At 43.8% G+C, this 71,938-nt stretch overlaps 4 protein-coding genes across 4 annotated transcripts; all 4 read right to left on the bottom strand.

Moving 5' to 3' along the window:
* Positions 1-575: 575 nt before the first annotated feature.
* LOC117588432 lies at positions 576-2,387 on the bottom strand. The gene is made up of 2 exons (XM_034279713.1): positions 2,123-2,387; positions 576-2,052 (listed from the first exon to the last, which is right to left on the bottom strand). Exons 1-2 carry the CDS (start codon positions 2,300-2,302, stop codon positions 673-675), a joined length of 1,560 nt encoding a protein of 519 aa, XP_034135604.1. The 5' UTR covers positions 2,303-2,387; the 3' UTR covers positions 576-672.
* A 29,726-nt stretch (positions 2,388-32,113) lies between these two features.
* On the bottom strand, positions 32,114-33,000 carry LOC117588589 (serine protease SP24D-like). Its single transcript, XM_034279993.1, has one exon. The coding sequence runs from the start codon at positions 32,982-32,984 to the stop codon at positions 32,190-32,192; it is 795 nt and encodes a 264-aa protein (XP_034135884.1). The 5' UTR covers positions 32,985-33,000; the 3' UTR covers positions 32,114-32,189.
* Positions 33,001-48,233: 15,233 nt separating this feature from the next.
* On the bottom strand, positions 48,234-52,560 carry LOC117588511 (NPC intracellular cholesterol transporter 1 homolog 1b). The gene is made up of 6 exons (XM_034279832.1): positions 51,296-52,560; positions 50,926-51,227; positions 49,871-50,806; positions 49,399-49,808; positions 49,181-49,335; positions 48,234-49,106 (listed from the first exon to the last, which is right to left on the bottom strand). The coding sequence occupies exons 1-6, from the start codon at positions 52,484-52,486 to the stop codon at positions 48,345-48,347; spliced, it is 3,756 nt and encodes a 1,251-aa protein (XP_034135723.1). The 5' UTR covers positions 52,487-52,560; the 3' UTR covers positions 48,234-48,344.
* Positions 52,561-54,365: 1,805 nt separating this feature from the next.
* Positions 54,366-58,599, bottom strand: LOC117588615. The gene is made up of 2 exons (XM_034280024.1): positions 58,283-58,599; positions 54,366-58,006 (listed from the first exon to the last, which is right to left on the bottom strand). Exons 1-2 carry the CDS (start codon positions 58,536-58,538, stop codon positions 54,501-54,503), a joined length of 3,762 nt encoding a protein of 1,253 aa, XP_034135915.1. The 5' UTR covers positions 58,539-58,599; the 3' UTR covers positions 54,366-54,500.
* Between the last annotated feature and the right edge of the window lie 13,339 nt (positions 58,600-71,938).

Here is a 71,938-nt window from a genome sequence, read left to right as displayed (position 1 = left end):
GATGGAGATACACGCAGCCAGAGGGACGGACACGCACACACACACACACACAGACACACTTTTTTGTGGGTTAATTTGGGCTGGCTGGCTGGGCCGACGGGCGTACAGCGCCAATGGACGGAGTGTCGGTTGTGGGTAGGTTATTGGTTTGTTTCAGGGTCTCGTCCCCCTGCCAGGAATCCTAATGAATCCTTGTGCTCATGCGTGAGTCTGATTAGTACCCAACGACACAGAAACAGATCGCCAGTACATGAACATGCGCTCCCTGGACTTGCTCCATGGCTGAATCCCAGGAAAGATTATCTTCGAGCATATTTAAGCAGTAAGCATGGAACTATTAAGTGTGCCAGCCTGGGAATCTGAGTGCCACAATCTTTCCTTCAATCTGCTGCAGGGATTGATTGAATTTCTGCAGGTTGATTCTGGTATTTGAAAGACAACCTAAAGCATAATAAATTAAAAATTAAAATCTACTGGCAAGTGGAGAGGAGAGATGGGAAGATCCACATCTGTGGCAAAATGAGCAACTTTATGGCCATCAAATGACGGAGCCTGAACCGTGAACTTCCATCATCTTGGATAAGGTATTCCACCCACAACTTAGTATAATTTAACATTCTAACAATTTGTTTTGTAATAAACTCAAATGCAATAAAGAAAGACGGTTTCTTCCTATTGGAAGTGAACTTGGACGGTGATTACGTCTTTGCCGCAGCGGGTCATGCACTGGAGCTGGGCGTGCGGTACAAACATTACGGAGGGACTCTGGAATAGGGCAGCCATGGTTCGGGGGTCGCGAATGTCGTAGGGCTGGGCTGTCAATGCCGAAAGGGTGTCCGGCATGTTGGGGCGCGAGGACGCGACGGATACAGTGCCGAAGATCCGAATGTTGGTGGGTCGGAAGCTGCACAGCCAGACGAGAAGAATCTCCTCCGGCGTCTGTTTGTTTAAGCCGATCACGTCGGAGTATCGCGTTCGGGCTGCCATGAGCAGCACTGGCAGCAGATTGCCAAATCGAACGCCCTTAGTCCTGCCGATGATCTTGTCCTTCACCTGGTACAACATGATGCTTGTGGCCTCATTGAGCTTCGCGAACTTGGGGTGCAGGTAGAGCGTTTTGGTCTGTCGCAGGCCGACTCGTTCCACGTTCAGCGTCTGGTGGTCGTAAATCAGATGGGTGTGGAGGTCCGATGGGAAGAACACTCGGTGGCACTGCTCGACGGGGCAGTGAACGGGGTTGCAGCTGGTGATCATCTCCTTGGGGCCCGTGTCCGTGAGCAGGTGTGATTTATCTGTGAACACGCTAAGAAGCTCCTTGTGCGTGACGGGCACCGTATTAAACTGAGCACCCAAGGGCGGCCCCTTCACCTTTAATGGCGTCGACCAGTTGGGGCGTTTCGCCAGACGAACGACCTTTGTGGGATCATGAGCGATGCGCTGATAGTGGCTCCGCTTCAGTTGCATCATCTTCGAGTGTGCCTCTACTCTAGGCTGATCCTTGCTTTCGACTTGCTTCTGCATCGATTTCAGGAGCGATAATAGCAGTGCATCGGCCCGAGGATTGTCTTTGTCGTTGCAGGAAGCCGCCACTCCGAAGATCCGCTCCAGCTCCTTGCCCTTCCATATCGATGGTGATTTCAGCTCGAAGTGAGTTCCAGCATTGTGACGCTTCTTGCGATCCTGCCGGGCCAGTGCGCGAAGCTGCTGCTTCTCCACCTGTTTCAGCTCCTGCAGCTCCTTCTGGGTCTTCTTCAGTTTATGATTGATTTTTAGGCAAAATCTGGCCAGCCGTCGCATAGTCTTGCGCCTGTCCATGTTCTGGGAAATTTTATAAGTGCCTCTTAGGGTGCAAACCACCATGGCCTTGTGCAGAGAGATGCCGCTGGTCTTGCGCTCCCTTTCTTCGCTCAGATCATCTGAAGACTCTGCCGAATCAGATTCCGGTTCCTGGCGGTTCCTAGGCATTGGTACGATGGGCATTGGGTGCCCATTCCCATTTTCGGACATCCTCACTGGTCTTGCTGGGTTAAAAATGGAGCGATCTACTGGCGGCTGGCGGTTCGGAGTGAGGTTTGCTTTAGCTTGTTGCCCATCCACCATGTCAGATTGCCCCTTCGCTTACCTCTGGGTGCCCCCTCAGTTGGGTAAAGAAGACAAAGCACTGGCAGGCACTGCAGTTATCCGAGACACCCAGCCTCTCGCCCTCCTGCTGCTCGGGGCCAGTCGCTCTTCGTCGACACTCGTACACCGGTTCAGACCTGAGCCGCCTCTTTGTCGCACCGCATTGGGTGCACTTGTACATTATACGATATCGGAACTATTAATGGATGTATTGAAAATTTAAGCACAAGCTTTAGGGGCGAAAAGTGTCGTAGATATAACTGAGATTTGGCTTAAGTGATGGACTGACATTTGACAGCTATTCCTGATGTTCCTCTATATTTGTGTTGTTTATTTTTGGGCACTTCAACCCGGGGTTGGACGTGGGGGGGGGGGGGGGGGGGGGGGGGCGGGCACACTGTGCGAGGGTCAGTGGCAGCTTCACTTCCGGCCGGACATGTGCTGATTGTACGAGTATATGTGCATAGGTGTACGCCGATGCTGGCGTTGCAGCGTGTTGCTGCACTTTGTTGGGTTACGCAACATGCAACATGGAACTTGCGGCATGCGGCATGCGGCACCACCTGGCGGAAACATGGCCGGAGTTCAAGTGCATTAGTATCTCCATCATCATGCACATAATTTGCATGTGCCACGCATGCAACGTGCGTATTGCATGGGTCACTGAGTAAGTGGCCACCGCAAATCCTTTTTGTTTTTTGGAACTTCCAGCGACTGTTTAAGCTTGATTCGACGACCAGAAGGGTCACCTAATTGGTAGCATGCCACACACACTGACACACAGACACACCGACACAGAGAGGTTGGCAATCAACGACTCTCCAGCGGCTTAGGCACACAGCTGCAGTCATAATAAAAGGCTGCGCCAAAGGCCAAAGCGCATTATGCAAATTATTTGACATGCAAATATTTATCTTTATTTTTTTTTGCTTCCTACATTTGCAATTAGGGTTTACCTTTTTTTTTTAGTAAAAATTCTAAAACTCACTGCAAAAGAGTTTGGCTGGCAATGCTGCTATTCTGTTAACCGCTGCTGTGTGTATGCGAGAGCTTCACGCTTCACGTTTCACGTTTTAATGTTTGTTTCTGTGTTGCCCCAACCCGCACGATCCTGTGCCGAAATGCCCGAAGTGCAGGGCCAGAGGCCACTGTCATTCGGCTGTAACTAAACATTTTTGTTCTGACTTGTTTCTAATGGCTAAGCGCCTTTGCAGTGGAGCCCCAAGCTCCCACTTCTTTTCCAATTTCCATGGAGTTCAATTAGAACTTGTCATTGAGGTGCTGCACAAAAATAAACTAAAAGTACGGAAAAATAAGACCAGGGAACAAAGCATCGACACTATACCTGGATACCCTTGCTGTACTGTAAAAAAACTTATTTAAATATTTATTCATTATAAAATATTATTTAAACAACAGAAACGATCCACCAGCGCTTATATTATGTTATTATGTTGTTTCAAGGCTCATTGAGTGAATCTTACCCTCACTTCGGCACTCATTAACTCCTTAGGCTGTAAGGAGGGCACAAAAATGAAGCTCTCGAATGATTTTTGCCTCAGAGAGCGGCAACATAGCGCATAGATCCAGACCGGGAAGCCGCAAACGGGGCTCCATATATTCCATATTTGAACAGGTATTAAATATCACATCGAAAAATAGTTGAATGTCTGGCCAAAAGGCATTTTGTCCAGGTTGGTTGCAGCACCTACAAATTCGGTCAAAGCCCCCAGAACAGAGGCGTGAGTGGGAGAGGGCAGGGTGTCGAGTGTGGGGCAATGTCAATGGCATTGGCAGCAGGTTTGTTAGGGGCTTTGGTTTTGCTTTGCTTTGACCATTGAGCATTTGCGGTGGTTTTGCCTGTGCAACAGAAAAATATGAAATGCATTGGCCTAATGTTCCAACTGCACATTCCTCTTTTTTTTTCTTTTTCCTTTTTTCTATGCCTCCCTCTCTCTCTTGGTCTTTATTTCTTTGTATCTCTCTTTCCCGACCACTGCCATCTGTTTTTGCTGGTGCGTTGTTGTCGGCTTGTCCGCTTGTCCGCTTGTCCGTTGCCCTGCCATCCTTTTATCTGCCCTCTTTGCACCTTAACCGCAGTTTACTGTGGCCTCCATGCTCCATCTAGTCATCGATGGTCATTCATCTAACTGCCGTCTCTGTGTCCGTTGCTCCCTTTCCACCCCATTCCTCTCTCTGCTTCTGCTTCTGGTTCTCCTTCTCCTGGTCAGCACTCACTCTCTTTTCGCCTGCACTCACTGCTGCCCTGTCCTGTGTCGGTGATGGTCATAAGGACCATTCTAATCCACTTTGTTGAAAATACTCCAGTGCATATTGAAGGGTCTGAAAGCATTCCAACCGATCAGGGGTGTCCGACCTCAGAATGTAAAATGAATCAAGTACGATTAAAGCAAAGAATACTTATATTGGATCTGGGAAAGATCCATTTGTTTGCAGGCACCGAGACTAAATTGCAAATTTAAATCAACAGATTTATGTTGGTGTTTTTCTTAAGTGAATAAATCTGTAATAGTGTTCAACGCTTTTGGATGAAAGTTATTTATATGCACTTCCTTTGGCATTACCATCTCTGCAATCCCCTCTGCTGGCGCCTCTGTTCGGGATGCTGAAAGCCCCTAAGCTACGTTTGGTGAAGCGTTTCAAGTTTAGCGCAATGGTGACAAGGCATAGGGGCTGGGCCGGAGGGCCGTGTTGCAGGTGGGAGGGTTTAAGGGCATATCGTCCTGCATATCGATTTGATGTGATTTTCATTAAAAACTCAACACAGGTAGAGTAACACAACAAACTGGAATCTGGTAAATGGGATAGAGGCAGTCCTGCAGGACTGCCCTGCAGAATGGAGATGGCGAGTACCGATGGAGTGGTAGAGGCTAAAAGCCACGCAATGCACAAATCCACGTGATGAGGTCATGAAGGGACTTTTCGTTCCAGGGGATTGCAAAAGAAAATCGTTATAAAATCAGCTTTTAGCTGCTCCACCCTTGCCGCATACCGAAAAAGAATTCAAAATAAAAAAAAAACACCCAAAGAAAACCAAATGCAAAAGGAAAGAGAAAGCGAAGCAACAACAAAGATGACAAATAGAAAAACGATGAATGGGCCAAAAAGCGGAAGCAGCTGCACATTAGCCACGAGCCAAGAGCCAAGAGAGAGAGAGAGGGAGAGGGAGAGAGAAAGAGTTCTGCGACTGGGACTGAGGAGGGGAGAGCTGTTGTCCTTTGTCCCTACGTGAGCAGTCAAAGTTCGACCAGCATCAGTCCCAAAGAAATTAAAAGCAAACAAACAAATCGATTATTAGCAAACACCCACACATCAGATGCCTAGCAAAGAAAGCAAAGAAAAAGGGTTAGGATACGTTTTTTGGTAGCCGGAAATCGGACATGGATTTGTACTGGCCAAAAGGACCTACGCAAAAGTGTCGCTGGATCTGCTTCAGGGGCCTTGGACTCCTTTGCTACCCGGACTCCATCTTCATTGTTTGCTGGAGGCTGTTGGAGGGAAATCTGTTTTCCGTTCGATATTTTCACGCATGATTTATGACCCCGTTAACAAGTAAAAGTCTCCAACATGCAGCAGCAGCATCCCAAACATCCAACCAGCCAGCCAGCCAACAGTCCACCAACTTGAAAAATGAATTTCTCGTTTCTGTCCGAGACCAGAACCGCCCATCCACCACCGCCATTTCAGCATTCGTTTTGCTAGTACCCAACCCGCTCTGCCACGGAAGATGAAGTGGCAGCGAAGCACGTAAAGCTCGGGGCGTTGCGGGGCAGGATCGCCCTCTTGTTCTGGGCGGGGGCGTGCCGCATAAAGTTGCCGAAATGAAGCTTAATTTAAAGACAAACATTTGTGCATAACAGCGACAAGGACAAGGGTTTCCGTGCCTGCTGCTTCCACTAGACTCCTTCCAAGTTCCAGGTTCCAAGGAGGCGGTAGGCGGGACACATGGAATGGTGTGTGGCCCCAGCAGGAGCAGCAGTTAACCAAGGGGTATATTAGCTAACCCACACTTATAGTCGGCAAGCTGCAAAAGGGGAGCGGGGCGGGGTTACCAATGGGTTGGCATTGCCCCTGTCCATTCTTGAAAGTGAGTTCTAATTGTTTTACAAGAATTTAATTCTTTTTCCATGCGTTGTTGGGCACTTAAAAGCAACTTCCCCTTTGGGATTTGTTGTCAGACACCTTGAGAAAACCTGGAAAAAGGAAACACGCACACAGAAATATACAATCGTTAGATGGGCAGATTTGTTTCGTTCATCGAACCTGTGACCAGGTCAACTTTTTGAAGATTTTCCGTTTCGTTCTCTGCCCTTTAAATTTCCATTTCCATTCGCATTTTTTGTTGTCGCAGTTTCGCGCTGCCATCAGGCATTGTTGACCACTAAAAGTAGTCGGCACAGGGCATAAGTGGAGTCCATCAATCGCCGCCATCTAGCCGTCTCTCTCCATCTCTCTCACGTTTCTCAAACTCTTATCTCTGACATTCTCACTCTGGCAATGGCCGCGTGCGTGCCTGCCTGCCTGCTGTCCACGTTCCAAGCAGTTAACCGAACTTGGACACAGCGAGAGAGAAAGAGAGACTGAGACTGAGACTCTTGGCTGCTTGTGTTTGTCTTGGCCAAGGCTAAAATGTTTGACTGGGAGAGGCTGGTTGGCTGGTTGGCTGGTTGGCTGGCTGGTTGAGCCACCCACCACCAAAAGGGAAAAGTTTTGCCCCGTCGCTTTATGAATTTTACATATGTTTTTGGCTGAAACTGAGCCGAAGAACGATATGAGGTGAGGGTAGTAGGTGAGGTGGCCCCTAACCGAAATGAAATAAACATTAGAGAAGAGAACAGGGAGAGGAAAGGAAAGGAAAGGAAAGGAGAGACTGGCAGTGGGTGCAGGAGGCAGCAACCAGGCGGCAGGAAATCCATACAAATCAGAAAAGTAAAAGGAATAGCTGCCAGCCAGAACAACAACAACCATAACGAAACTAAGCAGGTGTGCTCTTAACGGTAAAAGAGGGTGGCACAAGAGGGTGAATCAGAGCGGAGAACGAGAAGTATTTGGACAGGATAAGGGACTTCCGCTGGCATTGTCATCAATCATCGCAATTCTCGCGCTCCGTAGGCCGCGCAGCCCACGCGGCACCTGCAAATGGAACAAGGAACTGGAACAGGATGCATGGCTGCTGTTACTGCTGCCGGAGTCTTTTTTCTTTACTTATATTTTGTTGGTCTAATCACGAGTCGACTTCAACTGCTTCAATAGGTTAATGGGGAAAATCGCCGAGGGGCATGCCCTGGGGGATCAGGGGAACACCACGTGCCCATGGGGAGCAACTTTTCGAATTTCTCTTCAAATATCCATTGCAAAAACACATCTCTTTGGTATGCCATGCTTGTGATACCCTTTGCAGTGCCATGCCGAAGCTTTTACATAAATATAAATATAAATCTAAATCTACATATATATTTCTGTAGAAATTGTTGGAAAGTTGCTGGAAAGTCGTTTTGGTGCTCTAAATAAATCGCGGAAATGATTAATTATTTTGGAAAAAGAAAACAATTAATTCTCTATTTAATTTTACAATTTTAATATTTGTTTTTGTGTTTTTTGTGTGTTTACATTACGTTTTAATTTTGTCTCCCGTCGTCTTTTGGCCATCGCTCTCGTTGCTTATTGCGAGTGTTCTCTGTCGCAGAATTTATACTTGAAACTACGCAGCCTACACAAGGCGTCGAAGCTCTGACCGGACATGCTGCTGTCCTTTGTCGCTGGCAGGCATTACACTGGGCATTTCCAACAGCTGAGGGATAGTGCCTGTAAGGTTTGAACATCTTTGTGGTAAACGAAAGCCCGCGGATCCTCTAAGAATGTTCATTGGGCTGTTGGTAGTCCTTGCCTTGCAGGGTATCCACACGATCGAGTGCCTCGAAAGCCTAACCTCCTGCAGCTCGCGGCAGCTTTCTGTGGGTTCTTTGTAACAGTTGTCGAAAATGATAGCAAAAGCTCCCAAAACCAATTGCCGTGGGAGCTTGCCGATGCTTACGGTATCCGCTCCGCTCCGCCCTGCTCTGGTGATGGTGGCACGCGTGTTCTTGATGGGCCTCCAGTCGGGGTGCACCCCCCAGAGAGAGAGAGAGAGAGGCGGCGATGGCGGCACACCACGCCAATGGCACACGGCGGCTGTTTGTTTGCGCTTAATTCGCGCTGCTCTGCGTCTCAGCGTCAACGTCACGGGGCACTCAACCATGTTCGGTTACCGTTACACCTTTACCGTTACACCGCTACCATCTACCGTTGCCTGTGGCAAAAGCTGTTAACTAAGCGCACGGCAAATGTTTGCCAGCACGAAGACGTTTAACCATGCTTATTAAAACCGCTTCAGCCCCAGCCCCAGCACCAGCCCCAGATCTAGCTCTTGTTAACGTTAACCCTTTATCTACCGCACTCTCTCCGCATGCCTCCCTCCGCCCAACATTCCACAGGCAGTCAGTCAGTCAGTGAACCCGTCTAAAGCCAGTAGTCTAAAGGCCACAGGGGGCATGTCATACTTTTGCTTTCGCTTTTGACTCCCCACGCGCGCAAAGTCTGTGACTGTGATTAGGAGGGGTGTAGCTGACTCTGGTGCTGGTGCTAGGACTGGGCTATTGCTGGTGCTGGAGGTGCCTCAATATTTATAATGTTAGTTTTAAATTAGCGCAAAATAAACGACTGGCAAATATTGAAATAATCCCTCTAACCCCCCGCAACCACACCTCTCACTCATTGTGCTAAATATGATTTAATCTTTTGGTATCCACTGAACGGTTCGCCCTGCACCGCTCCGAACATCCCCCACGGGGGTGTGCCAACAAAAGCTGCCGCAAATCCCTCAATCAAACACACGCCGCGAACGAATGGATACGCGTGAAAGCCACAGAGAAGTGGAGTGTGGAGTAGATTAGAGAGCGGCTAACTAACGATAATAAATGCCCACACAATTATTTCGAGCCCCCAAAACATTTTTCTAATCCAAGCCGAGCAGAACCTCCCACAGCAATCGGGGAAAATCGTCCCTAAATTGATTAATTTCTTGGCATTCCAAGTTAGGAAAATTGCCATACAATTCGACCCCACAAGTAGGGACTGGGGCACTCCGTGCACCCTCAGAATTTGCGTACAGACATCTCACCCATCTCATATGTAGGTGTGTGTGTGTGTGTGTGTGTGTGTGTTTGGGTGGGGTTGGCAGGTCTTCTGGTTGAGCTACCGATTGTGGTTGCTGCGGTTGAACCAGAGTCCGACCACAAAGCGAGCTACAAAAACCCAAAACCCCAAAACAGACACTCAGTTCAAGCGTCGACAAAACTGCCCGCATAATTTTAGCTTGAAATTAACCTTTCATTTTTTTCCAATCCCATCCACTCTACTTGTGTGTATCTACCATACAGATATATCTATTTTTTTTTGTTCAACTTTAAAACATTTGACCGGGCTTTGGACATCGTCATGTTATTGATACGTTTGCGATTCGCACCACAAATCACAGTCCAATTAAATGCCCAGTCGGACTCCAATTAAAGCTGCCACAGCCAGAGGGATGCACCAATTGGATAAAGTGGAGGCGGGGACAGAAACCGAAAGAGGGGCTGGGACTGGGACTGGGACTGGGACAGAGACAGGGACAACCAGCTGCCGTTCCAAGCTGAAAACGTTGCAGAAACTTTTTCGACTGGCGAAAGTTTCGATGTCGCTTTGTCGAGCGGCAAATAAACCAGTTGCAGGCAGGACACAGACTCAGACCCAAAAACCCAAGGCCCCACAAATTCCCTACAGCCACTAGCTGAACGTTCGTGGCACAGTGAGGCCTCAGGAAATTTCAGCTCGGGTAAAATGCTTAAAGAATATTCAAAGAACATTTCGAAGGCTAGTGATCAGATCAATGGTGTCAATGATTTTGCTTTGTCAGGTTTAAAGATTATCCGAACCGAATGAACATGGCCACAAGGCTCTTGCTCGTTGAAGGAAACATTCTTCAGCCGTTGGCCATGACTCGCTCACAGATCCTGACCCCGTAGAGACTGATCGACTCTCAGACAAAGGGGGCCCACAGGCCCTTTTTCTATCGCGGTTACTGCAGCGAGTCCCCACTGTGCTTCATCTGTTTGACTGTACCATGTAGATATAGGAGCGTGTGTGAGTGTGTGCTAGGAAAGGCACTCAAAATGTAGCAAAAAATTTACGACTCATACGTGCAAATTATTTGGACACAAAAAAAATGTAATGAAAACATCACAAGTGAAATATGAAAAATGAATTGTATAATGTTTTATGGTGAAGTCTCAATTATGCACGGCTCACACATAATTTTAACACTAGAACAGAGTTGTAGAGCTCTTCACAGTTAAAACTCATTTATCCAGGGTACATTAGTTAGAGGGGTTTAGAAATATCTTTTAAAGTTGAGTTGAAAGAGCTTCAAAATGACACTTCATTGAGCTCTTATGGTATTCGGCTTAAGTTTACTTTAATTTGATTTTTTTCAGTTGCAGATTGCAATCAAATAATTTGATCGCAAAATCATTTCAACTCCTTCAGTCAGTGGTCTGCTCTCTGTCCATTGCAATCACTTTAATTAAGAATAACATTGCAGTTTCGTTTATGGCTCCCCAAAGTCAACTTCCATTTTACTTTGGGGCAAAAACAGAAATCGAAATTTTCACCAAAATGTTAACTAAACTATTTAAATGGTTTGCTGCTGTCGCTGTTGTTGCTTTTCTGATTTTTAGACAGTTTTCCGGGCAGCGTCAAAGTCAACGAAAACTGCTGCAGCAGCAGCCAAACGCCGAAGCTGATGGCTGTTGTCGATTTTTCTGCTGTTGATTTTTCGCTTTTGTATAAAATGCGAGGATACCCTTGCCGGAGGTTGATACGATTGCAACACAGTAAAATTAATTTTGTCAGTAGAGGCAGTAAAAATCAGAGAGCTATGTATTTAAGGCTGTCGAATTCTTAGCTGTGGAAATACTAAATACTTTTCTGCACTCCAATAAACAAACGAACAATCTGTCGTCTTAATAATTATCCAATTGTAGTTTAATTTATGTGTGTTTGTCTGCAATCAAATCTGTCAGCTATTATATACCCCACAACTGCTATAAAAATGACCCACCAGGGTCGGCCAGGGTATATGCATTTTCGGCTCCTCTCCACCCCCGAATCCTGGGCGACAGATTCTTTGCTTGTTGCTGCTGTTGTTGCTGGTGGACGACGGTCCGCTTAAGAGCGCAAAATGCATGGAGTTTATATAAAGTTTGTTGTAACACAAAAACGTAGAACTTTTTGATGTTTTATTAATTAACTTTTTGCATTTTACAGTGGAGCAGTAGTGGGTTGGAGGACTGGCTACAGTGTGTGTGTGTATCGGTTGGGTGTGTGGGGTATTGGGCAAGGTTGGAGAGTAAAAATAGTTGCTAGCATGTGGTTAAAACTTTGATGCCTGCTCCAGTGACGTACACACAGGCAGGACATGCAGACGTGCATTGTGCATATTAAAATATTTATGATTGTGTGAAGGAGGGTGTTGGGACGGGGCCATGAAAGGTGGGAGCGAGCCCCTAACCGCCCAAACTGGAGAACCTTAATGCATAAATACTCATGTGGCAGGTACAGTGGATGCTCCTTTAAGCACAGCGAATTTAAATATATTATTATTGTGCAGTGCGGATTACATCTTGTGAACAAAAAATAAAGCCTGCAAGGCTATGTTTCCTTAACACTCTACTGTCCTGTCTTCGTGCAGAAACTTGCCCTTTGGTACAAATAAAACTTGACTCCTTGGCGGTGCCTTTACTGTATGTAAGCACCGTTTTTTTTGTGCCATTTTTCACTTAATTGCTCGTAAAATGCAAAAACGAAAATGTTCTCAAAAGAATGCTTCGGGGAATGGTGGTGCCCCGTCCGCATCCCCGTCCCCGTCCCCGTCTCCCGATTCCCGACTCCCGACTCATCCATTCAAACACTTGTCTCAAACAACAAACTTTCATCAAAAGAGAGGAGGAGCAAGAGCAAGAGCAAGAGGCAGCAGTGAAAGGAAGAAATGGCAAAGTCAAAGACGGAGTAGAACATAAAAAACATGTCAAAGCACATGGCGGAAATCATTGAAATGATTTGATCGAATATATAATGCGTATACGCCCACCCATGGCCAAGTGCTCATTAATATATGATTGAATCTAAGAGAGAGCAGCAATAGAAAAGCAGAAGAGACATAGACGGAGACGGAGAAGCAGAAAGAAATGAAGAGAGAATAAGAAAGGAGAGCAGCTCAACTGCGACTCCATTAAAAATCTTCGAAAATATGCCATAAATAATGCAAACAATTTGCCAGCATAGAAAACCCAGGGAGTTTGCCTGCCTCTGTGCCTGCCTGTGCCTTTGCAACTGCCACAGCCACTGCTTGCCGCGGCATGAAAAGAGCAAGACCCCACAAAGAAAACTGCAAAACGAAACGAAACAAAAGCCTTTGCAAAGACGCAGCACCAGTAGAAGCAAAATCAGAGACAGGCAGAGGATAGGCAAAGAGAAAACGCAGAAAAATAGACTATACTCTTTACTTGGGCGGCAGCTTCAGCAGCAGGCAAAGGAGCTTGGACGAATACTTGATACTCTTAGACCAGTTTCATGCACATGAAAATACAGTAAAATATTTCCCGCCAGTACTCGTTGCATTGTGCTGCTCCTTGGTTGTTTATTGCTTGGTATAAACATCGCTGTGGGGTTGGCTTTCATTCACCATCTTCACATCGATCATGCAAGTGAATGCAACCCCGATCTTTTCATAGGGTATGGACACAGCATTGCCGAGGCAGTCAAACTTGTATTTTGCGCGGCAATAAAAAATAAAAGCAAAAACAGCAATGAAATTTTGCTTCTCTTCGTTCCCTTGCATCAATCTTTCTCCCTTCTCCGTCACGGCGTTGATGGCTCTCCTCCACTCTGGAGTGTATTACCAGGCGGTAAAGATGGCTGTGACCATGGAGGGATGGTATAGGGATGGATGGGACAAGGCTGCAGGATGAAGCTGAAAGCGGGAATAACTGTGCTGGGCATAACGGAACAACAAAGCGCACCAGGCACGAGTACAGTAGTACAATAAAATTGCATACGAAAGCAGTTTACTGCAGACGAAAAAATTAAATTAATGAAGAAAAATGGTAATAAAGCGTAAGTCACGTGTGTTTCTCCCTTACCTTCTCTCTCTCTCTCTCTCTCTCTGTCACTGTTTCCTTTTCCCTCTACCATCGCTCTGCTTCCCTCCTGTTTTGAGAAACCGAGAAAAGACAGACAGAAGTTAGACACTTTGGCTGGCAGTAGAATGGGATGGGGTGGGAAGGGATGTTTCTCCTCTCCGCAGGTTTCCGCAGAAACTTAAACCGAAAATCTGTGAGCAACCGTTAAAAAGAGCAAAGAGCTGAAGATTAAGTATGTGAGTTGTAAAAAGACATGAACGTTAGAATATTTGACTGCAAATAAACAGTAAGAGTGCACGAACGGACATGACTTTAACCTGTTTCTGCACAGTGCACTTCACATGTACGGGCACGTCCTTTTAATTTTTCAGGTTTCTTTTTATTTTGGACTCCAGTACTTAATGATTAGGAGGAGTTTATTAGTTGGAGAGTAAAACGAAAGTTAACAGATTAAATATTAGGTTTCGACGCATAAAAGATGAAAGAAAGTCTAAGATCGGATTTATAGATATTTGTAAGTGCAGAGGAAGTCTCTAGCCACCCAGAGTTTTCTTTTGGTTTTAAAAATGTTAACCAATAGATTGGCACCGACAGTAAAAATTGCAAAAAAATAGATATGCTAATTCTATATCTGTACTTGTATTTAATAATTTTTATGTGAACATGATTATTGTGTTATTATTTTGACGTTATTCTTATATTTTTCTGCTCCGCTTGGACTTTGCCATGATCAGGAGCAGGCTCTGTCCCAGCATGGGATTTCTTCTGATCGTCCTAAGTCTGTGGCATTCCTTAACCTCTTTCTCTTTCTCTCCAGCATCCACGGCTAGTACCTGACTGTCACTATTCACGTTTTGAGTAATGGCAACTGTCGAAAAAGTGAACGAATGGAGCGTGTGCCAGGGAAAGCGTCAGTCACCTGCAGCTATCAGTGCGTGTGCAAGAGCAGAAAAATGGATGAATGGAAAAGGTATTTCCCCTCTATGCAGCTTGAAAAACGGATGCTTTGTCGAATTCACATATTACCTAAATGCTAATTGAATTTCCATTAAATTGATGGACATTTTCAAATTGGATTTGCTTACATATAGAAATGCCTGACTATAGGCACATAAATATACGAAATTGCCACGTTACTTTGATGCTTTGGAGCTGCTCCTCATTAATTTTACAGGATTAGTAATTAAACACATGTCAGTACATAGTCACGTACATATTTATGTAGAAGTGCCTGTATGTCTGTGTGTCTATAATCCCATTATTAACAGTTTACGTGGTCAAATCGGGGACTGGACTGGACTGTCCTGGCCTGCCAAAACCCATTCAAGCGGACGACGCATCGCACACATTGACAATTAAATATCAACTCGGTTAACTTTTATGTAGAACAAGCCAGTGGCTCTGCTGTTACACGCAGTCTTGATTAAGAGCTAATTAATGAGAAAAGCTTTAAAGTCGCATAAATTAAGCCGCGAATAAAGTCAATGAAATGCTATCCCTTTTTGTTGTGTTCTTCCTTGCACCACAAATAAGTATTGTATGAAGGCATGTAAGGATGGGGTGTGGAGCCTTTTCTCTGTGTTTACTCCACAAATATGCCTCGAAAGCAAATCAAGCATAATCAAATTATTTCCACTCGATTGGTGTTTATTGATAAATTACGCCACAAACAATATTTTGATAACATCAATTATAGTCACCAATGGCAATGCCAATACAATCCCACTCCACTATACCCCCAGCCCCTTCCTTCTGGTGCCCACCCTTATGTGTATAAGAATATCCATTCGATGAAACTGAAGCCCCAAATTCCTTGTTAGCTGGGAGAGAAAAAAAAGCCCACACACAAAGATGTGTCAATGAAAGGGCGAGAGGGGATAACTGGGGCACTGTGATGCTCCGCTCGGAGGTGCTAATCGAAGACACACGCATTGGGAATAAATAAACTAACACGATCATTTGATACCGTATAAAGAAATAGTAACTATTTTTAATATAAGAGCTGTGATTTCTGTTGGTGGGTTCTCTATTAGTTTTCTGTTAGATCTATAGACAGACAGAAGTAGATATGGTAGTTTTTTGCACCTTTGCATATGCCTCAGCCACTTGAAGAAGCGGTAAAACTTTCATTCAGTATGAGACTTACCACAGGAGTTGGTACACAAAATTCGCTTACTTGGGGCCAAACAAGACGGAGCGAGAGACATATGCATCAATAATACATAAAAGAAGTGCTCCTGTCTGGTTCATTACAATTTCCCTTTTTTTATAGCGGTACAAATAGATAACAGCAAGAATTGCTTAAGTGCACAAGTGTCTGAAAATATAAACTAGGAAATATATAACTAGATGCTAGAATATTTGAAGAATTAATAGACAGAATGAATAGCAACACAAGATCTACAATAACAACTGCTCGTAGTGCCTCAATATTGTTCAATCTATTCCAGATATAGGTATCTTATACGATCCAATCATAACTGAGCTTAGCCCATCCATAAAAACCGCAATGAAGCTGTCTTTAAAGACTGACGACTAGCTGCAGGAATACACAAAAAACAAAAAAAAACAACAAGGAAAAGCATGTGCTAAGGGGCCACCCCACGAGAAAGCCTATAATACCCTAATCAGTGATGTTACCAACAAGAGCAACAATTTCGGTTCTATTTGGCGGGGATTCTGTTGCCAGGGGGGGAGGGCGAAAAGAAAGAACTGGGAACAGTGGGGGGATATGGGAACCACATGTGTTTTTATTTCCTGGCCACAATTGATTTGTAATCTGGGTAAACAGGATTTAACAGATTAGACGTGTAACAAGCAACGGGGCGACCGATAATCGCACGCACACGCACACGCTCACACACACAACCGAAAAACAGTTCACACTCCACCCTCTCAGCCCAAACACACACACACACTCACACACAGACAAGACCACGTGTGTCCTGGTTTTTGGTCCCTCTTCAAGGGGAAGACTTTTTTGGGACTCCTGCGATGGCGATGGCGATGGCTTCTGCTGCTGCTGCTGCTGTGGCTCTGTCCGGGTAGGTGGAGGGCACTTTATTTGTTCGCTCGCTTGGTTCACATTGTGGTTCACTGGGCTCTCTCCGCTTGTATGATTGATACTTAATGCCTCTTTTAGCCTCGTTAGGATATCGCTGGCCGTGTCCGTGTCCGTGTCCGCAGCCGGTGTGTCCGTGTGGATGTCCGCGTGTCCAGGGCGTGCGAGCATGTGTGCGTGTGTCTGCCGCCATCGTAATAGCTAGTTTTATTGTCATTTCTTTGGCTTTTGTTTGAGTTTGAGCCGGGCGCCAATTAGCTGCCCGTTGTCATCGAATTCTCGCTCCATTCGGGTCTTGCGTTTTTCCATTTGTCAACGTTAATTGATGATGAGCACTCATTTAGTAGAATTGGCCAGTTCGTCAATCCATCTGTCAGTCAGACAGTCAGTCAGTCAGTCGGAGAGTCGGCAGCAAGTCAGTCACTCAGGGAGTCATTCTGTCAGTCAGCGACCGGCTCTGCTTTGGCTTTCAATTAATTTATGCCAATGCCTAATTTTGATAACACACGAGATTGGATGGGGGTGGCGATAGTGATGGTGATGGCTGGCGGCAGTTGGGCAGGTGTCGCAATATCTAATGAAGCGACCACGTGGCGTATGATCAATGTGAGTTGGACCACCGCTGAGACCATTAGCAATTCTGATGGGAAAATAAAATTGAGGAAGGAAACTTTGCTGTGTACAAGCACTAATGATTCAATGTAGAATTCAGCAGTAGATTATTGCAAAAGAGGAGTTTAATTAGGAGTTTAATTAATTATTAATTTCAAATGCAATATATATTCAGGGGATTCATCCATTTATTGATCATTGGTAATCAGAATATGTTTCGCAAATCCCAAATGAAACTGGATTGATTTCAATGGCAGGAATTTTCCCAAAGCAAAACGTTTTCCCACACAATTTCCATTGATAATTATCAAAGGTTTATCGCTTGACCGACCCGGAATCATTAGCAAAAATATGCAAAAATAAAAATCCATTTCCAGGAACAGTGCCAGTACCATTTTCATTTCCTGGACACCCATTTAAAACTGACCGACCCACCGAGCGGTAATTATTAAGTTGATCAACTGCTGCATAACCGATTACGAACCGATTGGGCTACCGGTGTGTGTGTTATCCCTTGCCTAACCACATCCGCATCCCCATCATCCGCACTTACATCATCATCATCATCATCATGGGTATTGAGCTTCATTTGCGGAACAGCAACAGCAGCATCAGCAGCAGGAGCAGCGGCATCTGTCTCGCGGCGATAAAAATTGCATGCAATTATGCCTTCTCTGATTTCGCTATCCGATGCCCTCTCCGTCCCCACCTCTTCGTCCTCTCTTTACGGGAAACCCCAAAAATACACCAAAAGCAGTGGGAAAAAAATTGGGAAAATCGAACCAAATCCCGGAATCCGTATGGGCTGTCCGTCCGTCCGTTTGTCTGTCTGCCTGTGTGTGTCCTCTGGAGTGTTTTCCGAGTGTGTGTGTGTGTGTGTGCGTGTGTGTGGTGTCCGCGAGTGGTCCAGTGCGTAAGAAGGTGTCTGTAACTGTGTCCGCCACATAAGTGTCCGTCCGTCTGCCCCCTGTCCGCTATGTGTGTGTGTGTGCGTGTGCGTGTGTGTGTTGCCTCTGTGTTTGTTCTCTCGTCTGTAAATATCCTTGTATGTGACCGCCTGTCCCTCCATGAGTGTGTGTGTGTGTCCTTGTAGGTGTGTTTGTGTCTCTGCGTGTGCGGGTTTTGTTGGTAATCAAACGCTTAATTAATATGACACACCCATACATGCTGAGCTGTGGTGGGCGACAGTGGGTGTAAGTGTGTGTGTGTGGATGATGATTTTTGGTGTCGACACTGCTCGCTCCCACCCTGCAGCTCCTCCGGCTCTCCAGACTCCGCATTGGCATCGGCTTTCGGTTTTTGGCATATTACTGATAACACTCGCGCGGTCCCTTTCGTACTTTTCTCTCTGCCGATTCTCCAATGTCCTGTGCCAGTGAGCATTGGGAGAGGGAGGGGGAGCGGAATCCATGCTGAGACCAGAGCCTTAGTTCAGGGCATCGTTTGCGGTAATTGCTTCATAATTGAACAATTATGCAAACGTGATTGAAGTGATTATATGGCGCCGTTTATGCGCCCCTGTTTATGTGTGTACTCCTACCCGTTCCCCAGGCCCTACCCTACCATTCTGTCGCTGTTCGCTCTCCACCCATTTCCACATCAATACATTTTCCGCCCAATCTCGCCCATCTCCCCATGCAGATCCACGCAATCTCCTGGTTTATGCGTTAATTGAATGGATTTCCTATAATTTTTGCGTTTTGTTTTTGTTTTTGTCGCTGTTGCTTTTTTTTGTTTGTGTCCGACCAAATTGTTTTACCCATATCCAAAATTAGTTAAACATGAAATTTCTATGCTAATTTGTAATCATTTTGCATGCGGCGATTGGCGATTGGCAAAAAAGGCGGTCTATCCAGCGAGAGTTTTGGGGTCATTCGAATAATACATATTAAGAATCAGGCTAAGCGGAAACGAGACCCATAATGAGATACAATATTCTCTTCGACACCATTAGCTGGCTCCTTGGCTAGTGCCCAGCATTTTAATGCCCCAAATCGATGTGGTTTCCAGAGAAACCTATTCCCCGCTGAACATTGCAATCAGTTTCAAAACAAAAAGAAAAAAAAATATACACAACAAAGACGAGGAGAAGGCAACCATTTGCGGCACCTGGTCATTAGTGTCTGACTGACGGAACTTAAATTTAAAGTGTAACATCAATCATGGTGGAAGACGCTGCCGCTGACGCTGCCGCCAAGGAGTAGCAGCAGCATCCCGCTGGCCCGCCGGCCCGAGGGCTAGGCTCAAGTGTTCACACGCGGGGCTTCCTGTTGCTCCTGTGGCTTGGGGCATGGTGAATAAGGGAAGGGGAACGAGGACCCTCTGGCTCTGGGGGCCCAGACCTGCCACAACTCGAATTGTAATGACGCAACAATTTAAAGTTTGTCGTTGATGCTGCAAAACTCGGTGCTAATGGCGTCAGCGTCAACGTCTCTCAACTCATCTTTATCCCCCAGCATCATTCTGGTTGCCTGGGTCCTGCTGGGTCCTGGAACCCGGACTATTCTGGTCTGGTCTGGTCTGCTCAGCTCTGCTCTGTTCAGTGTTGTTGTTGATGACGGCGATTATTTGCGCCATGAACACATGGAAGCAGCTGCAAAAGGTGGCAACCGTTGATGGTTTGGGATGGGAAGTGAGGAGAAGAGAGGTATAGAACACTTCAGGCCCAGGCCCGGGCCCAGTCCAGGTTGCCATTGCCCTGCCCGGGCAGCCTTATGACTCGACTCCGTGTGCAGCAATTCAAACTTTAAGCTGTCGACGAGGCAATGTCGAGCAGTGCAAACTGCACACAGACATCACCCATCACCAGAAGAAAGAGATGCCACGACAAGAGAGTGAAAGAGAGAGAGAGAGAGAGAGAGAGAGCAGACACTTGGCAATACAAATTGAAATAGTTCTTCTTGTCTTCTTCTTTTTAGTTCTGTTCCATCTTTTTCGTCTTCGGCCTAGCCGTCTGTCTGTCTGTTTGTCTGACTCTTTTGCATTGCAGTTTGACTGTTGCTCTGCAGGATGTATTAATATAAATGAATTATTCGCATGACGCTCTCCAGCTCAGCATCCCTCTATCTCTATCTCTCACTCTTGCTGTCTCTGTCTGGCAGTTGGAGGCTGGCCTGATAGATATTATGATGGATACGCCTTAACGATGCTGCAGACAGACGACGATGCAGCTTGTACCCCAAACTTGGCCAAAACTTTATGGCCAACAAACAGAGTAGAAGCAGCAGGAGGAAAGGGAGAGTGCCAAAAAAAGAGACACAGACGCAGACACAGATACTCGCTCAGACACAACACCTGACATTCCCCGCAGAGTCAGAAAGGCAAAAAAAGCAGTAGCAAAGTAAGTAAAAAGAAATCTTTCCAAGCGTTGATCACCGGGGAACTAGAAGTTCAATTAGGAACGCACTTCAAAGTAAATTGCTTTTGCAGGGATACGAAAGTTCAGGAAATTGTAAGTTTTACTTACACGACGACATTTTAAATTTGTATTTAGACTGAGAGAGCAAAGGCCTGAAATATTTACACTTAGCCTTTAACTGATGCCAAGTTTTTTAAATTTATTTCATTTTTTAGGTGATTATTTGAATATTTTGCTTGGAAATAATTCATCAAAATTCATCAGCTTTAGCGCTCATGAACTTAGTATTTGCTCATATTATCAAAACTTCGTTTTAGCTCCATAATAGAATGAAAGAGAGCATCCACGAGTAATTCCTTCACATTACACCTCTGAAAAATGAACTACTCTCATGAGCAGCAGCCTCACCATCATCACAACTTAAGCCTGAAATGACCAACTGTACTTGAGAACGAGCCCTGAACAATGCTCTCGAGAGCAGTGCAGGGCAGGCACAGGCAACCTGGCCCCAAGATAGTGAGCTCTTGGCCGTAACCCGGCCGTAAATCCTCTCTACCCTTCTTCATCTACTGCCAGCACCGCCCCTCAAGTTTTTGGTGTTGCATACAATTTGCCCATGGCCCTGGGGCGGTAACAGCAATTTAGACAAGTTTATTTATATGAATGTGCAGCTCTCTCTGTTCGCAGAAGCACACAGACACACACACACACACACACACACACACACAGACTGTTCTGGCTGCATTGTTGCTGCGGTTACAGGACAACAGCGGCAGCAGGAGCTATAGCTATGCCTGTAGATGGAGTTCATGCAACGTGGAACATACAAAGGCGCTTGGGGGCAAGTTCTAGTACTATGCGCAGAGTTGCCAGCTAATGATATAATGGGCTAATCAATACAATTAATTAGCATTATCTGCATCCTTAAACGGGGGTCCGGGGCCCAGCCATAAGGCGAGCGCACTGCTCGAGGATGGCACTTTGAGAGTGGGTGTGTATTACGTGTATTACCGACGGGGGGGCTGGCCCGTTCATGGCTGACGAGGTGACCCCAAAAACCCGCAACCGAAACCCATTTTGACTGACAGTTGAACGCAGTTCCCAGCAGGATAATGGGTGGTAAGAGGATATGGAAGGATTGGGTGGGTTGCAGAGGTAGAGAACGGATTCATTCCTTCAATTGCAATATCTGATTCCTGGGGTGCGCCTTGGCCATTGCTGCGTAAAAAGTGGGCTAAATGTCGTTGCCAGTATCCTGTGGAGGCAGCTAAAGCTTACCCCGTCAAGTATATCCCTGCCCATGCCGCTGCCTCACTCCGGCGGGGGGGGGGGGGCCAACTTGAAGGCTGTGAAGCGCTCACCGAAATGGTCCAATTGCCGGCCAAGTGGTCCAAAAGTGCCGACGTCGCCTGTTGGATCTATGTCTTCTCTCGCTCTCTTTATATACATATATATATATATATATATATATATATATATATATATATATATATATATATATATATATTATATATATCTCTCGGTCTGTCAGTTTCTCCCTTTCTCTCTCTCTCTCTCTGTCTCATTTCATGGCTATTCCTCTTGCGCTGTCCTGTGCACCTGAATTGCTGCCATGGACTACTATCTACAATGCTCCGCCTCCCTCTTCAAGTAAAGCACTTAAAAATTGATGAAAGAGCTGGGAGAAATTCTTCGACTTTCTATTAACGATTTTCGACTAAGCGAAACGATAAAAATCTCTTTAAAGTTAGTTGACCAAACGGGTCTGGAGTATCCCTGTCTGGGAGTAAATGTATATCGATGGCTTTCGCTTAAGATATTTTTGTAGCTTTTCAAACATTGTAGGAATCGTTGCTGTTGAGCAGCTTGTTAAGGAATTTCACAAATGGTGCAAGTATTTCTGCTCTCTTTGTTCACCTTTAAGGACTGAAATCAGTGTTGACTAAGACTTAAATAAGTAGTAGGCAATCGAAAAGAACATGACGCCATAATGCAGTGTTGAAAAGTACTTTTATCAGTACTGATCAACGCACTCAAACCTATGCCACATTCATAGGTTAATCTTTGATCATCGGAAATGTTTGTTGTTTTGTTTTTGATGTACTGGAAATCCTTTTCAGACAGTTTTGGTTAAGCCACTATCGAAACCAAAACCAATCATTGGAATAGTTTGGAATCATTTCTCGCATATTTGGCAATTAATTATACCAAAAATGTGATTATTTTTTCACCCAATTAGAATTCAATTCAAATTTTTATCCACAGACATTTGTGTATAATAATTTATGATCGAATTACAATTAAATTTATTCAACACAAATGGCCAATAATAGAAATATGCACAAAAACCCATAGATATACACGTATGCATGTATGTATGTACGTGCATTAAATGGTAGTCATACATACATATTTTATTGATAACAATAACTAATAACTTAAGCAGCTTTTGTGGCTGAAAATCCACACGCTGGGAGAGAGAGAGAGAGAGAGAGAGAGAGAGGAAGAGAGAACCAATTCAATTCGAAAATGTTGGTAAGAGTTTCGGTTTAGGTTTTAGTGGATTGCCGTCGTGGAGGAGTAGGAGGAGGATTGCACAGTCATACAAATATGTAAGCATACAAATATGTAACTACAATGCATGGTGCATGCTGCATGTTGTTTCATGGTGCATGTAGCGAGACAATACAAAATACTTGGGTACAAATTCAAACAACAACATTGTGGCCACTAACCGAAATTGCATTTTCTTCACCGACAAGCTTGACTTTGCACCCTATCCCCACCATCCCTACAAAACCCACTGACCTGGCCTTCTTTGCACTGATGATGGCTCTCCCACAGCTCCGGCAAACAGCTCCTGCTGCTGTTACTGCCACAGCCAGTGTAACTGCTATTTTTGTTGCATGTCATAAATGATGCTGCTAAAGAGTCAGGAATAATCCGCTGTTGTGTGCATATCGCAATCAAATGGTATATCCCCCCACTCGCACCACCAAATGCGGAGACCCAAAAAATAAAAAACAAAAATAAACCCTCTAAAACCAACCAAAACGAATGGCAAAATAAACTTGAAGCCAGAAGCTATACGCATGCAAGATTATCACGAGTCGGAGGGGTTCTAAAGGTGGTGGAAGTGGCCTATGAAAGGGAAATAACTAATGATTTTAATAGTAAAAATGAAACTATATTAAGTAGCATTTATTAATGAATTGAACTGAAATATTGCGGCTTCTGAAGGAATATTCATCAGAGAATGCTTAATTTTAAGGCTTACTTACTTTACTTTAGGCTTTTATTCAGGCTGTACAATTAATAATGAATCAATAGGACACAGCAAAAATTTAAATATAATATCACGTTAAATTTTCAATTAATAATTATGTTAATTTAATCATACATTTATTTTGCATGGAGATTTCATTGTGCATTGAGTGAGGTATTTATTTTCGACTGATTGGATAGTGATTCGTGGCTGATCCGTTCGACCCCTTTAGGGGTAGGATACCTCACCCCAAACACACACAAGTGTTTCCCCACAAAATGCTTCATGGTAAAACCAAACTCCAGACTTAACCAAGGAATTCCCAAAATTTTGGTTGCAAACCAAAACTTTTCCCCAAAATAGACTTAGTGTGAAGGCAGCGGCGGTTTGTTTAGAGGGAAATTTGAAGAGAAGCTGCCTGTGAGCATGGGTAAGTGGGTAAAGGGGTAGCAGAGAGGGTCATGTGCAGCGTATGAGGAAGTTGCAAACAACATGGCGCAGCATCGTAGCAGCAACAAAAACATCAAACATTACAAGAACTGGGACGCCGACACACACGCACAGCGAGAGAGAGAGAGAGGGAGAGGAAGAGAGTGCGATAGAGTGGAAGAGAGAGGGGGAGGATACACAGCATACACAGCTGCACATGCATGGCCTATGCACACATATTCCGGTAGGTGGCGTGGCTTGTGCTGGACAGACAGGGCAGGCACAAAGTCGTGGTTTCAAAATCCAAGCACAAGAATACAAACAAAACAACAACAAAATGAAGGAGAAAGAGATGAAATCAACAGTACCATACACTCACACGGATGCACACACACACACACATACAAATTAAAAATGCAGATTTCTATTGCAACATTCGGAAGTGCTTGAAAAATTGTTGTTGCTACTGCTGCTGCCACTGCCATCGTTCCCAGTCATCGTTATTGCCAGGACTATTCCCCAGGCACCATCCACACGCCGGGCCACTAGCCAGGACTCAGGCCCCAGCTCTAGCCACCACCCTGCTTCCTGCTGTTCCTGTTCCAAAAGCCTCCCAAAAGCTCACAGGCCAAAAACGACTCTTTCTATTCTCTCACAGTCCTACACTAGCTTAGATTTAGACACACTTCATCGAGAGGGTCCCCATAGCTGCGAAGATGTATTTGAAAGATATAATCTTATCAAATATTCAATCAAGAAAATTATGATCTTACCTTATCAATGATTCGCATTGGACCCATATGATCATAGCCGAACACTTGGGGAAAATTCGGTTTATTAAAGTATGTAGATAAAATCACTGGATCCATGATAAAGGTGTGTTTTCACCTAAGACCAATCAACCAATTATAGTTGTGCGTATCCCCCCGATGGCCATAATAATTTGTCATTCTCGATGATAATAATCTAAGAGAACGAATTCCTCAGAGTATTCAGAACATCGGGACGTTATCGCAGAGCAAGTCTAGGCTCTGTGCCTTTCTTGTTTTCTCTTTCTGCTCGTTTTTTTTTTTGTTGGTTTTTGTGCTCGGCAATAGCATCAAAATTGCAAAGAAAAGCCAGCAAACAGTCAGTAAAATATTGTAGCTGGCAGCTGCTCGATGGTCTGGAGAGGGTTCTGGTACAGTGCTGTGGAAGAGTAGATGGACTGGAGTTGGGGCGTCTCCGACTTCTCGGTCGGGGCTAGTTTCGTATGAAAAGCGAGCGTAACAAAACAATGAAAACATCGTCGTCATCACAATCATCGCCATGCGGTGTTTTCTTGCCATTTGTTTCCCGAAACTCTCTTTCTATCCACTCTCTAGACTCCACTATCTCTCCCTTCCCTCCCCACCCCTCTCTCTTCAGCACGCATAAAACCAACAACACCAGAAACAGCAAGCCAAAGCAGGAAAATATCCGAGGGAAGCGAGTGGCGAACAAAAAGTACAAATAGCCCACAGAGGAGGAAAAATCTCTAAAACTCCTCAACAAATGCGATCTGGGATATACCCTACACGGAAAAACCAAAGAATTTGTAGCGTTCAAGGACCTAAACTAGTTAGCTGTTGACCTGAGGTTAAAATGCTTAGAAGTTTGGAGACTTCTGGCCATGGGCTACCTATAAACACCAATAAAAATTACTTTGTTGTCAATTCTTCATCTAGGATTTGCAAATTTCGGGGCACTGCATTTCATAATCATTTCCAAAGATTTATTGTGTCTAAGGTTGAACATTTTTCCATCTTTGAATACTCTAGACAAATGTCTAGAAAACATAAATGCCCAAAAATATAAATGTTAATATGTGAATATATTTTTTGTGTTGTGTCTTCTTTGCCTACAAAACTCGAAATATCTCCTTTACAAAGCGGACCCCTTGTGGCAGCCTGAAAAGTTGAGCTCTTCTGCTCAACTCCAGCCCCCTATCTGATGCTGACCCCCTGCCACACCTTACCACTGCCACCAGCAACAGCAACAGCAGCATCAACAGCATCAGCTCCAGCCTTCAGCCCCCCCTTCTTCATCATGTGGTGCATGTGTGCATTGTCTTTGATGTTGTTGTTGTTGTTGGTTTGGGGCTTCATCTTCAGCTGCAGTTACAGGCTCGTATCTGTGCCACGTCTAAGTCTAATGTTCCAAGCGTCAGCAGCAGGAGTGCAACAAAACACAACACACACAAAAAAACCAAGAGAAAAAGAACAAAAGCTATGGCAGGACAATTAACCAGCCATCAGTCATTTGGTTTTGCTGGCACGCACTGGGGGGGAACTGCTGCTTCCAACTAAGGAACTAAAGCGACCCGTTACCGGTCCCAAACAGAAGCCAGTGGGTGGCGATTCCACATGCAACAAAGTCTTACATCGGAGTAGAGAGTAACCCAAAATGGCAGCAGATGCATCAAAAATTCATTTCAAATGTTAAAACAAATGGAGTTCCGCCAGAAACAGAAGCAGCCTACAAGCGAGACCACATATGGATAACCCTAAATCTTCCAATAGGAGATGGCCGACACCTTTGATTTTTATGGCACTTTTATTTATATCTGCGATTTGCAATTCCTAGCAAGAACATCTTTAGCCCATTTATTCCATTGATTTAAAATAAAACATGACAGAATTGAAACCTGCAATCCAAAGTCCGACGCCTTTTGAATTAGTCTCGGTTAAACATGCACTTGAGGATAATGCAGTGGCAAGAAAATCACAACAGAGCGGGGCTCCAATGTTTTTCTGAATTTCTGTACGTTTGGTTCAAAATAATTTGAACAAGTCTCTTTCTTTAGTTGACAACGACCAATTTATGGAATCAGATTGCATTCTCTCCATAGTTAAATGATTTTACTTTTACTTCAGCTCCCGCTGAACCATGCAAATCTCATCAAACAAAGGGCTGCAGAAGATGGTGTGGAATTTTCATTGCTCCTATTTTAGAGTTCCTATTGAACATTGGGAAATATCCAACATATTTAAAAGATGGAGCATAAATTATGCACAGACACATTGGCCAAGTGCAAGGCAAGGCTCCTGTCCGAGTTCGAGTTCGAGTGTCTCGCCACCACCCTTCCCCCCTTTGCATGCACAGCTCCACTTACCACTTCCATGGCAAACCATTACTCCTATGCCAGAATGTGTACGGGCAGATTTATGGCTTCCATAAATTGTATATTTCCCTTTTATTGAATTAATTAATTTCACAAATAAAACTGTGAGAAAAGGAAATATTTACGTACATACACAGGCATATAATAAATATTTAAAAATCAAATAAAAGATATATTGAAAGCAACAACATATGAAATGTTAGCAGTAACGATAAGTTCAGTATTTAAATAGTTTCAGTATTATACAAATTATGATGGTAGTCCGCTGACCAATGGAATGGATCCCCCTTGAGGGTAGTTGCAAAACGGAAAAAATCTCTCCTGCTGCAAAGCTCTTTATAATATTTTCTTATCTTTCTTTGCCAATAACTTTTCACTTGCATTGGCAACTGTTTCTTGTTAATTATATTCCAATCAGGCGCAAACAAGACGGTAATCCATCAAACATTTAACCAATATAAATGCAACGCTTTTTGGGAGTTGCATATGCCAAGGTCTGATCACGGGTCTTCCGCTCCCCCCACCCCACACACACACATACATACACATCGTTTGCCAATCCTTTGGGTCTGACAGACAACAAGTAAAATCCATTAACTGTTCCAAATTGAAATTAATTTCATTTACTGCCCCCTGTGTTACAGGAATTTTTGTATTTCAACTCTCAAGGGGGAATTTGTATTCGTAAGCCTTCAAAATGGACTCTCCATACAGTCTGAGAAAGTGAAATGTTTGTCAGACGTTGAACGGTGACGGTCTCTCTCTCTATCTGTCAGAGAGTTCTCAGTGTCTGTCTGGAGCATAGATTTGAGGTTGGATGACCTGCCCGAAGACCAATCCAATGTTAATTTCAATTGCCTGATGCCGGCTGTGGCCGCATGTCGTTGACTCCTTGCCGCAACTAAATCAAGTGCTGCACGTGGCAGATGCACTCCTGCTGCCGTCTCGGATTGCTCTCCGTCTGGACGGACGAGGGACGCTGGACGACGGGCTACGGATGGCGGACGGGTGGGGTTGATGCTCCGTTATCGCACTTTTGGGCATGACATGAGCTGCCGTCCAGTAGGGTGGGGCTCCTTTTTGGCAAATGTCGCGAGTCGCGAGGCGTCGCTAACGTGGACATGGACATGAGCAATGTGCAATGGCGATAAGGAAGGCGAAACTCAAACTCTCAGAACGGCCATCGTCGTCGTTGTCGCCATAATTGGCCAGTCAGTCAGGAGAGGAGACGGGCCGGCTCGGTACTCCACCTCATGATATCCTATCGAGTACCACCGCCGAGCCCCATCGAACCACGCCCCACACCACGCCACACGACACCACTCCACTCCACAATCAATTGAAGCGTAATGGCAACAGTTCAATAACTTTTTGGCCATTCTCTCCATGGGATTCCATTCCGTTTGCCAGAGCCCCGTACACAGAGAACCGTACCCGTGCGGATGATGATGACGATGACGATGACAATGATGATGCTTCAATTAACTTTTGTGGATCTAATGAGTTGTCATGTTTTGATGTTGGGGGAATTGATTCGATTGCATCTGTTTGCTAGTGGGTTTCTGTATGGGCTGCATCTAGATGGATTATGTTAAAACAAAAACAACCAAAAAATAACTTAAATTTTTGGTGGTGTTTGTCTACCAGATAAAGATACTCTACATCCACCTGTCACGCTGTTTATCTCTCTCTCTCTCTCTCTTTTATTCGGTATTTCTTCATTATCTGTCGACTATCTGCAGCCAGCATAATAAGAGTGCAGACAATCAATAATAGCGTACTCCCCTGCCCTGCATTTTTATACCCGGTACTCGAAGAGTAAATAGGGTATATTGTATTTGTGGGGAATAACGGTTGTATGTAACGCACAGAAGGAAACGTTTCCGACCCCATAAAGTATATATATTCTTGATCAGCATCAATAGACGAGTCGATAGAGCCATGTCTGTCTGTCCGTCTGTCCGTCTTGTTTGTCGGCTAGTTCTCAGAGACTATAAGAGCTAGAGCCACCAAATTTTGCATCCAGACTGCTATATGCTCACACTGAAACCAGTGTATTTCAAGAATGAGCCATGCCCACTTCCGCCCCCGCAAAAGGGGGGCAATTTTGAAGATAAAAGAAAACTAAAAACGCCATTCCGTAGAAAATGGCCATATCTATCAGATCACACTCTGCTTCTGCTTCACTCGGCCCCTGTCTCTGCCGTCCCCCTGCCGCTGGCTCTGCCTCTGCCGATTTTTAAGCCACCCCGTCCCGCAGCTTTTATTTGTGTTTTGTTTGTTGTGTGCGGACGGTGCCTCTGCCTCGAGTCTGCAGTGTGTGGGTCTAGGGAAGGGCGGCGAGCTAACGGAGCGTGTTGGTGTGAGAAGTGTTGTAGATGTAGATGACAGATGAAGAAAAAATTTAAGATTTGACAAAACACCGCTAAGGTGCAGATGTAGTACAGAGTGCCGTGTATAAAAGTTGTGACGCGTAAAGAGCGTCTCACACGTCCCTTCTCGTTACACATATTTTCAAGGGTCGCCAAAAAAAAAAAGAATGCTACTTCTTTTGGAGTTGCAACTTATAGCAAATCCCTGAGCCATGCTCGTTGCATTAATCAAAAGCCAAAAACTTACAGGCAATGACTTATATTTTTGGCTATCAGCAGCGCCAAATAGCCAACGTTGCCACCCACCTCCACCCCCTTTGGCCTGCGAAACTCCCCCCAGTCTATGTGCATATAAGGGTGGCCGCATACATACACACATACATACGTATGTACATATATTCATGCATTTTGATGCACTGTAGCAAGAATATTTAGGTTGTTATGGTGGAAAAAGACACTTTGAGGCTTTCGCATCGAATGTTTCTTTGTATATTGACTTATGGGAGACTTTCCCAGCAACAAATGATTTTCTTTTAGTGTAGTTCATGGTTTACCTGGCGCTGGTCTCGTTCTGGAGAGGGGACTGGGACTGCGAGTGGCACGGATACGGGAACAGGGAATGGGACTGTGACTGGGACTCTGTCTGGGGTCTGGGACTGCTGCTGCTTCTAGTGGTCTGGCTTTTGGGGGGAGGGCGATGGCGCTATCATTGCACAAGTGCGCAAAATTTTGGACTCAATTCACGTGCTCTGCTGCCAAAATTGTTGCCTTGCCCAAGCCTCCGCCATCTCTCTCTCCGCCTATCCACCTATGCGCCAGCCCCTCTCTTGTCCTCGTCTTCGCTCCATAAATTTGCACATTGATCGCCCTGTGGCCATGCCGTCGACTGCGCTGCTTCACTGCTACACATGTACATAGGTACATAAGTATGTATGTATGTATATGTATTTAATTCGATAACAGTGCAACGGTAGCGGGAGTTCTGTTCGAAGGATTTTTACCCAACTCAGCGTAACTCCCTTGCTGGTCCTTTTACTCACTTTGTCTCTTCCATTTGCCCGTCCTGCCTACCGCATTCCACTCTCTCAAGTGCAGTGAAATAGTTGTGAAACACTTTGCCAAAGATGAAAGATAAATCCAAAAAGAAAATGGCAGCAGCAGCAGAGGCAACTTTCAAGTCCGAATAATTTTTGCATATTACCGAAAGTTTTCGACTTTAAGGCAGACGCCGAGCCGATGCCGATTGAGGAGAGTAGTTTAAAGAGAGAGAGTGGCAGCAGTGGCAACGGAGTAGTTTGAAGAGAAGAGGAAGTAGCTTGAGGAGAGGAACATATTGAGGAGCGGTGCCGTTTGGTGAGAGGAACGGCAGACCAGCATCGGTCACTCTCCTCCTCTCTTTCGAACTGTTTGCATTATTGTTGGTATTTAAAACGCTTGATTGAGCAACAACTAATCCAAGGTGTATATTAATACAAGGTGGGGGATAACGGAATGTACATTTATATACATATATGACATTTGACACTTTCTAACCGCTCTCATTATAGCGTTCACACCCACAAACACGCACTACAAAATATAAGACTAGAATAATAGTAAACATCTCCCCTCGGCTCAGCTCACCACTCTTCATCTACACCTTGCACTAACCAGGCGCTGTGCATCATTTAAATGTCTAGAGCTCACCCGCAAACACCAGTCACCGACCAACGCCGCACTCTGACCGCAGCATTGTTCAAAGTGAAAAGGGGGAGGAGAAAGCAAGGAGGCAGAAAGAGAGAATTCCTCAAGCATCCGGCCTGCCACATTCAATAATTAAGTGCGAATCTTGATATTCTGGAGCTGGAGCTGGAGCCGTCGCTTTCGCTGCTCCTGCTTCTCCTTTTCTCTGAGTTTCTCTGCTGCTGTTTCTGCTGTCTGCATTTATCCCTTTCCCACGCTTAAGCTCTTGTTTTTTCTTTCTTTCTTTTGCATTCGCTTCGTTTTGATTAAATTAAAAAGTTACCGCAGTCACACTCCTCCACACCGCTACAGACACAAGCAAACAAACAAACACAAAAACAAAGCCAAAGTGAATTCTTTTCTTTTCTTCGCTTCTTTTCGCTCTTTGCCGACCCCTCGGAACGTCATCGCATGTCCACTAATTGTCTCTTTAGCCCAGCAGCAGCAGAAGCAGTCGCGCCGTCAATTGTCTCTCACTGCCTGTTGCTGGCTACCCTTCCTCTCTCTTTCTCTCTCTTTCTCTCTTAAAACAATGCAGTTGTGGTAAAGCTAATAGATTTATCATGAATCGTTTCACAGTCCGTTAACGTCATTCTGTCGCCCTATTGTCTTCCAGGTGTCTGTAGCGACACTTTCAGCAGTGGCAGCGACAGCGGCTTCTCAATCTCTCTCTCTCTCTCTCTCTCTCTCTTAACATTTGCACTTTTATTTGCACTTGAACATCGTGAAGCGTCGATATGGCACTTAATTAATGATCAATTATTAATTACTTAATAATCGATGCATCGGAAGAGATATTCTTTCACGGCTTTCGCAGATGTTTTTTTTATTTTTAACACAAAAATAATGTAAAAAAAAAAATATAGTTTAAACATCCGAGTGCTGCCTGATCCAGTCGTTGAAATAGTAGACCCTGGCATAGCCATCGGGATAGGTGCTACCACATCCACCGACCACAAAGCCAGCAACGCCCACAACCTGATTGTTGTAGACGGCGGGGCCACCAGAGTCGCCATTGCAGGCACCGTTATTGGCCTCGTGCAAGAGGCAGAGCTCGCTCTCCACCCCAAAATCGATGAGTTCTCCGCACTTCTCGACGCTAATTGACTTGAGGGTGTTGTACTGTAGGTAGCGGGGAAGATCTCCCTGGTGCTTGAGTAGACCCCAGCCCGAAATGATGATATCGGCATCGTCGGGCGTATTGGCCGTGGGCAGATCGATAGCCTTGATGCTGTTTGAGTAGAAGAGCGGTGACTCCAGTCGGAGTAAGGCCACGTCGTTCAGGAAGTTGCCGTAGTTCTCATGAACAATGACCTCCACGACCTGGACGAGGACGCCGCCACTGAAGCGATCGTTGCTGCCTGCACGGATCGTGAAGCGGCTGGCGGCGATAGGTGTATGGAAACCGTTCGCGTCCTCATTCGTCACGCAATGGGCAGCGGTCAGGATGTAGTTGCGCGACAGGATGGAGCCCCCGCAGCTGTGGGAGCCGCCGTTACGCAGCGACACCTGATGCGGAAACTGGGCGAGGGCGGCATCCTCTCCGCCCACCACACGGCCATTGATCCAACCGGGTGCAGACTGGGCTGCTGGCAGCAGGCAGCAGCCAACAACGACGGCGATGGTCAGAGCCAAACTATTAGCGAATCGAGGCGTTACCATGTTGTCTCGCAGCACCGAACTTGGGCCGGGCCCAGCAGGGGTACCCCCTTAAATAGGGTATCACTAATCCCTAATATGTAATTATTTATGGTTGCGCCCCACTCGAGTGGAACTGTCAATAGTGGACAAGCGGCAATCTTATCAATCACCCGAGATTTATATTGGAGCTTCGTCCCGTAATCTTTTCGACTGTCAGCGAACCGATTTTATATCAAGGCTAATTTTTTTACAACTTCTGGGCATATTTTTTGTTGGGGAATTTTTCTTGGTGTAGAGTACGGGAAAACTTGCCTTAATTGGCGTTGACAGATTTATTTAGTAAGAGGTATTTTAATCTGCTTCTCTGGTTACAGTGCGTCAGTGAAGTTAACACACGCACGCCAGCCATTCATGTAAGGCGTTTTTTGTACCCACCAAATCAGTTTTTTATCTTTTTGATCTAATTAAAATAATTTATGCATATTTGACTCTGCCTCTGTTTGGAAGGGATTTTGGCATGCATTTCGTTTGTCGTTCGCTCTTACGTCGAAAGAGCACCGCTTACCTTTGACTGAGAGACTCCCATTATTATTATGCCATCAATCATTCTGCATTCTCTATCCATAACCCATTTTCTACTTTCTATATTTCATGGTACATTTTTGCATACATACATGCGTATTTCACTCTAAATTTGCCAATTATACGCATTGTTTGAGCGTGACCCGAATATGCACACGCACACTGAAACGGATTTATCTCTTTATATGTACATGCATTAAGATCTGTGTATTTGTTAGTGTGTGTGAAAGAAGAGTAGAGAATGCCTTTTATCGGTTTCGCTACATTGCACTATGGGGAATTTTACCACTTTTTCTGCCCAAAGACCATTCTTGAAAAGAACCTGAAATAATATATTTTTTTTACTGCGATGTGCCCGAAAAACATTGATCTTGAAATTTATGTAGTCCATAACTTAACAGAGCTTACCACTTTTAAGTTAGCACCTTTTTAATACAGGTTAAAAAAAAGGGGTTTTGCCAGAAAAAGTGGTCCAATACCCCATAGTGCATTGTCTCCCGGCCATTGTTGCGGCGGGGGTTGCCTGAATACATGGCGGAACATGTTATGACAGTCATTAAATATTTATTTAAATAAATTTATATAAGCAAACAAAAATAGGAAATTTCAATTAATTAAAAAACAGTATCAAATTTAAAAGTTTAATTTATGTAAACAATTTTTAATTGCCATTCAAGACTAACATATTAAAATACACATTAATATAAAGCAAATTAAAAAAAATTTATTAACAATTGGATACATATTTGTTTGTATATTTTAATAATGGATAATAATTGTTTTTAATTTTAATATAGTATATCAATCAGACCGTTGTGTAAAAGAATAGAATATGAAAAAGATTTCGGTCAACACTCGTGCATCTGTTTACGTATTTTTTTTTGTCTCCATAATGGCGAATGTTGTTGTTGCTGTTTTTTGGTTCTGTCGTTGGGCGCTCTCGTGAATTTTGGAAAACTTACAATATATTGGCATAATTTATACTTTAGCAGCATTTTTATCGCTGCGCTCGGCACGAAATGCACAAAATACTCGCTACAATAAACAATGGGCCGGGCCGATTCAATGTTAGTCCACACGTCCACTCCCTGCCCAACCACAGCCCTTTTTCGGTGCACTTTATGTGTCGGTCTTTGCGTCACTTTGCGCCTTTTATTTATTTACGATTTTTGCGTGAGCCTCGTTCGATATTCAGTTTTTTGTTGTTGTTTGTTTTCATTTTTTTATTATTGATTTGCAATTTATACTCACACACACAAACACTCAGCCAGATGTGTAATTTTGCTGTGTGTGTGGTGCGAATGTGTCATCATCATCACCATCACCATCATCATTATCTCCATCATCAGCATCAGCATTCTAAATGGCGTAGACAGGTTTATTCAAAAAAGGGTAATTCAATTCTTAAACTATGGGATGTACTCGTAGTACTCATTTATTTTTACATTTTTTCACATTAATCACTTGACATTAAGGTAACTTATTTATTGCTCAGACTCATTTTAAAATTACAAAATGGCTCCACCCTTCTTACGGACGCCACTGCTTGTCTTAATGTGGCTTTGGTTTTGGCTGCCTTCATTCTGTCTGTATCTATGACTGTCAAAGCCATCAATCATTTTTAGCACCATTTTTATGTAAATAATTAAAATACGAAATAATCATAAATACAAAGGATTATTCTGTTTATTTTTATTTCTTTGGTGCAGACTCGCAGAAGGATAAGATGACTGCAACGATAAAATAATGGAATTTCCAATGTTGCTCCATCCAAAAATATTCCACTGAATCACAAGATCTTCCAGAAACGTATAAAAAATGAGTACTTTCCTTCCATTCCATTCAGTGAACGGGAAGAACTCCTTCATATGTTATTTGTCAAGTGGTGATGGCTGTATTCTGTGACTTTTTGGTTCGTTAGTAATTTCAGGGGATAGATATCAAATTTTACATATGTAAGTATGTATCTGTGTGCATTCTACAATAAGAAACCAACATGCTAACTATTTTCATTGGAAAAGTTATTAAATTTCACAAAAAATAATACAGTTCTCGCAATTCTTTGGATGGATTTTTCTTTTGGCACAAATTCAACGATTTGCAAGCGGAAATAATAAACAGAAATGGCTGGACGGACACAACGGACGTCGACCCTTCAACAGCAGCATTCTTCCCTGCCTCTTTCTCTCTTTATATCACTTTCTTGCTCCCCCTTTTTTGACTGGCATTTTGTGATGTGTCATCATTTGATATCAATGTCGCATTTGGAGGGGAGAGAGCAAAGGGAAAGCAACTCTTACTCGTACGATAGATAGTTCATATCGTTATTTCATATACGTATATGGAAGTTTTTAAATCAAGTTGTAAATGGACTACAACTTTAAATACCTGCTACATACATACATTTGTATGAGAGAGATAGAGCGCGACTCATCATGCCAAAAGGGGAGACACAATGCATGTGATATGAAATGTATACTCTTCTACGCACACATCTGCATATAGGGCTATTTATATACAATAAAATAAATATCAGTCATACGCTTTTATTTAAATAAAATGAATGAATTTTATTCCGGAAAGGTTTATCGCTGAGGAAAACATTTGAAACTCCCTTTATAAAGGTTTTATTGATTCGCTGTTAAAGAGTTAAAGAATGTTAAGCCTTAAGATATTTTTCGATGCTGATAATTAATTGTAAATAGATTAATTAGAAATTAGAAGATCTTTCAAACAATTAAACAAAAATATTGCAGAACTGTTTATTTGGAATAAATTTACAAATGTCCGCTACCTGTTTATGTACATATGTATATATGTATAGGGTCGGAGAAGACAGAAGGAAAGGGACACAGTCAGACACAAAACAGAGACGGTCAGGCCTCGAATCATGGGGAGAGACAGAGTGAGGCAAACATGTTTGTAAGTACAGGATATCTGTGTGAGTGGGCGTGTGTGCCTGTGTGTGCGTGTATATATTGGGGAAGTGTCGTCGGTTGGTGCTACTTTTGCCGCAGGAAGCGGTCGCAGCTGTGGGTTTTAAAATTTCAATTCATTTCCGTTGTGCATACCGTATACGGTACGTATACGCAACAACAGTCATCCAAAAACATATACGTACACGAAACAACAGTCATACCAAACAAAAAAACATACATACACGCACACAGCAGAAACAGACAGACGCACACAGAGGAGGCACACACAAAAAAAGGGGAAAACAAAATGCGGCTAAATGGTAGACAGAACCAACAACAGGGACAGGACACAGCCATCCTGTGATTGTCGGAGGGGGGATCCTGGGCCTAGTCCTGGTGCTGGGTGCTCTGTGCTGTGTCTGGGACTGGGCAATTTATGTGCCGAAAAGGCCAAACAGAAAGCGAACCTGAGGCCTGTTACCGGATCCTCTCAACCACTCCATACCGTAACACCACATCACATCACCACTCCACCACTCCACCACTCCGCCTACACTTGTGCTGCCCCGCAGGACAAACAGTTGGTGCTGTCGAGGATTCCATTGGTAGGCGCTGGCTGGCTGGCTGGCTGGCTGGCTGGCTTGCTGGATGGTATATTTTTTATGTTTAAAATGTAAAATGCTTCAAGTCACAAAATTCAATAAATGCTCAGTGGCCAGCGCAGTGTGTCCTCGACTCACCATCGATATGGTCTCTCTATCTCTCTCTTTGTGTTGTGCGGTGCAGTGGGCGTGGCACAATGGGGTAAATTGCATAAATGTATGACAAATGAATGCGTTGAATGCAGCAACCGGCAATGGCAATGGCATTGGCAACGGCAACGGTAACAGCAGAGTGCCACACAGCAGGAGCTATTTTCGTCCAGGTGGTGGGGCATATCATGACCGGTATTGTGTGACATTGACATACACACACAAACCACACTTGGAGCAGGAGGGTCAAAGGATGCTAGAGACTGGTTAAACCGGAGGCTCGTGGTGGAGCTCATTTTAAATTAAAAGATTGATGAGAGGCTAATGAGTGCGACAACGAAAAGTTGTACGAGCACACACGCCTCGAATGGTGGGAAAATATCGAAGGAAATCGCACACGTAATGTGGGTAATATGGTCACAATGTGGTCAGTATTCTTCCATTGAACAACTGTTGAATTTTGATTGAATACTTTGATGGAATACCGCACAGAGAGACACAAAGAGTAATTGGAATTGGAAAGAACTTGCCCTACAATTACAATTACAAGCTGAGTTCTTGGAAACTCCAAATCACAAGACTTATGAAGGGAGGTCACCCTTTTTGCACTGCTATTTTATCCCATTGGACAACATTCACTAATGTTTTAGATTGGGCATAGTTCCAACTACAAACTGGGGATAATTGCTTAAAGACAACAACAACAAACAAATGACAGTCAGTCTAGCTCACGTTGAATATTCCCTCAGCCGCAGAGGCAGCATGAGGAACAGAGGCAAACAGCAAAAGCATTGAACATTTGTATTGATACCGGGTTATGGCCTTAGCCAAAGAGCAAACATATTTTTGGTCCAACAATTGGCCACGCCTAGAAATGAGTGGTGGGCCGCAACAGCTACATCCAGGAAAAGGAGCTGCAGCTGGAGTAGGAGCAACAACAGGAGGAACAACTTTGACCGCAGGATCTGTTGGGTCTCATAATTTTCCAGATTGTTTCTGTTGCATACACTTCCAAGGATATTCTCTATTTGGCAGTGAGTCTGCTTACAGGCTTTTGTAATTGTTTTGCTAACTTTGAGAGTGTCAATCACAATACAGTTGTTGGCTTAAGGGTATACCCGCTACCGGTTTGAGGATATTTCACAAATAAAAGTTTTGCCCACCAAGCGCTGAGGTTGTTGTGTGTATTTTCTGGGGAACGTGCAAAGATTTAGGAAAAGTACTTGGGCAGCCAGCCAGCTCGAACCGAGCCGAAACGGGATCGCAACGGGAGTGAAGTTGAGATAGAGAGTGCTGGGGTTTGGCTCGCGTCTCGTAGCTAGGTTTGCCGCCTTTGGGCCATGGCAATAAAGGTAACCTTCTTAATTTGTTATGACTGTCATTTTTGGGCACGTACATGGGCGCGGCTCCATTGGGCAGCTGTCTCTCCACCGACGCCTAGGCCTCCCCTGCCGTTCCTTTCCCCTCTGGCTTTTTCGCTGCCTTTCTCCTCTGCTTTTCTCCGTTTCTCTAGCTCTCTTTTTTGGCCAGCTGGCGCCTCAGGTGTTGTTGGCTCTCTGTATGAGGCATGTTTCAAAAGTTGTTGCTGCTCGTTCCAGCGGGGTGTTGCTGTTCATGTTGGTTGTTCCTGGTTGTTCAAGGGTTCTCATTGTTGTTTTTTGGTATCTATAATATTTGCATACAGTGTCGAAAAACAGCCAGGGAATGGGGATCAACAGGGGTTTTCTTTCTTCATAAACTCTACAAAGCTGAGTGCCATATAGAACTGAAACTTACAGGAAGAAATTAACATAATGATGGGATCGAAGGGCAGAAGATGCAGCGGATGGGATCTGCAAACAGCGAATAATGTGCGTTGACTTTGCACATTCAGAGATCCAAGTTTTTTTTAAGAAGCCAAATACATTCGAAAACAGTTCTGCAAAACCAAAACTCAACGCCGGCTGAATGCTTGAACTCCAGACTAGAAATAAGCTTTCCTCTTGGCCATCGATAGAAATGTCCCCAGCAGGATGTTCATTCTCAGGAGGCTGTTTCTGCCTCCTGTTTTGAGTTGCAACCCCCCGCCAGGAGTGCTGTCTACCTTGGTGCCAAGTGCTCTCTGGTCTGGTTTTTGGGCTCACGCTAAGCACACAAAAACATAATTTGTTTGCTTGTCATTTTGCCATAATACGCTGACAGCAACAAGAACAACGACGGGTAGGAGGAGCAGCAGCAGTTCGTCCAAGAAGGTGCGAGAGAGAGTAGGAAAAATGGGCAGGCGGAAAACGAAAAAGGAAAATCAAGCACAAATACTAATAAACGAGCAGCAAAGCACGGCACAGCACGGCACGGGATCGAGCACGATGATGATGAGGATACAAAAGCAAAAGAAAAACTCGCGCTCACCACTAATGTGTTTTAATTTTTCGGTCAAAAGTGTGAAGCAAACAAAGCAAGAGCCAGCTGCAAAATGCTCTTTTTAAATGCGAATTTTTAATTCTTAAAAATATAAAAAATAAATTCATTAAGAATACAATGAATATAAAATAATAAAAATGTATACGTTGCCTAAAATAAATATAAATATACATTTTCTTATACTCATTTAGTTACTTACACGATGAATAATACATTTTGGCAAAAGATGTCAGAGCATCAAAGTTCCTCTTTGTAGAGGACATCTGGACATCGCAACACTTGTGAGCATCTCTTTTGGCACTTTTTCTGTGACTCTGCTTACAGAGCATAATGAATGTGCTTACGAATTGGTTATTATATTTTTGGGGGCACACGACGTGGCGACGTGGACCCAAGGACTGGGCATAAGCTGCAAATGGAGCTGGAGCTAGAGCTGTAGCTAAAGAGGCGGGACACGGGACACGGGACACGAGACATGGCTTTGTTTGTTTGTTCTCTGTGGTGTTTGTTGGTTTGTGTTTGCTTTTGGCTGTTGCTCCTTTGCTGTTGCTGCCACTCGGATTCTTCTACACTTCTACACTCTAGCTGTTCCCTGTTGACCTGCAGGCAGCCAGGCAGGCAGCGAGCAAAATGCTTAACAAATATTTTATGACGTTCGAAGTTCAAACGCTTAAATGTGGCAACATTGTTCTGGCTCTCTGCTGCTTTTTGTAGCTGTTGCTTTTAGTTCTTTATGCATCCTTTGCCGACGGACGGAATGATGATTATGAGCGGAGTTTGAAGGTGCAGAATTGAGAAGAAAGCGAGTACCACGGTCACATTCCATTTGAATGTTCGTCTGACTAGCTGACTAGCTGTGATGCTGAGTCGGTCCACAGAATGCAACAACGAAACACACAGACCGCCAGGGTATCACAAGCTTCGAACACCGCAACTATATTTGCAGATTGCTGCTGTTGTTGCTGGCAAATTACCCGCATCACAGGAAGAAGCAAAAGCCGCGGCAACAGCAGCATCAGTATCAGGAATGGCGGATGGGGGAGAACCAGAAGAAACTATTTCGTAGAGCATATTTTTGGTCCTGCTGCTCCTTGCAGCCACCGTCGTCGCCTCTTCGTCGTCGTCGTTGGCAAACAAAACAAAGCAGCGGCGAGAAAAGGCTGTGCTGTCGAAGGAGGGAAAAAATTGTTTGAAATTCCTAACAAAGCATTTTAACAATTTGCTGACATTATAACGGCGACAAGTTGAGCGAAGTCAATAAACTGTTAACTGAAACTGAACAGCAACAAAAAATAGTATTTATGTACGATACATACATATACACGGAGCAGGGAAAAACAAAATGCGCCAAAGTGAAAAAAGTGCTGATAGTAATAGACTGGAAAGACGTGCATCAATAGAGCCTCAAATGCCCCATAACATTTCTCGGTCAGCAGAAGGGGCCGGAGAAGAGGTGGCAGGGAGGCTGGGCGGACGACCGTGTCATGGGAATTGACGAAAAAGTTTTTAACGAAAATTCCCGCAGCAACATCAGCAGCATCAGCAGCAGCAGCAGCAGCATCAATGTTTGGCAGCTGGCAGCATAAACGGCATGAAACTTCATTAAAGCGATAAAAATCAGAATTGAGTGGTGGCAACCCACTGGCACTGCCCACAAGCCACCTTAACGCAGCTCTAGTCCCAGTCGTGCAACGCTCTGGAATATGTAGAGTATACAGGCATGACTGGCAGACCTTTGCATATTTCTGTCAAAAATTATATTTGAAATGGAATAATAGTTGAATAAAAGTGTGAAGTAGTAGGAGATCAAACCAATCAAATGAGAATGAACTGATGTCATTGGCCACACAAACGCCTAGCTCAATGTCATATAACCGTTCGGGCAGAGCTTAGGGTAAAGCCAGGAGCAGCAGCAGCAGAACAAAAACAACAGCGCCATGGAAAAGGGACCGGCTGTCGGCGAAGCAGCTATGCCCTGCGCTCTGCAGTGAAAACAACCGCCGGAGATGGATATGAAGGTGGTGCACCACTCAACGAAGGAGCAACACGACTGTAACAGCAGACTGGGGGGATGCAGGATTCAGGATAAAGGATAAAGGATAAAGGCGGAACTGTATCATCAGGCACACAAAGTTATTAAAACTGCTCCGGCTTGTTTATGGAATAGTAGAATGGGATGCCAGAGAAGAACCAGCGACCAGCAGAATCCTTTTTGCCATGCAACAGATTCCAGAAACACACACACACACACACACCTGATTATGAGTGGAGACTGTGCCCAAAGTCATAGATTTATGACGAATTGAGTGCAGCATGTGCATTAATTATGAACAAAAAACCATATGATTTAATGGACAGATGCTGCAACGCTTACATACTGCAAAAGGCACATGTAAGAATGGGTCAAAGGTATATCTTTGTATATCTTGCGAAAAACGTGGCACTATTTCAATACTTTCCCCAAGGTTAATTTGTAGCGACTGTAAGATCTCATCTTTCGATGTGATATGCTCGACCATGACGCTGGTAGCGACCACAATGCGACCAGCCAGGCAGCAAAGGAGCAACAAAGGAAAGGCATAATTTCAGTCATATCAAAAATAGTTGCTTACCCCCTTTTCACGCAATATAAATATATGTATGTACATACATTTAACGTTTATAGGTCTGTGCAAACAAACGAAAAGGGGAAGGAGCAGAAGAGGAGAGGCTGGGAAAGGAAAGGAGCGGGATCCTAGGACCTAGCATAAAAGAAATCAACTATTTTGATTGAACGCACACACACATGAGTGCACAGGAGCTGAGCAGTGCACAGGATAACAAAGATTCATAATTACGATAAACAACGAATGGCAGTAGTCCCCACAGATGGGGGCCAGAGCAAAAATGTGGCAAAAATCCACAGCTCTAAAGATAAGCAAATGCTCGCCCTCGGTTGAGGTTTCCTTTTTGTTTGCCACCGCTTGCTGCTTGCTGCTTGCTGCTTTGTGATAAATCACAAGGGGATGCCTAGACCATCTTGAAGGCATTTTTCCCAGCAGCGAGAAAAGCAAGCAAAGAAAATTGAGATGGAGAGCGCCCCAGCTTTTGGCCACAATGAGTGTTTTTTTGTTCTTCTTGCTTTTAATTGATATCGTTCGTCCATGATTTTAATTGAACAGTGGCTGGCCATAAACCAGCTAAAATGATGGCGGGCGATGCCCCATTCCACGCAACGGAATCGCCAAGGAATTGCTTAAAAGTAGATAAAAGAGATTGCCAGGGAATGGAAATTTGCGGGCAAATTACAAGAATTTGGCAGGCAACAAATAACTTAGGGTTTTTTTTTTGGTCAGTCTGTTGACTGCTCGGCTGGTAAATTTATAAAGTCAAAAACCACTTTAACGTGAAGCAAACATTTCGAGATGGGTAGATGTTGATTCAGTCGAATCTTCGAATATTTTATTGGGAAATACTCGCATGTATCGTGACGAAAAATATACAAAAATTATCCAAAACGATGACAAGAACAAAATGTAATTTTGTACGCTAAGTCCAAAACGTATTGAGTTTAAACTAACACTAAATAAATTATAAACCCAAATAAGTATTCTGTTTTTCTGTACAAATATTCTGTTTAATACTGAGTGAAATATCTCCTTGGCTGCTGGGAACTGCATTCATCGCTTGGGGACGGACGTGTGTACGTGTCCCTCGCTGGTTGTTTACCAAGCAATTAATTGGATTATCTAGCGCTGTATTGTGCCACCACACAACAACAAAATAATTATAATTATTTTGATTTTTATTTTCATTTTCACTCGCATACACTCGCATGTAGAATCTACACGTACGAGTATATATGTATGTACCATATAAATATCTCTACGTACGAGCACTATATGCACTTGTACGAGTACGTGCGTGCTGCAGCCGGATAAAAAACTGAGGAGAGCAGAAATAATTAATTGAAAATTATTATCTTATGTGGATGATCGCATCGAAGGCCAATCAATCGATGCGCCGCGATGCGATGCGATGCGATGCGATGCGATATGCGATGGCAGTGCTGATGCATCTGCATTGCCATCTTGGCTGCCATTTTGAATTTGTGGCAGGATACGATATGGGGGCCTGCCACTTGTCAGCGGCATGGCATTTATGAGCCAATGCCGCCGCCCCCCTCCCCGCAGTGACATACCTACAGAATGACAATGCATTTTGTTGTTGTTGGACTGGACAGAGAGGGAAATTTTCGGGCTGGGCTGCCTTTCATCGCACGCTGTGCCTGCGCTTTTCATCTGCCTGAATATGTGTTAGTTTCTCTCTTTGTGTGTGCTCTGGTCAAATGTGTGTTTGACATTTTCGTTATGTTCGCAGGGGGTGGCAGAGGGTGGCAGAGGTCTATGGGGAATACGTGCACCATTTAATGCTACCAGCTGCTGGTGCTTTACCCGCCGCTGCTGCTGCTGCTGCCACACTTTTTGTGGCATAAACTGCTTTTGCTTTTGCATTTTGCATGAAATTTCTCAAAATTTTGCGCATTTGTTGAGGTTGTTGTTATAATTTAGTTGGGAAATTGCTGTCACACCCACACAATCATGCACACACGCACGCACACATACACGCACGCAATTAACCCACTAAGGTCCATCGAGCTTCCCATTCAAATCGAATCCTATTAAAATAAAAATGAGAATAACTTATTAGTTATACTTAAAACATTTAAAAACATTCCGGCAGCTGCACTTGCCGGGGCACTTCTCTCTGGGGTTAAGATTTTATGCAATTTCAATTTAATTTCTGTGCCAAAAAAAAAAATAAAAAATATTAAAACGGGGAAAATTAAAAACCGAAATTCATTCGCTCACGCGCTTTCGCTTAGCTTCAGTTTCAGCTTTCAGTCTTCAGTTTAGCTTTAGTTTTAGTTTTTTTGCTGCTGTCACCCACACAATCCAGCACCCAGACACCCTCCTGTCTAGGCCAATTCCATGGCCATTGCCAGGGCCAGCAGTTAGACGGGTGGTTTTTTGGGTGTTTTTTCAGAGTGTTGATAACATTTTAGGCCACTGCCCAGAGAGGGGGGAGGGAGTGAAAAATGTGGGGTGAATGGATTTCGAAAATGGGTTTTTGGCCTGGCTGCAAGTGTAATTTTAGCCAAAACGCGAATAGCGAATTGCGAATTGGATTGCGGCTTATAAGCACGTTTATAAATTACTGATTCGTCTATGAACTAGTCTGCTGCCCAGAGCCGTGACCACAGACACAGACACTGGCACAGACTCGTAGAGCCGTACCCGTAGCTGGAGCTGCGTCTGCTGCCGGTGCTGGAGCCGGGGTTTATGTCAGCAAATGAATAAATTAAATATTCCATCTCCATCATTGAAAATGCCTCCCCGTTCACGCTCATGTGTGCGTTGGTTTAATTAACTTTTTTCGCATTTGGCTTTAGCAGATTGTGAACTCCTAAAAATTGAATTTTCTCTTTTATAATTAATTTGTATTTAAAACCCATTTTCAGTATAAAAGAGAGGCAAACACTGGCAGCAAAAATAGGATGAACGATAGGATGATAAGTCCATGAAGAAACCTCCCACCGATACCCAAACCCCAAGCAGGGGCTTTGTCCGGCTTAGGCCCTGTCATTGTGACCCTAATACTGCAACTGACTTTTGCCATTCGGTTGATTATATTAATTAGACAAAACAAACCCTAAAAAATAGCTGCAACGAATTTAAATTTAATTGAAATTTGTAATTGGAAAAGAATTGGAAAGTTGCACAATTGTAAAGGGCTTTGGGGCAGGGGCAAATCTGCTCGTTCATTCAGTTTGAATGTAATAATTTGGGTGTTAGCTTGAGAACATAAAAGACTTGTGGCACACTCCGAGAAAAATATCCAAATATAATTAGCACATTCGATTCTGAGTGTAGGGATAGCTATTGCTTACGCACGCAACGATAAATCGCAAGATAATTATTTATTTGTATTTTTATCGAATGACAGTAGGGATTTGATCTGAAATACAAACTCTCAGAGAAGCAATATCTGGAGCATAATCTCTGACGAAATGAAAATCGAAACTTTCATTTTCACTTTTCCATTCCAATTTCCGTTTCACTTTTAATCCGTAGAGCCAACAATCATTTAAAGCTAATTAAAAAATGCATAATTGAAACAACAATTTTGAATTTAAATCAAAAATCCCTGCTGGTGAGGAGATGAGAGTGGAGGCAACCAAGTGGCTCTCCCTTTTTGAATGTGGCTTTCGTTGAACTTCTCGTTTATTGCAGATACAGATACATTTACGACTTTTATAGGGTCGCAGCAGGAAGCAGCAGCAGAGGTAGGACCGCAGTCAAAGGCATCCATCCGCAGTCCAATAACCGATTAATAAATATGCGCAAATGTTATTTTAATGCCTTCCCTCGCATCGAGAGAGAGAGAGAGAGAGAGAGAGAGCGAATGCCGCCAATCCACACACGTGAGTTATGACCTGGCTGGAAGCCTGTCGTTTTTGGGGCATGGGCCTTTTATGGCCATTGGAAGTTTGCAAAATTGGCCACAAATCGTGCGAAAATAGCAAACACTCGACCGGCTTTAGGTTTTTGTTTCGTATATTTTGTTGGTGCCGAAATATGAAGGCAGGAAAAATCAATTAATTTAAATTTTTATTGCCACATTAATTCGTTGCTTCACCTCAATTTTTGGTGTGCAAATGTGTTGGCTACAAAATGATTTATGTCCATGGATTTTGTGACTTTGCAAAGATGCTCTTAATGGATTCTCCAGCTGTATCTCTTTCTCTTTCTCTCTTTTTCCCTGTTTATCTGCTTTGTCTGGAGTGGGAGGTTTATAAGCAGATCTATAACCCGGTGAGTTTAGGTGCGAATTAGGTTTTCGGAAAAATATTTCATCGTTTATCATAGATATTATTCACAACAGATTTCTTTTCGTTGTTAATTTCATTAATTTTCATGAAGAAAGTGTTCTTAATTTTATAGAAGAAAGCAAATCGAATCACCCGCACATAGGAATTACATTAATAAAACAATAGATAAAACAATTACTTTTGTGCAAAATATAAAAAAAAAACTCAAAGGTGAATAGTGAAGAGACAATGCAGAGATGAAAAAAAAAACTACATAATATCTCTGCTTATTCTATCATGTAATTTATAATCTGTTCAAACTCGTATCGTACACCCAATTATCCCAACGATGGCCTAACTTTCGTAGACCATTCAATATTCGTTGCGATCCCATGGCAGTGCCTTGTTTATTTTCTTTTCGAGATGTTCCGCCTCATTTGGTTCATTTTTGGCATTAGCACTTGGCATTGTTGTTGGAGCGAGCGTTTTGAATGGCAATTAAGTGCTGGATGAAAAACATTCCGACTCACACCACACAAACACACATAAATACGTGTACGTCGCAGAGGGACAGCACTTGGGCAACTCAATTTGCACTTCATCTGTCTATTCTCTCAGTATCGTGTGTGTGTGTGTGTGTGTAAGTATATCAAAGTGGGTGTCTGCCATGTGTATGCTCTGTGTGTTGCTGGTAATTGCTAATTGATTTTGCCATGTGCATTAGTTGATACATTTATAATTATGCTTTTCAATTGTCGGCCATTTGAAGTGCTTGCAACTCGATGAGGCATGAATCTTAATGCCCCCAAAAAACATTTCAGCATTCCGGCACCGGCATTAAGTGATTATGGGGCCTGGGGGATGGGATTGTTTGTTACTTTAAGGCGGATGCTTGATTTCAATGGTGCCATGCAGAAAAACCACTCTAAACTTTATTAATTTTAATTAAAAACACTCGACTCATTTTGAGGGTTAAATGCTCTTCCACTTCTGTGTCTCTCGCTCTCGCTCTCGCTCGCGGTCTCTGTGTGTGTGTGTGTGTGTGTGTGTGTGCTCGTGTCTCGAACTTCCTTTTGGGTCTTCTTCGGGCCTCTTCGGCGCGCCGGCTGCTGCTGGTTTTTATAAGCCACAGAACACTCGACTGGCCAGCAGGCGGTGAGAGCAGTTAAAAACAAGAAAGCCATCAACAACAAAACTTACTCCTTTTTACAAAAACAACGCAGCAGCGATTCATAGAATGCTCTATCCATTGGGGTTCGACCAGAAAATCATCACAGAAATCTGCAGTAGAGTCCAAACTAAAAATGCTGAGACCTGCATTCAGGACAAAGTATTTGTTTATACAAATAAATAAAATATAAATAAAGAGAATTAATGCCGAATTTTATTCCGCATAAAAGTGTATCCCAGCGTCCACCATAAAACCCTTCAAAAAGTAGGTGAAAAATCTGAGCTAAACTTGTGTACGAAAGGCGTGAGACGTTTTGTGTATTTGCTGCGTCCAGAGGGTGGCCAGGCATTAACAGGGGGTTGGCAGTAGCAGCGGGGGGAAAGCGGGAAATTCGGGTGGAAGCACCACGAGTTTCTTGTTTATTGTTTTGACGGCGTGCGCGGCAGTTGGTCGCTTAAGGCCATAAAAAGCAAAGGTGCCACGACAATAAACAATAAAGGAGAGCCGGTGGTGGTCCCCAAGGTTCCGCGAAAACCCCGACAATTGTTTTATGCAAAAATGTACAGCTTAAAAAAGAAATTGTCTTTATTAATAAACGAAATAAAAAAAAATTGTATTATGGAATTATGAACCCTACGCACACTCTATGAACTATATGGATCGTGTATTCTTATTCCTAGACTATATGGATAATGCTGGGATCTCAGATTAGGTGGCTGTTGTCGTTGGGTCGACAGGTGCTGCACTGGAGGTCCTAGACATGCGCTTGAGCGGCCCCATGCAACTCAGCAGAACGGGCAGAAGGATCAGTCCGTGTGCGGCGCCAATCAGGACAATGCCCAGATACATGCGGAAGTAGAAGACTTGGAAGACCTGGGAGTTGGAGAAGCCCAGAACGACAATGCCGGCGAATTTGGTTAGCGTAATGCCCGACAGGACACTGCTGCCAGTGACATTCAGGGAGTGACGAGCGCGCTCCTGAGCCGTGCCTTCGGCCCGCTTGAACGACCTCACAATATGCGAGACAAACTCAACGCCGATGCCCACGCATACGACGAGATTTACCAGGGATATGGCATTCAGATTGATGCTCCAGGCCCACATCATGCCACCCATATTGATCAGGATGCAAATGACCATGAAGAGCACAATCAACGCGGACGTAATGTCCAGTCCAGTGATGATCAGCGTGACCACAAAAATGGCCACCAGAGACAGGCCCAGCGAGAAGAGGGCATCCTCCCAGATGGTCAGATACTGCTCGTAGAAAATGTAGAACACGCAGTAGGCAAAGATCTCGACATCCACTTGATTCTCGACAAACATATCATTGATCTCGCCCGCTATGCGCCGCACCTCTCGCAGCTGTGAATAGAACTCCTCTGAGGTCGTCGAGGTGGTCGAGTACTGCAGGAAGTACGTATCCTGCACGGAGGACATGCCCTCATCATCTATTGTATAGATGACGGCCTGCAAACAAATAAATGTATTTTGGATTTTCATACTGGTTTTTTACAGGGATCATAAGAAGTAAATGAACATACGTCCGCATAGGAAGCTCGACCGGCCTTGGCGCACTCCGCATCGGGTATATCGAAGAGGAAGTAGGGCAAATATTTGTTAAAAGTCTCGGGAGTGGGTCTCAGGCCATTCTCTGTGAATTCCCGCTCACAGGGCAGACAGTCATCGCTCTTTGAGTCTAGGAAGGAAAATTAAATATTACTCTGTGTAAATGAAGCATATTTGTGTGTGGATTACTTACTACTGAGACAGAAGCCATTCGTGGTTACGTTATACTTGCAGCAATCGATGATGGCCAGCCAGTTGATGTAGTCATCCAGCCAGGAGGTGGCGGGACGGGCCAGGCTTGTGATCTCCGGGTATCTTGATTGTGTGTAGAGCTGAACGGAGAGTGAGTCGTTGTTGCACTCGACGCCACCGCAAATGAGATTCTGCTGCAGTTGTTCCGAATAATTAAGGCCGGGCTTGAGCACCCAATACACGGGGGCACCCATGGAAAGGAGATCGACCATGTAGCGGAAGTACTTGACCACATGCGAGTCCTTGGGCATGGACATCTCCTGATCCAGGCCCTTCTCAATCGAGGGCACCACCATCAACGATAGGCACGTGATCACGGTAAAGATGAGCAACACGGTAACCTTGACGGGTCTAAAATAACAAAATCGGTTAAAGAAAATTGATAAAAATAAGAATTAAAACGTGAAACTTACTTTGACAGCAGGAAGGGGGAATAAAAGTTCTTGAACATCTTCTCCAGCACGCCTACATCTTGGGGCCCTTCCTCCTTGGGCTTCTTTTTGGTCTGCACACAGCACAACATATCCAGTCGACCGTCGAGAACCCGCCGTTCATCGATGGCCATCAGGGCCACAAATGCAGTGATCTGGAGGAGAAAATCGAGCAGGATGGCCGCCGCTGCGTACATGGCAAATGTCTTCACCGCCGGCATGTCGGAGAGCGCTCCAATGGCAAAGCAGGCAAATTCACTGCCAGCCGTCTGAAGGATCGAGGGACCCACCTGGCCGATGGCCTCGCCAATGGCCTCGTGGGTGGTCTCAAAGCGACTGTGATCCAATCGCTGGAACGTGTGCACCATAATAAAGATGTTGTCAACACCAACGGCCAGCACCAGGAAAGGTATCACTTCGATGGCCAGCATCGTGGTGGTCACGTTCATGTAGCCCCAGAAGCCCAGACTGCAGGTGACCGATGCCAGCACAATGACAATCCCGCCGATGGCCAGCATGATGCGAGACTCGAGCAGGAATCCCCGACAGCTGCGTATGCGACCCAAGGCGATGGCCACATAGATGAACATAACCACATAGCTGATGACCACAGTGCCCACCTCGCCCTCGGACAACTCCACAATGGCATCCTGAATGGATCTCTCCGCAGAGTAGGCAATGTCCAGGCGATCGCTCTTGTAGTCCCTGAGATAGTCCACGAATAGCTTCTCCCACTTCTTGTTGGGCTCCAGCTTGGATGCTTCATTCTGGTTCTTTCCCAGGAAGGTGATCACCAGTCCGGTGGCCATCATGTAGTCGGGATCGTCACCCACGGCAACCTTGGGCATGCCGCCAACAGCTACGCCAGGCTCAATGGGACCGCCATAGGTGCCAAAGCAATCCTCCAACATGGGTACTCTATAAACGAATTACAATTAACAAGGCTCAAACGTAATTGAATGATTTGAATGCTACGTTACAAGCCTTTGAATGAGTGGCTCGCTCGCACCATTTAAGCGAAATTTATATGTACATACCGCAGGCAGTCTTCCAGCTTGTTCAGATAGTTGATCGTATAGCCGTTGTTGTCCTCGTAGGTGGTATTGAATACTTCCATATCGTGCTGGAAGTAGCCGTAGATCGACTGTATCACACAGTCATCCACAGTGGCCGTTTGGCCAGCCAGCAGCACCGGGGCATAGCATATTTTGTCCATGCCCTCGCCCTCGTCCAGTCCCAGCTTCATAATAACCTCCTGCAGCTCGAAGACTTCCTTCAGGAAATTGTACTCGTAGGCAGGACCAAAGGTTAGCAGACCGCTGGCAGACTCATGGGTGAACTGGAAAGAGGATTCGGATTAGCATTTGCACGGATGAGTAGGTAACCTTATTTTGGGGCTCCACGTACATTGGACTGATTGATGGCCTTGATGAAGATCTGATTGGTGCGATAGAAAGGGCCAAAGTGCTGATCGAAGTAGTCCTTCTCGATGCGTGTTTGGCTCTGGTCGCTCGCCCACAGCTCCACGGGATCCGTGGTGATGCTCATGTACCTGATGCCATACGATATACCGGCAATGGCCCAGGAGCACAGGGCCAGCACCAGGACCGGATGTTTGGCACAAAAAGTGCCCCACGCACGAAATCCCACATAGAAGAATTCCCCAAAGAGAGTGGGCATGCAGATGCTTGGAGGAGCAGTGCGACCAAGAGAGCCCCAGCATATCACCACGGCGAGAATCAGGCCTAGGGTTAGGGAAACAATGAAGGTGACGCCGTAAAGGCCGGCTATTTGCCAGGGATCCTCCGGTCCTGTAGGTGCATCCGTCAACGGACACGACTCCTCGCAATCGATGCAGGCACAGGAATAGCTATCGTCGTACTTCTCGCCACACTCCAAGGGAAACAGCTCTAGGTACTGCTCCTGGGAACCCTCCTCGGCATCCTCGGACCATTCATATGTAATTTGGAAGGGTACATATTCACCGCTCACATCGCCCATGAACTCGTACCATCTGCGGTAGGTACAGGTCTTGGCATTATAGCCACCACAACCGAGATCCATAGCCGGACGACCTGTCTGGGTGTGCTGTATGCCAGCACAGCTATTGTAGACCTTTTGTACGGTCACATCCGATATTCTGTACCTTATGGACTCAACATACTCCACGTTATTTTCCAGAAACTGATTGTTGGCCGTGAGGAAGAGTGTGTGGTTCTTGGCACAGGTCATGGCGCACACGGTCTGTCCCATATTCTTGGTGCATGTGGGACACCTGGAGTACACTCCATCCGCCTGGGAAAGACCCGCATCCATGGTATAGATCTGATTTGCATCACAGCACAGCTTCAGCTCGTCCTGTCCACTCGCTCCTTTGTACTCCTTGTAGAGAACTGGACAGCGCCGGGCAAAGACGGCCTCGGCATCAGGATTGTTGAGGGCTCGGGCCGGGTTCGTGTCCGCCTTGTTCTGCCAGTGATTGCCAATCTGATGACTCTGGCCATACCAAATGCAGCCCAATTCCTGCCCCTCCTGTGCTTTGCATGGAAATGCCACGGCCAAGAGGCCACACATCAGCCACAAATATTTCACATTCATTATCACAGAAGAGCTTAAAAAAAAAATAAGGAAAACCGAAACACTTTATGTGGGGGAGCGCGTCAAACCTTTTCGTGCCGGCAGCACACTATTAACTAAACCAAACTGAAACACTTTGCTGCAGCCTATCAATAAGCTATCCATGAGTGGAGCAGAGTGCCGATAAGATTTCCCCTTTCGTTTGGGTGATTACCAGTGTGTGGGCTTATCTCCTGCGATAAGCTTCCGAATTCTGATGGGTTCTGTTTCTGCTAAACAGCACTAATGGCTAGGAAATTGCTTTATCATCGGGGGATAAGCTTTCGGCTAGAGCTCTGGACAGGGGCACATAGCGACAATGATCATGAAAACCCTGCGTATCAGATTGGTTTTTATTTTTGCTTTTTTTTTGTATGTATTATTTTATTGCTAAATATGTAATATTTGCTTTATTTAACTTTAATGTTCAATCACCAAAATTTGCGTAAAGATTACTTGAATTGTGGTTGTAAGAGTTGTAACATACACACATAATAAATAGTCTTAATGTACCTCCTGAAAAATATCTACGAGGATCGAGAATGTGCTGTTAATTGCCCAAAAGCGAAGTAAAACAAAATTTGTAAAACCCGAGATAAAACCTATTGATGAAGAAAGGATTTAAAAGCAACCAAGATATGTCCTTAATAACATATACCAACAGAAAGTTAACCATCAGTGATTACATCTAGGGTATGTCATTTCAATCTGAGTTCTCTAGTAATTTCCCCTTTGGTTTCACGGAAAACCTATGCCAGCCAATCAGAAGCACAGCCCAAAGTTTGATCAGTTTTGGCACTGAACTGGTATTTCTCAATGAATCATTCATCCGGCCAGCTAAACCATTGTCGGGACCCTAGGGGAAGGGAGATAGCAAGGAGGTTGACGGGCCCAAGAGCCAGATTAAGAATTAGTCGCCGACATTGCTGTGTGCTACCAACTGAGGGCTGCAATATAATTTTACGGCGCTGGAGGGTCTCGAGAGGTGCCGGCTTATCGCCGATCGCTCGAGTGTTGAACAGGTGTTCAACAGCCGCCCACAGCCAACAGAAATGAACAGAAAATAGCGATGGACAGCTGCCGTCCACCAGCCACAGTATGTGCCTCCCTCCGATAAGCCAAAGATATAGCTCAGGTGTCCGCACAGGTGGCCGAAGAACCCCGTCAAATCTGTGATAGCCTCAGCTGCAAAGAAAATTAGAGCCATCAGTGTTAATTTGCACTTTTTTCTGATGTTTGATGCACAGTTTTATGGTTCCCAATGCCAGCAAAATTATATAAAATCATCAAATATTCGTTAAATTCAATTATAATTACTAAGACAAGATGAGCTCCAGCTTCTGGCATTCAGAATAATAAACTTAACAGAAGAAATAAACTTAATATTTATTTAAATTACAATTATTAATAATTAAGAAAAAGTCGTTATGATATTGTTTAATTGATCAGGCTTTCTCGAAACGAAATGGCATACCATTATATTTATCTTAGTTAAAACGTGAAAAGAACTATAAAAAAAAAGAGAATAGGAGTTAAACTGAAATAAGTAACGTGTTATCTTTGGTAACTTAAATAATTTAATTCATGAATTTATTTGATTGATACTTTGTGTATTATTTATGTACTGAGAGGTGCCGATAAGATTTTCAAAATCTGATATTTCAAGCGGGAATACGAGAATGTAGCTTTAGGCAGCTATCTACAGCAAGTAAGTTCTTTACATTCTTGGGAATCAAATGGAAATTATGTTTGAGAGTCAAAAGAATCATATGAAATTAAAAGTATCCAAAATGCTTTTGATTTGGTTTATATAATATTCTTGTAGGCATTTACAATTATTACCTATAATAAATTTGGAACAAAATAACCGAAAAACAGAACATTTAGATGTTTGTATTAATTTTTGTTGTGTCCGAGTATCATCAATTTGTGTTGTATTGTAGATTGCGTGTGGCGGTATGCGCTATAAATGTATATTTGGCTGTTGCGCCTGTTGTCATGCGGGTGGAGAGGAGGTGGCATACTCCCTAACCGTGAGCTCCAGGTAGACCGGTTCGGTGAAGCCATTGCTTAGGACCTCCATATCGGCTTCGGAGATCCGCATGTATTTTTTGCTGCAGCTCATAAACTCCGCACTATTATGGGACTTGTGCAGGCCACGCACCGACATGATGTTGCTGCGGCTGATGTCGAGGCGGCTATTGAAGACGGTCATCAGCACATGCAAGGGCCGTGGCAGCTCCATGGTGACTGCCCACAAGGCGAATACATCTTCATCTTCGCTCGAGATCCTTTTCTCGTTCTCTTTGTTTGTATCGTTATCGCTCTCGTTTTCTTTGAAGCTAGCCAACTTGCTATTGACGGCACTCACTTTGTTGCGGCAAATCATCACGAGTATGGGCAGATGACCTTCAAAGCAGGCATAGGGCTCAGTCAGATTTGCATTGCGTACTGGCATTAGACGCTTTAACGGCAACGTGGAGTCATCGTCCTCGGTACCTCCATACACCAATATGGACATGCAAGTATTCACAGCCAGTCTAATGGACGTGGGATTGAAGACAATCAGCAGGCTGTCGCTCTCGAAGACCTCCCTGAGCTGCAGGCTGCGCAGCTTTTTGAGATGAGCGCTACAAAAGTGTGCCAGCAGTTCCGCATCGAGCAACGTCGGACATTTGACCAATCCCAGGGGGCAGCTGTGCCTGGCGTGCTTGACCTTAGTCGGGCTTATCGGACGAGCCAGAAGGGGCTCGAAGAGCGACTCGGCGGTGTTTTGCAGGGTTCGTATTTGTCGCAGTCTCAGCTGCAGATCCTCGGCTATCTCCTCCACGGAAAGCTTTGCGAATTTCTCAGCAAAGTATTTGGAACGCTCCATGGCATACTGAACATAGTCACCCTCAAATATAGGGCCGCCCGAGGTGTCTGCATCCAGCATGTCTATCGGGAGGAACTGCAACCGATTCGTTTGACTGTAGAGCCCGCCCCCCAACGGCGGTTGCCTTTTTCGTATCAGCTCAATTGAGCGCCACTGTTTGATGATGTCGGTCTGGGAGCTGAGCTTCATGGGCAAAAAGTAATCCGGCTTTGGAAGCGTTAGCTTATTGGGTGATTCCGCCTGATTATTCTGCAACTGTAAAGTCTTTCTACTTCCATCAGTAATTTTCTCATCGTCTGAGTACTCAACTCGCTCAACTTCTGAACTTTCGTTGATTATTTTCTGGGCAAGGTGAAGGACTTCTTGGCCAGCACTTGGCAGGGAGGCGATGCTTCTACGACATCTCATGCCAAAATCCTCAGCTGAATCATAGATCTCTTCGGACTGCTGATTCTCCCTTAAATTGTATTTGTTTTGCATTTCGCTTTCTCGGTGGGACGCCTGCATCACCTGGTGGATCACGGTTCTATCGCCGAACTTTAACTTTACCAAAACTGGCGGCTGCGATTCTAGACAACTTAACGGAAAATTCGAAGGATCTTCAATGGCTGTATGACATTCAGTGTTGACTGCATCCAAAGCATTTATCCCCTGTGACTCAACCGCTGTGTGATGCTCTGTCTGGCGGGAGCAACGGGACGGCAGTTGATGTTCGTAAGAAGTCTCTACTGGCGATAAATGAGACTGGTATCGGGGGGAATGTTGAGGTAGGGCTAAAAAATCCACTGGCCTCTCTTCAGACGATGCTGTGCGAGAGTCCCCTGAAGCCCTATAAGTTAAACGATGCTCCTTTGGGGATTTGGGTGGAAGCTTTGACTGATACGACATGAAAAGAGCTTCAACCATGAATGGCGATCGATGCTGGGGGCAGTTTTTCTGATGATTTATTGAAACATCCAGGTAAGCCATCCGAGGAGATGGTCGAGATGGTTGGGACACAATATTCTCCTGTATCTTCTGCTGTTCCTGGCTGTTTACCTTTGGTTGTGACCTTCGCCGGACTGGTTCCACCAACACTATTGCCGATTTTTTGGCAGTTTCCTGAGGTGACTCCGCCATGGTGCTATAACGAAATTGAACCATCGAAGTGCAAGAGTCCCTGGGCACCAATGGAGCACCAGAAGTCCGATCCACCTGATGGTGCAATATGACATCATCTGTCATTTCTGAAGTCCTATCACTTGAGTGAGAGCTATATGACGTGGAGGAACAGGAATCGGTCCAGCGTGAACGGGACGTCCTCCTGAACGTCTGTGATACTGAATTTGATTTTCGTTCATGTTGCGGAGAGCAGGAAACATCAGGCGCCCTTGGACGTCCCACATCTAATCTGCCATTCGATCTTCTTTGAGGCACATCCTGATCTTCCGAATGATTTAGTGAGGAGGAAAAGGATTGCGAATGGGAAATGATTGAGTTGATAGCCGAGCTCCCCCCAGAGTCTGATGATTGTGCCCCGATCATAGAAGCTTCTGAGGAGCAAATGGAGTAGGCCTTGGCCCGGGACCACACTTCAAAAAGTGGCTCGGAAAAGTTCCTGGCTGCTGCTTCATTTAATGATTCAGTTGGATATTTAGACAATGGTGTTGCAATATCCGTCTGCGAATTAAGATAGTTTGTGGAAATCTGCGATGATGGATATAGCACCAACTTAGGTGACTCAGCTGCATTATGCAAGTGCCCATGAGACCACAAGCCGTGCTGCTGCTCTTTCTCAGAGGATGCATTGCCCAAGTATGGATGCGGTGGTTCAGCCTTGAGTTTGGGCTGGAACTTATACGGAAGCATCGACCGAAATTCTGGCTCTGGCTGAGTCGTGGTTCCTGGGTCAAACTGATTCTGATCAGATATCGTGTGCTCCTCTATTTTGCTTTTTGGTCCGTGTAGACGCTGATAGCTCTGCGGAAATATTCGTTCACTACTCTCTGAAGAGCTCCGACATTGACTGTGTTGAAAACCGAAGCGCTGTCTCAGCTTGAAGCATTCGTTTCCATCCTGTGAATCAAGAATATCCTCACTGTGACTACTATCACAGTTGTGGGGGGCCTCCAGTCGGACATATATCGATTGTGGTAGCTTGCTTTCGAATTCGGCATAGTCGCCACCAAGAAAGGAATGAACATTGTCTGGCAGCCGCGACAGAAAGCTGCCACTTTGGTCCTCCGAGAGATCGTTCAATGATTGGTCAGCTATGAAACTTAGGCCTTCAGTGATGACGCGCTCAAATGACGTTCTTGGTAAGGGACTGTCTAATGTCTCTTCTTCTTGTGGAAAGCTTCGCTGGAGGCCTGAGACCGGCTTCTCACCTTCATCCTGCAGGTTTCTAAGCCATGGATCGTATCTTTTCAGGGACATCGCCTTCATGGAAGTCATCGGTGGGCCGACCTCTTCATTTGTTTGACCATTACGGGAAATATCAACCAAATCTGTATTCAAGTCGTTGCCATTGGTCCTTTGTTCATTATCTAATTTAACCGCATCCTCATCCAGGGATTTCACAAAATTTCGGAAACCATAGGATATGTCACTCAGAATGCCACTTGTGGCATGGGGGGAATGGGTCTCAGCTAAGAAGCGGGAGAGATATGTATGTATATTTTATTGTACGTAGAATAGTGCATGGAAATACGCATTATTGGATGGTTAACAGCTTAACAAGTGAAAGACTCTATCCATTGCAGATTGAATGGATTGATATGTACTTACAAATGTACATAGAAGGCTGAACAGCGGGCAGAAGGCCTAACATAGCCACATAACAGATAGGGTTACCGTTCCCTAACAGCTCACTGTTAACGCTTGGTGTTGAACGAGTCTCTAGCCAATACCATTTTAATACTCACCACCAGTTTCCTGTGTTTTCTGTTGTTTCCATGCCCAGAGGCGTTCCAAGTCATTGCTTAGTGACTCCTCATCATTGTCTAGTGCTTTTCTGTTTTCTTGCTTCTCTACAAGATTATGTTTTTCCTGCACTATTTCCTCTATCTGTATGTCAGTGTCGCTTTGAACAGAATAATTGTGACCCTGACCAGCGTACTTTGATTCATATTGCGTTTTCACCACATCTACTTCTTCCGGATAATAGAATTTTTTATCCATTTCTTATTAAAGAAAAAGTTTTCCAATTATTTCCGAAACTTATATTTAAAGGCAATCCAAAAAGCAATTTAATGACAAATGTGTTTGACTTTAAAGACGTTTTTAATGTATTATTGTTTGTTTCTTTCTGGAAAATTTTAAAAATATTTCTAGTTCCGTCTCACTTGAGGTTATAACAAATACTGACAAATATCACATACACAATTAGCAAAGCCTTTTGATTGAACTGTAGCTGTGATAAACCAGAAACAAGTAACAAGAAAATAGCAAGACAAGTAATACAAGGGGGATTAGGTTGGGGTTTTAATATTATTGCATTGCAAACATTTAATATATACAATTATTATATTTCGCTACCACCAGGAGCTGTAAGTAAGTTTAATTAAATAGCAAATAGTTGGAACCAAGCAAAATTGAGGCTGGGTGGATCTCTCTGCACAATGATCAACTCGCAGCCGCACCAAGAATCCGAATTACCGAATCCGTATCTAATCTAGCAGCATAGTGCCCCCTGCCGCAGCAGATCGTAGCCATTGAATGATTTTCCATGGGTTGAATGGAGAGAACGAACAGAATTTCGGGTGCGAAAGCTTTCTGTTAACAGACTGTTAAGCTTATGCTCTGGCACCCACTCGCTTTGGCTTTTACTCTCGCTCAGTCGCTTTCTCTCTCTCTCTCTCTTTGTGTCGGCTGCCTGCTCTCTGTTGCAGCTGCAGCTGCTGCAAGCTTTGGTTTTATTTATTTTTTATTTGCCAACCCAAAATGCTATTGAACTCTCACGCATTTGCACACCTACACACACATGCACACATACCAAAGACACATACACACAACCGCATACTTAGGGATACTCTCACGCCCACCAAAAAACACACGTGGAGACTGGATGGTAGTTGCATTTTTTGCGAAATAAAATATGTTTTCTATGATATGCAAAGAAAATTTATGGTATAGGGCTATACAAAAAAAAACGAACATAAATTAGTAGATGAAAAACAGAGGGAAAACGAAAGGAAAGCATAATAATCGGTGGAGTCGGCTTTAAAGCAACATTTACCGGCCGGACACGTGTCCTGAAAATCCCAGACCTACATCAACAAAACACCCGAAAGCCGAGAAACCGAAGAACCGAGAAACCGAGTTAGTTACCGAAAAAAAAACCTCGTTACCGAAGCTTACGCGGCATCGTTAATGCGCATCTGCAAAGCTCTCTTTTGTCCAGTCCCGTTCCCCGGAGTATCCCTAGCCTTACTAAAGCCGCATCAACTGCACCTCTCCCTGTACTCTGTACTCTGTACCGGGATCCCAGCACTCACTTCTTCCTGCACTTTTTCAAAGATATTCTCCAGAACATATGTGTACCCTGTGCTCTCTTACCCTCTTTGATTTCTAAGACTTACTTTCATATTTAGTCTATAACCATCATGAGCACTTATCTATATACACATATATTAAAAATATACACTTATACCCTGCATATACCTTTCCGTATGCCCCTCTTTTGCCATCATGTGCACGTGTTCCTCTGTAGAACTTCTCTATACCCTGGATATTTGAAAACTCTCATTGGAACTTCTGGATGGCTCACTACAGCACCTGTTTATACCCTCTAACCGATACACTCGACCCCACTTCTTCTTCTGCTTCATGGTTGCCTCAATCTGTGCTTGTTCCCGTTCTTTCGACGTTTTTTGTTTTTGTGTTTCCCACCGTCTCCCTGTCTCTCTCCCTCTTTCTCTCTCTCTCTGGCTTATTCTGGTCGTTCTTGTTGTTGGTGCTTTTTTTTAGGTTTTGTGTTCATTCCAGGCGCATTCTGGAAAATTGTGTCAAGCTGACGACACAATTTTCAAATCGCATGCCCGGAGTTGCAGTTTTTCCCTGCTGCAGAGAGCCCAAGAGAGAGTTGCATAGTTCTCTCTGTTTCTCTCCCTCTCTATCGCTCAAAGAGAGAGCCAAGCCGGATTGCGGCTGGCGGCTGGCTTCTTTTGCCGGCTCTTCTGCGGTGTGTTCATTGGTGTGTGTGAAGCATTGCACAAATAGTAACAACGGTAATGGTTAGGCCGCCCGCCGTCTAACGGTACAGTAGCCCAACAGGAAGTGGTGCATTAACACGCGCGCCGATTCTTCCTCTCAGAGCCGTGCCGTTTTAACCCACTAAAAACGTAACTTTTTCGGCGTAATAATAATAATAACAATAACGGACAGAGAGAGAGAGAGAGCGCGAGACATCAAGTGTGTGCATGTGTGTGATAGAAAGAGACAGATAAAGAGAGAGAAAGGTATATTCAATGCGGTATTCGATTGCATCACCTTAAACAGAAATAAAACAACAACTTTTCGAGAGCTGCTGCCTTAACCTTTCAACCGTCGACGTCAAAACTATGACGTCGTCGCTTGCAGCATGCCACACTGCAACCATCTTTCTCTCCATTTGTCTGTGCGAGAGTGTGTGTGTGTGTTTGCATCGAGTCCATACTTTTTTGTTGGTAAATTCACAATTTTGATTGCGGCAAAAAACGGGCACCCAAAAACACCGAAATACAAACAGAGGCCGGCTAAATCCGAGAGAGATGGCAAAATACAGCATTTCAGAGCGTGAGAGAGAGGATGACAAAACGTGGACAGCACGTGCAGCAGTCGAAGCTTTTTTTATATATTTTTTTTTTGTTTTTGCTCGGTGTGAATGCCTTCTGCACACGAGACAAAAACGTGTTTTTTCGGTTCGGTCGCCGTTGACGCAGAAGCTGACGCTGGCAGTGCGGTTACTGTTAAAACTTAACAGAGTCGAGTCTTCTAACATCGCTGTCTTAAATTAACATTTAACAGCGATCTATTGAGGGGGGTGACAGAACAGCACCACTTTCTGTTGCATATGTTGAAGGGAAAATTGAGGGAAATGGGGAGAAGCGTTTATGCTGGCTCCAGATGGTTAGTTATCCATCATTGACCACTGTCGAAGAGTTGTAAAAGAGTCGTACAGGTTGAAAAGGGTCGAGTTGACCTTCTAGAATTCAAGGATTGTCCACTTGCAATCTTGCTTCTGTATGACTTCCCCAAATGCAATAACAACTGTTAGGACCTCTCTCATTAGCCAAAAGAAAAAGCCGGTATTGCCGCTGTCGCTGCTGCTGCTGCATCTGCCACAGTTGCCGCTTCCGCCGGAAGCAGCGGCAGAGTCACACAAAAAGCTTTCCTCTCAACTAATGTTAAACTTAACAGAGCGCAAAGGCCACAGCAGCAGCAGCCGCATCAAAGCCAGCAGCGACGTCAGCAGCGAGCGAATCTCTACCAATTTCGTGTCTCGTGGACAACAGCAATCGCATCTCGTGCTCATTCTTGTGCGGCCCTTCACCGCTAAGCGACGTGTGTCCCGACCATCGACCATAGACCATCGACATCATCGTGCCATTCAAGCGGTCGTCGTCATCGTCGTCGTAGTCGTCGTCATCGTAGTCATTCGTTCGCATTCGCTGCCCCCTGACACCCACCCACACGAATACACAACCACCCACTCTCTCGCTCTCTCATTGTCTGTCTGGGAACCGCATTCGTGGACAGGCTTCGGCTCGGCTGCTGCTGCTGGCACCTTCGGGGGGCTGTTGGCGGTTCGGCTGCTTTTGCTGCTTTTCCGCTAACCAAACGCTCGTCACGGGACGTGCAGCAAAAACAGTTTACATTTGTTTTTCCGCGTGCGAGCACACGTTGACGGGTCTGTCTGCGATACAAGCTCTTTTTCAATTTTCCAAGCACACTATCACCACATACCTTTACCGTACCGCAACTGTTTCGTTCTTTAATCTTTTCCGTTTTAAATTAACCGACAACTGAAAACTGAAAACCCGCTTCGCGACACTTTCCCCTGTTCTACGCTTCCCGTCTCCCCTTCGTGGCTGTGCGTGCTTGAGTGTGTGTTTCGATTCGAGTAAGCTTTATTTTCGGCCTCCGATCCTGATTCAAGAAACCAATTGCAGATCACAAATTTCGTAAAAACTCAATTCCAAAGTATTTAAATGTGAGCAATTTCCGATAGAGTGCAGTCATTCGATGAATAATGTTGAAAGGAAACTCCTCCATTATGTAGAAAAGAGAAACCCCAAAAAATGCATCTAAAATAATTCAGAGCTCCAGAATGCTTTATTGGGAACTTTCGATTTCTTTAAAGTTTGAAGACTCTGTCTGGAATGTAAAAAAGGGATGGATTCCGAAGTCTGTTAAGATTTCATTTCAGAGTTTTCTAAGGTGAAAATATTCAAGCATCCAAGGCAAACATTTTCGAAAAAAGGGAAGCTTCGGAACCCAGACGATTTTCGAAAGAACTCGAAACTCGACAGGTTTTGAAGAAGTGTGTGTGAGTTACCATTTTTTTTTTTGGTGCAACTTCTTCTGTCTGTCTCTGTCGCTGTCCGTATCGCTGCCAGCGTCGCTGTTGCAGTGTCGCTGCCGCAGCCGAGGCCGCATCGTTTTGGCGTTGCGTGCGAAGTTTTGCCGAGACCGAGCGACCACCCGACCGACCGACCTGCAACGACGGAGTGGCGGCAGCGGCCGGCCTCTGCTCCTCTGAAAGCGGAGTAAAACCGGAGTCGAGTCGCATTCCGAGCCGTGTCGAGATCGAAGCGCAGAACGGAAGTGCAGTGCAAAGCGGAAACGGAAGCTGAAACAGTATTCCCACTTAATACTTGGCACGCCAGAGCGCGCGCACACACACACACATACACATAAACACACACGCGGACTCTTACACACACACACATACTCAGAGAGAGTGAGAGATGGATGGATGGGTCTTTCTGTTTTAATTATTTTTGTATTCTTGTCGCGCGACTTTCAACTCGGCGAGAATTTTTTTAAACATTTTTTTAACGTGTCTCTTTTTTATAAAACAACAAACAAAAAACCCACAACAACAACAACGATAGCAGCAACAAAAAAAAAAACAACAACGTGCGGTGTTGTAGGCTTGCCACATAGATCGAAACGAATGTCCAAATTCAAATTCAAATGTAAATCCAAATGATTAAAATGATAATACAAAATGCAGTTGCAACAATAATTACGAGTACTCATATAATGCCAACAGCAAAATGTTTCAACAAATGCAGTGCGTGTGCATGAAAAACCAAAGCCAAAAGCAACAGCGACAGCAACTCGAGGAAAAGTCACAGGGAAAAGTACTTTGGACAAGTGAAAACCCGCTCGAACTATAAAAAGTAAAAGAAAATACAAAAAAATGATCATGGAATGCCCCATAGGAAAGAGAAATCCCGCCCAAGAATCTCCCGGCTGGACTGCCACTGCCACTGCGGCAGAGTGAGGAGTGCCTCAAGGTGTGTGTCCCCCCCCCCCCCCGAATACTATGTACCATCCCAGTGTGTGATTTTCCTGCATGCGTTTTGTTTTGTTTTCCGTTGCTTAAATGATATTTGACTTCCGCTTTTATGGAACCATCATCCCCACAGCGGGAGGGGAAAAACTGACCTACTCTTCCAATGGAAATCAAAGCATATTCTATATAAATAAATTTGTATCTCAAAGTAACAATGAAACAAACAACAAATAGGTATTTTCGTGAGCACCTCAAACAATGGAATTCCATTCCTGCTCAAGTGCGAGGCAGAGAATATCTCTCCAATACTCAACAATCCATAAATATAAATGAATAAAAATATACATAAATGTTGGTCTAAATGTATTTGGATTATTCATCAAAGATGGGGTGGAATGGGATGGATATAAATATGCTGAAATTATTTCATCAAAAATGTGAACCGTTCCCACCGCTCCCACTCCGATTGGGACTTCAAATAAAAGGTTTTACGCTTTTTAAACAATATAAATTATAGAATTTTATAAACAATTCTCCAGGGAACCAGCTGAAGTTCCCCCCCAGACAAAAAACATAAACAAAACGGCAGAAACGAACAAGAATTACATATTTCTTTCAAAATAAATCTCGTTTTGATTTGATGATTTGTTCATGTCTTTCGGCAAGTTTTCGGGCCAGGGCATCGCTCATTGAAAACCCAGCGAACCGCAGTACTAGACACATCTCCTTCTCCTCCAGTTCTGAATGGATCTCTCTAGATCTCGATCTCTAGAGACCCGAGAACTATTAATAATTTATATACAGAGGGAGAGCTGTCCCTCTCCCTTTCCTACCCCCAAATATGTTGATGGTTTAAGATTTTTCAGACATGTCTAGACTTTTGCTGCTAATTAGACAAATTTTTGTATCTCTTCTGATGGCAAAATTCTCACATTGTATTTATTTGTTGCGGAAGCATTAAATTATCCAAAAGCATCTTGATCAGAACATTCCAGCCATTGCTTTTGTAGACTTTATCTCATGGAATTTCTTGAAAAAACGTAATTTAAATAATTGGGATATGTGAGATACTTTAAAAATTTTTCGGGACCCGTTTCAGTGATTCATTTGGGTTTATTTCTCAAATGTCACTATTGACAGCTGTTATTATTCAGCGATACCTTTCCGTTGATGAGAATTATACTTTCTTATGGAAATGGTTGCTTTTGTATCTATTTCTTAGCAAGTTTTGAGATTCATGCGATTCATGCAAATGAGTGCAAAAATTAAATAATCGGATTAGTTTTTTGTGAATCGTATTAGAATACATTTGCGTTTTGAGTTTCGTTCGTATGGAAGATTTTCAAGCTACAAAGTGCCATGACGCGTATGAATTTTTATTACATTGAATACACATTGAATCAAATCGAATTTCTGTGCATATTAATGTATGGTGAAGGCTTGATCAGAGAAAACTTTGCAAAAACTCTTTGCCATTTATAAAGCAATTCACATAAATTTCATCACAACGGCTCATGAATAATTTGAAAATTCTGTCACCATCACTGAAGCTCAATCAGGAAAATTATTAAAGAGGTGGAGGCCGTCCACTTGGACTTCCTCTCTCAGAAATGACACCCAATGAATAGGCCACTTTGCGGGGCCCATTTATATTAAATCATTAAAAAAATGTACATGCAAATGTGGAAAAAATCACATCAAAATGGAAGCAAAAAATTAATGCAAATGTTGGCGCTTTCATATTTAATATGCAAAAATAATACAAAAACAAAACCATTGGAAAATGCAGAGTGCATAGCAAAGTGCAGTGGACAAACAAAAAATTGAAATAATTATGCCATATAATGACATATGAAATTTCATTTCTGTTTTTGCATCTCGTTATTCGATTTTTATGTACACAAGCTGCAAAAGCCCCAGCATTGAAGGGGAATTCATGTCCATAAACTGAAAAATGGTCCAAAATAATAAAAAATTTTAAAGAACAAACCCCAGAAGCTCATTCAATGGAAGATGAACAAACATAAAAACCAGTTTCAAACAACAAGCATAGTGGAAAAATATAAAAAATAAATTCATGTGATATAAATTTACATACGATGTGCCAGCACGTCAAGCGTACCAAATTTCATCAGAAACGCAGACAAAATGTAATGCCTATAAAGTGTATGGTAGCAGAAGGGTATATTGTCTAACAAGACTCCAACTTGAAGAATGCAGTGTACACATGTATGTTCATATATTACGATTTTCCAGCTATCATTCTGTGATTTTACTTTACTCTGAAATTGATACCCAATTCTAAGCATAATCCATTCATAAATCAATTTTATATATTCACCATATTATTTCTATTTGTAGAAATTCTCGAATAATATGCTGATCAAATTAAAATTCAGATTGGAGATTTATTTGTTAAAAATGTTTACACAAAATAAAATTCACATTTTCATTGCAACAACATGAGAAAATAAACCATGGAAAAGTTAACAGGAAAATTGTGGACAATATATACACAAATCTATGTGGGCTAAGCCTGTTGAAAAACGAATTAGTTATTTTCCTTGAGCATCTTTTGAGGAGTCTTACCATGTCCTGGGTATCTATACTTCGAGAACTTCTGCTCATCATAGAAATGATTGCTGCTGCTGTAGTTGCTGCTCGTTCCCTAGCACGAGTATGACCTAATTTACGAGAGGGAAAAGGAAACAAAATAGCAGAACAAAAAAACGTACAATGCTAAAAAGAGAGCGACAAAGCGAGTGAGTCGCGGAACATGTCGCATATTTCTCGCCTTTTTTTAAGCCAGAAAAATCCATATACATATATACAGATGGAGCGAGAAAGGGGGGATGGATGATGGGAGATGGAAGATATAGCTACTGTTTGATATGGAGCTCCCTATAGATGGCAAAAAGCGGCATCGGGTAGCGGCAGAGGCAGTGGCCGAGGCAGAGGCAAAGGCAGAGACACTGCATAATGGCAAATAATGCGGGCTAAAAACAAAAGTGACTGCTGCTGCTGCTGCTGCTGCTGCTGCGGTGCTGCTTCCTTTATTGTTGTCTCGACATATACCCGGCATTGTTGGGCCTGCCTGGTCGCAGGACTGGCGTTTGGGCCTGCCCTGCCCTGGCCTGGCCTGGCCTCATTTGTCCCAGTTTAAATGGTCTTTAGGTCGAAGAGTGAATCAGATACATGCAATGGGGCATGAGAGTCTAAGTGAAGAAGAGAGAGAGAGAGAGAGAGAGAGCGTGAGAGAGAGAAAGAGAGTCGCGCATTAAACCATTGCAGAAATTTTGCATGCATCGTATCTGTGTGTTTGTGTGTGTGCCTGTGGGTATATGTGTGTTATGTAGCTGTGTGTATGTTTATTTGTTTGCTGTTGGCTTTGATTTGGTTTCTGGCCCGATGGTCCTGGCCCTGCTATCGCCATCAAATCAGGCACACAAACATAATTGTTGTCTCTGTAGAAGTGTAAGGGTGCATGCATGTGTTAGTGTAAATAGCAATTACAGGCCAACACTATCACTCTCTTTCTTCCTCGCTCTCGCTCTGTATTATTCGCTTTTACCATATCTTTGTCTCATGCTTTAGTGGGTAAATGCTATATATGTACATACGAGTGCAATACTCAAACGAATGCCCCGAAAATCAGAGAATGCAATGAGGGGACGAGGCACCACTTAAGACATCAAAACTAAAAGACCAACTACTAAAACAACTACCAAAGTTATACGTAGAGTAGAAACAATAAAAACATATTACAACAGCTGTTAAAACAAAACCACCAAGAACCACAAATAGCCGCAAAAAAATGGAACAGAACATCGACATCTGAATAGTCACTATAATAATTTAAATAACTGCAGCAGCAATTAAAAAACAATTACACTAATAAAAATATTGCCATTATAAAAAAAGCAAGAAATCCCAAATTATCAGTAAAATACAAAATAACAACAGCTACAATAGTTCCAAGAAAATAATAATTTCAACTATTTTTTAACAACAGCAGTTAAAATCACAGTAGCGAAAAGAAATTTGTGTAGCTAAAAGAGTAACTATGGCACCAATTTGACAATAAACCGCCTCAAAATAATACTCCAACGACTATACTACATCAACGAAATTCTAAAGAAAAAGCGTTTCTTGATACTGAAAATAAAGTTACACCAACAAATAATGTCGCCCTCGTAGCTGAGGCAGCAGCAGCCATGCACTTCAGCGTCGTCTGCGCCCATAAGTATGCTTCGATAAGTGTGAATGAGCGTGCTTCGGGGCTTGCTGATGAGACGATGATGGAGCTGAAGAGCAAGTGGAAACAAGACCCAGAACAAAAACAAGAACAAGCGGTGGACGAATGTAATAAGAGGGGTAGGACAGGGAAACATTGGAGAGGGTCTCGGGTACATAACGATGCACTAACTAAGTTAAAGTGCTTGGAATAACGAGAAGACAGGCCATACGGCACACAGAATACATATATATTGAAGGAGATAATACACAGGCTTACAGAAGGTGTCCATACAATATTTGGTAGCCACAGTGTAAAAACAACCAGAGATAATTAAGAAGAACGTTGAGGAGAGGTGGAAAAAATTGAGTGAATAAATAATCAACAAAATTCCTAAATAATTCTGAATGCCTTAAACGCCTTAACCCGCAGACATTTTTGAAACAAAGAGGCCCCTTCAAAGAGGCGGAAAATTTGATAGAGAATATTTGATATTGGACGATGGTTTCAGCGGCCTGTGAGTGTGCCTGCACCTAGTCCTCTACCATGGACCCATATGCAAATTGCTGCAAACTAACAAAATTAGACTGTAGGAAAAAACACCAAAATTTAATTACATAGTTGGGGGCACACGGCTCACCAGTGAGGCTCCTCTGCCTCTAGAGAATAATGGGGTAAAAAGAGCAAAGAGGCGCAGTGTGGGAAAGACAGACATTGCATTACACGATATTTATTTAATGGCATGACTTTTCATACATATAACGCCGCCAATTTATGTCGCCTGCCCTTTCTTTTCTGTCCCCCTTCTTCAACCGCTACGTTCTGGCTGTACTCCACGTTGTGACCGACATTCGACAACCCCTGAAACCCCTGCAACCACCAAGTGAGTTTCTCCAGCAAGTTCGACTTTTGGCTTTGTCTTGAAAACGAAAGCAGCCCGGAAATGTTTGTGTTGGCCTCGTCGTACCATATAGTAACTACTTAACTGTACTAGACCATATATAAACAAGAAAGGAGGGGGGCCGATGGAAAGGGAGGAAGGAGAAGAGTAAAGAGAAGTGGTAGCCAAAAGAGAAGGCGAAGAATGGGAAGGCGCGAGCGATATGTGCATATATTATGCAGTCACCTCCAGTCACTTTCTGCACTTTTCACCTCACTCCTCACCTTTTATGCACTTAACTCCTCCCTCCCGCCACCATCTTACTCTCTCTCTCTCTCTCTCTCACAGTCTCTCTTCCTCTTTCTTACTACTTCTTCTCTCTGTCTCTCTTCTTTACCCCATTCTCCCATTTGTGGCAACTTTTCGCTTGCCTTTTTTGCAGTTTGGCTTTAAGTTGGCTTTAATCAGGCATTGCATATCCATATGTATATGTATATGTATGTATGTACAAATACATACAGATATGTATATATGTAGCTTATATGGCTTATATACAAACATGTCTGACAAGACCGAAAGAGCCCCTCTATCTTTCGCCCCCCCTAGACACTCTTCTGTCTCAATAAGTTTGGGCTTTTCGTATGCAATTTTCGCATTTGTCTATCTCACTCGCACTGCGCTGTGGTCTGCTTCGGTTTTTTGGGTTGAAAGGGGGGTGGGCTGGGCCACGCCCATCTGTTAAATAGCATCCATCGTTCCATCGTTGTTGTAGCTCGCAGTTGTAGTGTTTGTTGTCGTTGTTGTTGTCGATGGTACGTGTTGGGAATGTAGGACATTGTTATGCAGGCAGGGGCATAAAGGAAGAGCAAGGCGAATCGAATGAGAGTTGAACAACGCAGGAGCCCAGGCATGGGAGAGTGCATGGGAGGAGAGGAGATGTGGGCTCGTTGGCAAGGGGTTATGGGTGGTGGGAGAGCGAGGCAGGCCGGCCCAAAGGCAATGAACGAACGAAATGTGCAACACGCAAAAGTTTTTGTCATTATTGGCCCATGAGGTGAAATTGATTGCAACATAATTCAATGGGAACATGTTGGTTCTCTCTCCTTCGTTCCACAATTTTCTCTGACACTGGGACTGCGTCTTAGCCCAGAAAGCGAAAGGGAGGAGAAGAAAATCGAGTCTTGAATGAAGCACACAATGTAGAAATAATGAACTGTGATCATATTAATATGTTGATAATTAGTTACCAGTTATGCGTTATAAAATAAGAAATTTAAATTTAATTTGTTAAATTGTTATATTTAATAAAATTCCCACTGTTTTCCATTTTGCAGACGGCGTCAGAGGAAGCAAACAAAACTCGAAACTCAAAGAAAAGACAATTTTTAAAGACAAAGCAAACCAACCAACAAACAACCAAAACCAAAGAGCAAACAGAACAGAAACTAGAAAATTCTGAATTAATACAAGAATCGTCTATACATTTGAAATATTTTCAAATTCAAATTAAAATCTAAATAAATTGATAAATAAATTAATGAATGATAGTAAACGAAGCTCAAATAGACTGAAATAGAGTCCAAATATATTACGAAAGTAAAATGCAATTAATTCAACATATCATATAAATTAATTAGAACAAATTGCATTTAAGTTTAATAAAACACACACCAAAAAAAAACAAAACCCAAAACAGAAATTCAACGAAAATCAACAACAAAATTCGAACAAAGGCAATTAGAACGCTACAAAAAGTAAAGCAATACAAGAACCAGAAGCTGACAGCAATTACAGCATCAACAGAGAAGAGTGAGCGTGGGGTGTTGTGAGGTGACTCGACCTTCGACCTTGTGGCTTAAAAATGACTCTGAGTGCAACAACAATGAAAAATAATCATCATAAGTAAATAAATATCCACAATTAAGTGCGCGGTAAATCAAATTACAATCAAAAGAAAAGTTTAATACAACAAATGAAGCAGCAAAAATAAGGAGCAAAGAAAATCAAGGTAAGCTTTTCAAATCAACTTGAACTTACTCCAACATGACGGAAGAATCATCTGAAATCTGACACTCGAATGTGCCCCAGCTGTTGCGGGGTCCAGGTCAGGCAGGGGGCCCTGTCTAAATCGACCCTGAATTTAAATTCGAATATCTTCTGCATCATCTTCTCAATGTTTTCAACAAGTGCGTGCCACTGTCATGCCGCACGCCGCACGCCGCACACCCTCATCACCCCTGATGGTCATGTCGTAGTGTTTCTATTTTTGGAGATACAATTTCTGTGTATTTCTGTCTTTACTTTGTTTGTTTGTTTGTTTGTTTGTTTGAAAAATGATTTCTTAATGAGTCGTAGAGAATAGCTGCGCCTACAAGAAGGAAAGATGAATAAGATTTCGATAAGTGGGTGGAATACCCAATAGAACGTGGATACGAATAGATCATCGTGTCTCGTTGGCTTTGACTAATCACTCTCTAATGTATGTAAGGATGCAGGCTTGGCTGATTATAATTATGGCAAATATGTTTGAAAATTATAAAAAAAGAATAAATTAAGAAAGGTATACAATGAAAGAGTAATAGCCGAAAGGGATGGCTTTAAAAGACTGCACCATTACCCCCCTAAGTTTCCTGAAAAAAGTTTCAACTTTTGGGTGGAAATATAAGTGGAAAATACAAAAATTGTCCCGCACACACACAAACACATTCGGACATGGTTGGACATCGCAATTGGACATGGTTTGGATGCAATTGGTGGAGCTTCAGCAGCTGCTGCTGGAGCTTCATTAACATCATTCCACTTTCGTAACTCAATTTGGGAACTGGGAGATGCCGTGGCACATGTTGGCCCCGTCATGTGGCATCCACAGCGACAGCGACAGCTCAGGAAACAAGCTAATTCCAGCAGAAGTAGAATCAGAAGCAGCAGCAGCATGTACCAACCTATATATATATATCTCTTTA

This window comes from Drosophila guanche, unplaced genomic scaffold (assembly GCF_900245975.1).
Source record: "Drosophila guanche unplaced genomic scaffold, DGUA_6, whole genome shotgun sequence".
In the NCBI taxonomy this organism is placed as follows: domain Eukaryota; kingdom Metazoa; phylum Arthropoda; class Insecta; order Diptera; family Drosophilidae; genus Drosophila; species Drosophila guanche.
The sequence above is the reverse complement of the archived record's forward strand: the minus strand, read 5'-3'. Positions and strand labels throughout refer to the sequence as shown.

Bases quoted from the DNA above. Each gene is read 5' to 3' on its own strand.
- LOC117588511 (XM_034279832.1), bottom strand. From the start codon at position 52,486: ATGAATGTGAAATATTTGTGGCTGATGTGTGGCCTCTTGGCCGTGGCA. The intron at 49,809-49,870 runs GTAAGTTTCACG...TTGTTATTTTAG, and splicing joins TCCCCCTTCCTGCTGTCAAA to ACCCGTCAAGGTTACCGTGT. The intron at 49,107-49,180 runs GTATGTTCATTT...ATTTGTTTGCAG, and splicing joins GTCGAGCTTCCTATGCGGAC to GCCGTCATCTATACAATAGA.
- LOC117588589 (XM_034279993.1), bottom strand. From the start codon at position 32,984: ATGGTAACGCCTCGATTCGCTAATAGTTTGGCTCTGACCATCGCCGTC.
- LOC117588615 (XM_034280024.1), bottom strand. From the start codon at position 58,538: ATGGATAAAAAATTCTATTATCCGGAAGAAGTAGATGTGGTGAAAACG. The intron at 58,007-58,282 runs GTGAGTATTAAA...CCCGCTTCTTAG, and splicing joins GAAAACACAGGAAACTGGTG to CTGAGACCCATTCCCCCCAT.
- LOC117588432 (XM_034279713.1), bottom strand. From the start codon at position 2,302: ATGTACAAGTGCACCCAATGCGGTGCGACAAAGAGGCGGCTCAGGTCT. The intron at 2,053-2,122 runs GTAAGCGAAGGG...CCGAACCGCCAG, and splicing joins AACTGAGGGGGCACCCAGAG to CCGCCAGTAGATCGCTCCAT.